Genomic DNA, 72,089 nt, shown 5'->3' with positions numbered 1-72,089 from the left:
TCAGTGTTTTCTTTTTTTAACTAGGTACTTATATCCAGTGAAGTAGAAATAACTATTTGTATTATGAACATGAAATTTCAGATATTACTAACAATCCAGCTGTGAAATTAAGCAAATTTATAATTTTGTGCATTGCTTCTGAAAGATTGTGACAAAATTTGAATTACTTTTGTATTTTGTTAAAAATTGTAATTTTAAATAATTCTTCAAAATATTTGGTGAAACTGCTTATAATTCTAATTTTTATCTGACTATTCTTGACAAAGAAACAAAACTAATTCTACTGAAATCTTCACATTTGTAGTTTATTTTATACCTTTGTTTTTTCTTTAATGTGTATGGCTATGTGATTATGCCATCAGCTTAAATATGTTCTCCCAATATGACCTCTAGTGAATACAGATGGTATCTCACTCTTAACAATCAGCTGTTCTTGAGTCTTTTATGAAGATACCTTTATGTCTGATCAAATGTTTGAGCATTTCCTTACTTTTAAATACAGTTGGTCAGCCTTTAAGCATCAATTCCAAAAAGGATTTTTCTTTTTGTTGTTCAAAATGTGTGATCCACTGAAACTAATGATGTATGAATTTTAATCAAGTGGCAACGTGGAGGGTTTATGAAGTCAAGGGAAAGAAGCAAAGTCAGGCAAAATCAAGGAAAACCTAACTTTTAAAGGCATGGGCAGCAGGTTTGTCTTTAGATTGCAGCATGAGTTTCTGCAAGTGCTTCTGGGGCTATATCTATGTAAGCTGGTAAAGCAGAACAGTAGGAGTGAATCTGAAGAGCAAAACTATTGCAGGCATGACATCTAACCTATGAATATATGAGAGGTTGTACTTTGCACCAGCTCTAGTCTTGTCCCATGGATCTATTAGCAGTTAGGGCTTGTCAGGAGGGCCCCAGACATATATTTTCTGGTGTCATCAGAAAGGGGACCAGTTTGTGCAGTGCAAGACCAAGTCCAGTGCAAAATGAAGCATGGCAGAAGATGAAGAAGTTTGCTTCAAAAGAGTCACCACAGTCTGAAATAAGAATGCACCCTAATACAGATAAGGATAGACTCTGCATTTCATATCTTGACATGAAGCCCAGGAACGTGGTAAGCTCTGTGGTAGTGGTTCTCACCATATGGTCTTACTGCAGTGGAAGAACTTGCAGAGGAGTTTTATTGCCTGGAAATAAAGAATTTAGCCCCTGATTTCTCATCCCATTTCTCAGTATCCTGGCCCACGTCAAAAGTGCATACAGAAGAATTCTATATGCTTTTCAATTTTTGTCTTCAGAAACATAACAACAAAAATCCACTCAGGAACAAATGCATGTATCATCTCCTACCCATGACCACTCTGTCCCTCTACTCCTTATTTCATGGCTTCCTATCCTTTCACTGTCTGTCTTTGCTTCCTCAATACCTACCTACTCTTCATCTGACCACTTACTCTATTGTTTGTCCACTTCTCCTTAGTCGTCTACTACTTCTCTCAAATGAATTCCTCTTGAGAATTTTACTGCTGCTTTTCCTGTAGTCCTATTCCTTATTACAGCTTTCTAAAATATCACATAATGTTCTCACTTAGTTACGTTTGCATTTTACTAGACAGAAGATAAATTTAACTGATGGCAGTTAGCAGAAACAGGTTCTTTTGCTTTTAAAGATGGAAGGTGTATTGAGCGTTTTCTAAATCCCCTGGAACTTCTGAAATAATTACTAGTTATTTGGTAAAGCCCTCAACTAAAAGACTGTTTCAGTCAAAGCAGTGACAAAAACACATGCTTTGAATTCTTGAGCACATGCATTTTCTGGCCTGCTGGCTTGTACTTCCTGAAGTTTTCACCATAGCTAAGGTGCTTACAGAAGTTATTTTTAGCTGACTTAAAAAAACACCTTCTGATACATTTAATTTTACATCGTTTGCATTGTGGGAACTTCTAATACATATCCCATTCCTATAAATTAGTGACTGCTGGAGTTTGGATTAATGAACTCTCATTAGTTATTTCCTTTGCATTTTGTTTCCTGTATAACTTTGGAGATGATTGCTAAAATAAATTACTTGTACAGGCAGTGGCTTGAAGTGCTTTTCTGTTTCTTTCCTGCTGTGGTGACAAGTGCCTCATTCAATTGTTTCAAAATGAATGCCTTAACTGGCTTTTCTCCTTTTTGAGTGTCCTCAGATATAAACTTCACTGAAGCTAAAACTTTGATTTATAGTATCATTGCTGTTCATTAGGATTTACTGCAGGAACATTTTTTTTCTGAACAAGTTGTTTCCCAATAAGTAATTTCTTTAGGTACATGGTCCTAGAACAAACTACAAATGCAAATTCTAACAACCTTATTGAATTAAATGTGCCAGGTCTACAATATGGCATCAAAAATCTTTTTATCACTTATTTTTGGGATAAAATGTGGACTAGTCTGTGTTACGAGGAGCACTATCTCCTGTGTAATAAGAAGAATGCCTTTACTCTCTCAAATCCAGGGCTGTATTGGAGGAGAATTATTGTCATTCTATTTTAACAAAATCCTGCCATTTCAGACTGTATCACAGATCACAAGCAACAATAAAGCAGAACAAAGAAGCTCATAATGAGATTTTTTTCCTCTCTGGACTCATCATGTTTACGCAACATGTTGCCAAATGCAAAACATTTCATTTTGAAGTATGTATATTTTAAATATTTATGGATAGTGAATAATTCCTTTTAGTAAGAAATAAAAATGTCTGCTGATTCTTTAGCATGCCACAGTTATAAAACCACTATTCAAATTCATTAGGTATTCCAGCTGTTAAATGAAAATCTCTACAATGGCTTTTTACTACTTATCAAAAAGTTTCTAAGGTAAATGATCAATTCTGACAGGCTTGAGATTTAAGTGGTGACAGATGAAAAATCTGAAAGTAAATTTCTGTTTCTGTGACCATGAGTCCTACCACTGGAGAACATGAACTTGCTGGTCAGTGTTTTCTAAATGAATGCAGCCATGAGAATGCTTAAGTAGTTAAGTTGCCTTTGATAAAGTGATAATACATCGTTCTTTTCATGTAGTTTTCAGATTTCCCTTTGCTGTTTTAATACAACAGATGCATATTGTGACAAGAATTTGCTTCTTTTTCTCACTTATCATTTAATCTTTTATTTTAGCTTACGTTGAAGTCATGATTTGGGTGACTTTCTGATACGAAAAGGAATTCAATGGGAAGAGATTTTGATATTGTTGTGGAATAATTAAGAAAAAGCTGGGTAAGGATGAATAAGGCTACAACAGATTTTCATTTTTTGAAACGAAGTTTTGCCTAACTTCTGATGTTCTGTGTATGAGTAGTTAGATGTGATGACAGTAACAATATAATGATAAGCAGCAATGTAGTAACACAAAAAAGACCAGTGATGTTTTTACATTTGTTTTAATTTCTCCAGGATAACGCTAAGATCTCCCTTCACTTATATGCCTTTCATTTTGTTTTGGGTTGTTTTTGTTTTGTTGTTGTTGTTATTGGTGGTTTTGTTGTTGTTTATATTGGTTAGACTGGGTTTGCCAATCTTAGATTTGGTTAAATATTGCTATATTCACTTACAAATAATTTTACTATTCCATCGTATTTTTTTTTGGAGCCCATTTCTGCATTCTGATCCATCTGAGCTGTTCTGTGAGGGACTCCACTGGTTTTATGTAGGTGTAGGGGGCTAACCAACAGACTAGGCTACAATACCAGTCTCCTTTTAATTTGTGTTTAAAATTGTATTTCAGATGTTTGTCTGCTATGTCAGGAAAAAAAAAAAAAAGGTAGATAATAGTTTTACAGAAAACAGGAAGATGCAGGGATTTTGTGACCAAGAAAAGCTCCCTAGTGACACATTGCATTGGTAAAATTATTCTTCTATAACTTTTGCTCTTTTCATCACGGTTATTTAATATATTTTCTTAATACCATGATAAAACATCAACCCATTAAGATTTCAAATGCAAACATCCAATAATTAGCTCTAGTATCAATGGAAAGTAAAAGTTACAGGCAGCATAAATTACTTTAAGCTCAACTGGCCTACTTTTTAAAGCTTGCAACATTATTAAAGTTTCTCATTACAAGTGAAATTATTTTAATGTGGCATATTGAATTATAATTAATATAATTAGAAATAATAAAATATTATTCAAAGACTGTTTATTCAATAGAGCTTGTTCCCATAGAAACAAGGAGCAAAAGATGCAATTTATTCAGTTTTATGGCAAATAAATATTCTTCTTCTGTGCATATTTAATGCTCCCACATCCATGTTTCACAAGAATATAACAAAAACCAATAGCAAACTGAATATAGGATATTTCCTTTACTGCCTTTACTGTTTACATGGAGTGTTAGTTGCATTCATTCTAAAAACCAAAACAAAACAAAACAAACCCAGAGTAAATCTGTTTGTGCACCAAGAAGAGCCGCAGATGTTTTCCTGGTATTGACCTTCAGCAATAATGATTTTTAAGCATTGAAGAAGTGCATATGGGGATTTTGTGTGAAGGCCAAGAAAAAAGAAAGCAAAAAACAACAAAACAAAACAGGCAAGAAATACGAGCCTAAAGAGCTGCATCGAGACTGCCAGCAGTCAGCACAGCTTTCATCTTATGCAAGTACTGTAGGCTTGTGTTTGCAAAACCTCATGATTTATTTAGAATTTTAATTAAAGAAAAGAAGTTATTGGAACAGCATCCTAGCAGTACCTAGCATCTGCCGACCGTGGCTAATGATTTTTACAATCTCGTCTGCAAACACTCCATTAAAGAAGCTAACCATGACGTGTGACACAACTGAAGCAAATGAGTGAAGGAAAACAAACCTTGCCTGCAGCTATCACTAATATGAGAGACTGAATAAGGGTAAAAAAAAAAAAAAAAGAGACACTACATGCAAAGTGTTGTAGCTTCAGCCTCAATCTCAAGTCCTCAGGAAGAAGGATCGTTACATACTCAAGAGCATGTGAAACATTTTGGCCTCTAGATGCTCTCTTGACAGCTTTTTCAGAATTCGCATTTTTTCTGTTTTCCAAAGAAAAAAAGACACTTTAAAGTTCAAAAGCATAAGGCCTTCAATTTTTTCTGTATTCATGTTAGTCATTTGGTCTCTGTATTTGTAGCTCTTTAATGCTTTGCCTTTGGTTGGGATTTCATTGTGCAAGGTACAGCTTTAAGTATAGCAGCTACTAGGTACAGAGGCAGATTATGGTCAGAAATGGTTATCGATGGGGACTACAAATGGACAAAGAGGCTTTAACTTCCCTGCTCAATGGCTGCAGCTTTTCTTCTGTGCTTAAGTACTCTATCCTTATCTTCTTGGTTTCAAATAAGTTAAATATTGCAGCAAACTGGATGCAATCAAGACTCTCTTCAAAGTACCCCTTTTGGGATTTAGCCTAACAACCAGAAAATTCTAGCCTTTTCCTTGGGGGAAAAAAGGAAAAGAGAAATAACTGCTACAGTGCTGGTTAAACTATTTCAGATTTGTTGTGCTCCTCTTACATGGTTATTGGAGATGGGAAAGAACTATTCAGTGCTGCAGCCCTTGCCCTGGCCGTGCAGGATACTTTATTGCATTGTAACACAACAGTACCACCACCATACTTATATAGTGCATTTATCTCTGGATATCTGCTAGAGAAGTCCTGAAACTTAGGTCTGATTCTTCTCCAACCTAATCTGTGCGTAAGGACAAGCACCATATGTGAATGTACAGGCACACCAAAATGACGGTAGTGTCTGCAACAACAGCTGAGGTCCTTCTGATAGTGACAGTCAAACACGTGGAAAACCAACAGAAAACCCCCAAAGGTCAGCTATTGTGTACGTCAGAGTTTAAGAAAGCTTGAAAAATTTGATTAGAATAATAGAGCGCTTCTCTGGACATGGAACATTGTAATGGACAGGTTCTTCCAATAGCTGAATCAATGTAAAGTTTGACACATATTTTGTGCAGTGTATCACAGGTTAAAAAATATCCCCCTGCTGCTATGTCAAGTCATTCTATTGCTTGGTGTATTTAATGAATGTAATAAACTTGTGGGTTATAAGAGACTGCGTAAAGAGTACTGATACAAATAAAAGAAACATGCCGAGTTTTCCATCCCCTGTTCCTTTCCAGCAGTGGGAAAGTTTCTGATCACTGAAAATGACTCTACAGAAAAAAAACTTGCTTTCTTTTGGAAAACGAACAGTCTCCTTAGGGAACTGGGGCTCTTTTCCTGGCAGATTTGTTTTTTATTCCAATCCCAAGAACAGTGTAACAATGTTTTTTTTATTGTTCTGGAAGAAAATATACCTGTATAATAAGTGTTCTTGCAGTTAATATAATCCCTTCACACCAGGCATCTTTGTTACTTAGCATGCACTGGGTTTCACTCTATTGTCTGGCTGGCAGGCTTCAGCTGCTTTTTGTAATACTGCAAGCACATATCAGTCCTTTTACAGCTGAAGTGAAAATCCTTAAGCTTTCTTTTCACTGCCAACCTTTCTCTATGCACTAAACTTCACCTAAATACTATAATTAAGCGTATTTTTTCATGTTCCACATCTTCTCAGTATGTTACCTTTAAATCACATGGGTATCATGGAATTGATTTGCTGAGAACTAGTGGGATTTCAGAAATGTCCTCCAAGGAGATGCTTCATAAAATGTTGCATACAGAAGCATTCAGAAAATTCAGCTGAACTTGTAAAAGATCTTAAAAGACTTGAAATATTCTGTATTGATTTACAGGAAAGCCACTGGACTTACGTGGCTTCATGCAACCCTACTGACAACTTTCAGGCAGACAATGGAAAAAGTAATTTGGACTCAGCTCAGAAAAAGCTATACCTGCTCTTATTGCCCATCTTGCAATTTGTTAATGCTTCAGTTGGGAAGCTGACCTCAAACATGTTCAGACTAAGTAGTTTTATGAGGCACTGAAGTGGAAGAAGCAGTCAGAGGTTCAAATGCATCTGTAGGCTCAAGCCAAAAATCTCAGATTTATGTGTTTTAAATTAGTCATTTTACTCCATAATTAGAAGCTGAAGATATTTGGTCTGAGTTTTAAGTATCTGCAATTAACACAAAATTGAATGGGGATTTCAGATACCCCTAGTTATCCCCAGCTATAGTTGCAGCAGTTCTGAAGAGAGCAACTGTCAAAAAATGTATTTCAATATTTACCTTTAGACAGACATATGTAATTTTTGTGGTTCATTGGTTTATTTTTTCTCTGTATGAACCATATCTCTATCAGAAGATCTGTTATATTCAAATCCTGCTTTCTTACCTGGCTGGATTCTGCACAGCCTGATCACGCTCATCTCAAGTGTTTTGGGTGGCAAGAGCTATTCATGTCAGCCTTGTGAAAACAGTGCAGACACAGAAAACATGCCTGATTCTTTTCTATTTGTTGCGTTACCTTTGTTTGATTTGTTTTCCAGGCATGGATTGATGGGCTAGAAACAATTCATTTTTCATATTCTTAGATAAATTGGAGGAGGCAAAGAATCTGTATTGCAAGAACATATTTGAAATTGAACTATTTTGAGACGATAGAAATCTGCTTTTACAGCAATTTTTCAAAATATTGCATCACTTTTTAGACTTAAAAGTACCATTGCTTTATTGGCTGTAATTAGATAGATAGATGCCTGATCTCATATTTATGGATTTCAGAATTTATATAGTTCAAGCTATACATTTCAAGTCCATGCCAGATTCTTTCATGTCTGCTGTTTTATAAGGGAAGATATAATCTATTGTCCTTGAAAAAATGAGTTCACTGCCAGAGTAGTTCACGAACTGTGTTCCTAAAGAGGTGTCTCTTGCTGTACTGTGAAGGACTAGTAGACTTTATAGTCAGGCCCTTGTCAACTCTTGATGAGTTATCTTAGATGATTATAGAATATGCTAAATGGTTCCCTAATGTTAATTTTATATATACAATTTTAATAATTGCTAGCCAGATGATACACAATTGCAAACTAGAAAGGAGGATGGTTCTAGGAACTATGAATTAAAGGTAGGCTAAAATCAAGAAGTCTATGGTAAAGATAATCACAGAGATTTTTGTGGAATTTTACTTTGATTTTTTAGAAAATGAAAACTAAAACATTGAAAAACAAGCCTGGATTTGGTCTTTTTTTGGGTGGATAGTCCCTTGCCTTTATCCAGAGATTGGAATGAACCAAATGCCCTGGTCTTTCCCCTGGCATGTGGTGAGACCGTTGAGTTTTTGCAGAACAGTAGGGTAAATTCAATAGGTCCAATTTTACTGTGGGCTTATGGGACCAGTCCTGGCAATGCTGTGTGTATGTTAGCACACAACATAATTCCAGGAAAATGAATACACTGCAGAGCCCTATCAGTAGTTTTGGCCCAAGTAACTTTTCTTTTGCCCTGTCTCCTTTTTGAAAATCAAATCTATATCCTGTCAACATTCTGTTATTCACTGGTGAATTATTTGGTTTATGGATTAAATGTACTCAGTGTCCTAGAAAGTAGGACCTTTTATTAGATGTAGTGCAGTGCTGTTATCTCTCCCCCTACCATATGACTTGATGTGGTTGGGTGGAAGATGAATTCTTTATTTCAAGTCTAAATACAGGACAGTATGTTTACCAAATGCACTGATGGTTTAAGTTTACATTTTTATCTGATTTAAGGCTCTCCATACATGCCCTCTGTTCCCTTGCTTTTTTGCCTGATATAAAGCACACCTAAAGAATCCATTTGGCTTTTCGATCAGGGAGGAGTATATGGCACCTAAAAGTTTTTGCATTTCTCTTGGCAGCTTTCATTGTTTGACAGATACAGGAGCAGTGAGCAGCACCAAAGATATCTTCAAGACATTATGAAGCCGTGCTGTGATGGGTTTCTACTCAACTTTTAAAATTTCTTCTGCTGATATGAATATCACAGGTGAATGTGATGTTTGAACTTGGTGAGAGAGAAGCATTATTGGCATTGAGGCTGCTTGCAATGTTTTGTTTACAAAGAACTTGTGGATCACCTTCTTTGTCTTCTCTTTTGCTCTGCTGGCATATATTTCAGGGGGGCAGAATTGCCCTGTAGAAGTTTGATTGGCAATTAACAGCCATTATTGTTACTTAGAACCATCCTGCTATCTCTGTGTCTAAAGTGGTAGGATGTTTTAAACCTTATAAAGCACAACATGTGAAATTATTAGACTAGTAAGAAAGAATGTCTTGAACTTACTGGCTTTGTATTTTTACTGACTTTTTACTGTTTAACCTTCTGGAAGTGTGTAGTAGAGGCTTGAATTGTCTCTTTGACAAGAGACACTGAACAGATTACATAAAATGAGCTAGTCAAGGTTTAATATTTACAGTTAATCTTGTGGTGAACAAACTATGCGTTACAGCTACCTATGCTATTGCTAATTGATGTATTAGGTTTTATTCTTTTAAGAGGGATAATAGTATCTACACAAAGTGGCACTATGTCCCAGATACTTCAGATAGGTTTATGTCAACCCTGGAGCAAAGCTAAACTGGGAGTTTTATAGCTAGGTGTTTTCTTTCTATTGTTTCCTATATTCATTGGAGATCACACATTTGGCAACCTTAAGCAGTGTAGAACTACTTTGGGGTTGCTCTTACATTTATTTCATAGTATACAAACATACGTGATAAATTATCCTCGGTTTTCCAAGACTTGTGTGTGGCTATGACCCAATGTTACCCAATGATATCAAACACTATAATGCACAACAGTTACGTATCTGTAATCTGAGGGAATGTTTCTGCATTTTAGAAGCTGAAAGACTTTTTTTTTCCAGATTTCTCCTCTTGAAGTTTTCTCCTTCTATTTGCTATTGTCTTTGGAAGTGCGTCTACTGTAAGAAACTTCCAATTGAATCCATATTTTCCACAACATTTTCTTAAAAATTTCAAGTGCTAGGATACAAAATATTTGTTTGTAACCCAGCATGTTGCAGCTTGTACTCTGTTTCTGCCATGACCATGTTCTACATGTAGACACATTCAAAAATCTCTCTTTCTCCTTCTCTCTTTTAAAAATAGTCAGCTATTCTTTGTTTATATAGATGACTTTGGTTTAGGGCCTATTATATTAAACACTGTTTTCTTTTGTGCAAATCTTACTGCAAATTATTGTTGATGGAGGTATTCAAGCTACAGAACCTCAGAGGAAGAAAAGAGAGCAAAATGCTGGGAAGACATCTTCCATTAGTAGTCACCTCCTGCTTTGTCCAGTATTTTGAACTTTAGGCCACACTTCAAAGCTTTTATCTTTTTGGAAAGATGTACAAAGCATTGTAACTGATTCAGAATGGAGTTGGGCATTTCTAGATTTTGGCTGGTGGCTGGGTTTGCATCATCTTATACTGGTGCAAGAGAACCTCTAAAATATTCTCCTCTGGTGCCTAGGACATTCAGTTTCTGTAGCAAGTTTGGCAACAGGATGGCTTGATTCCACTGTTGATAGTTAGTGAGTGGGAACTTGCAAAGGGTTAGGAATTAAGATACATTGATCAGTGACGTAGTGGTAAATAAAAACATGGGCAAGCTAACATTTCTGGTATCCCAGGCTTGGCAGCAGTATGAAGAAATCTTTATCACTATGCGTTCCTTGCAGCCCCCCGATTGACTGCACTGCTGGTGTTGACTCCCTGTTACTTCCCTGATCCCTTTTCAACCTGCACTTTTCTGCAAATGGGAACATGGGACAAGTGTCCAGGGACTAAGGAGGTACAAGAAGGAAATAAAAATCTATAGAAGAGTATTGGAATGTTATTTTCTTTGTCTTTTTCTTTTTTTTTTTGTTTTCTTTTTTATTTTCCCCCTGAGTCATGTACTAAAATTTCCAGAAGACAGAAAAAGGGGACAGATCCTAAATCCCAGTATGTCTTGTGTGCTGGAAGAGGGCAAGGTTATAACCCATTAGACATGGGTAGGTGCAGAGGCTGTGCTCAGATGAATAGAGACATATGTAGGAGCTCAAACCGTATATCTTCTCCTTCTGTCATGTTGATGTGTGCCAATGTGCAGGGCACATTTTCTCCAATTTCCATCTAATAATTTTGGTAATGTACGTGTTAAATAATCTCTGTAAATGCCTGAAAATACAGCTTAATGAATACCCACTCTTATGCTTGAACATAAATGATTACAAAGATTCCATATTACTACAGACAATTAACTTATACTTATTTAAGATTTACTTTTTCATGGCCAGCAGGGATACATCCCTCCTGGGTTGTGACCAGATGTTTAAACATGAAGACTGTAATTTCAGCTTTTATAGCAAGTATATGCCTCAGTGGTAATGGATTCGACTCTTTCCAGCAAGCATCTCAAATCCTGCAATTTGGTGGTCAGCTTAAGGAAAAAGAAATGTTCTGCAAATGAGTAAAAACCGGTCTGCATCTCATATCAGTGGATCCTCTGGAGCCAGCTGCATAACTAATGGAATCAGCTGCTGGGCTTTCACCCGTGGGGAGCACATTCTCTCTTAATAAAATAACTGCAATCCCACAGTCTGACGTAGCTTGGGAAGAAGTGAATTTTGGACTCACTGAAGCACAAGCCTTTCAAGCAGCATGTTTGGTTAGGAGTGAATGAGTCCAGCGTTAGAGCTGGTAATGGAGAGGCAAGATGCCTAGAATCTATTTGCAGCTCTGTCATTGATTCCCAGCAGGAGCACAGATGCATTCAAGTGCTTGAAACTCATTCTTCTTTTTTCAGTATCCATCTCCAGCAAGCTCTGTTTAATAAACATTCATTTCTGCAATGCCCCTGCCCCTAGTTTTATGTGCTTGTGAATCTAAGGCACTTAACGATACAGTTCCCAGGGCTGCCTCTTCTTTCCCTGCCAAAACTTAATACCACTTAACAAACAACATATGATCTCAAATACTTACAACAAAGCTGTTATCCAGATATAGCAATTTTTTTTTTTTTAAATCCATGCAGGATTCTACATCATTGCTTGGGCTTTTTCAAACATTAGTCTTACAATTTCTTCAGTGAGTGGGTATGAGTGAGATCATACTTGTGCCACAGCTTTTAAGCCTCAAATATTATGTCAAGATGACAGGTTTCACATCTTTTCATGGGAAAGGAAGGTCATGCATACCTGGAATTTCAGAATCACTGTCAGCTCTGCCTAGAAAGGTAGGGCCTTGAAGATAGGAATCTCAAGTCCTATCCTACTCTATCTAAAATACATGCCTCAGCAAGCGACCACTCACTCTTCAAAGGTGATTTTCCGTCTCATTTCTTCACCCAGGATTTCATTCTGTTAGTTTTCACCAAAATTCCTATTTTGACTTATAACTATGCTTTTTGGGGTGAAAATAAAATCTTGCAGTTCACCTTTAGTAATTTCCTAAGGTTTGGATAGTATAATTAATACTTGCCAAAGCAAAGATGTGTCTTCAGTTGAAGTGGTAAATTCAGTACCATTTGTGCCTCCCTTCTGGAAGCAAAGATCTGGGTTTTTTTTGAAGCATGTCTGTTTGGGGAGCAACCTGATGAGACAACCTCTGCAATATGGTCACTGCAGCTGACAAGCACTGGGCTGCTCTGCACACCTGTATTGCGACATATTGAAGACAATTAAAAAAAATTACTCTTCCCAGTCCTGTCTCTTCATTTTCTGGGCAAGATGTAATATATAGCAAAGAACATACATTCCCAAATATTTATAGCTATAAGCTGGCAGAGTCTAAAACTATTGTTTTTAAATAGCTATTTCAGCCTCTTCATATTGATGCAAATCTCCAGTCTCTCTGAATGTGTCTAATATTGGGGCACATTATTCTAGTTCTTAGCTATTTACATGATAAATCACATTTTATTGAATTCATGTTTCATCACGGTCATCCTGTAATTTAAAAGAACAGCTGACAAAAATGCTTGAAAGGCTGAGGATGAAGCATTTATGCTTCCTGCAAGAAGGAAAGAAACAGAAGTGATTTGGGGAGTCAGCAATTCTAGGAAAGCCATTTGGTTCCTGGCAGCACAAGGCCTGTGTTATCACTGTGCTCTGCTTGGACCAGGTTACCTCACTGAACACATACTGAGCTCTGGCAGCCCAGCCTCCCATGCTGCAGACATAAGCATGCAAATGTCATTTTTTTAATGATAGCAGTACTCCATTTTCCTGTAACCCTCTAAAGGACATTTTTCCATGTGTCCAAGCAGCAAGCAGGATTTTCACAATTTCCTAACCCAATGGTATACCTGGAAACATGACTTCTTAGCCAACTTGCAATGATTCTTCCCACCTCCCATCCGAAGCTCTCCTCCAGCAGTCCTAGTTCATGCCTGGGAATGGATAGGTTTGTTGAGCTGTGCTTTTGTGCTTGCTTTTGTTCTGAGGGGAGGATCCTGAGTGGTGGTAATGGGGGGGGGTGGTGTTTTTGCTCAGATTTAAGCTGGCTCTGAAGTTTGCTCTGCTATCCTGTCAGGACAGTGCATTAATGTCTGCCAAACTCTTCTCAGGTTTTATTCAGGGCTAAGAAGGGCTGATGGTGTTTCCTGCAGCTCTGGCTTCTTAAAAATAAAAGAGGCAAAAGATTGTATACCCAGGCATCCCACCAAATCCCCATACTTAGTTATCTGGGGAAACCTTGACACTGTAAGCAGTCAGGGTTGATGGGGTTTTGTCTTTGCTGGGGACAGGCTGCTGGTATTGCATTCGCTTGCGGAGCGAGCACAGGGGATACCCATGACATCTTGCAAGAGCTGACACCAGGTGAGTCCAGCCTTGCAGTCTGCTGATGGGGCAAACGTGTGGGCACAGGCTCAGGTGAGGCCAGTGATTGCATTCTGGAACATGTGGTAAGTGTGGGAGGCTCCTTGGTACCACTCAGGTATCTTGGCCAGTGGGGAGCTGCTGCAGTTGTGTGTACAGGAGGTGAGCAAGCCTGCGGTGAGCCTCCCAGGAGACTGCTCTTTTTGCACTATGTGGCCCTGGGATGAGTGGTGCAAAATGTTGTGATATCAGTAGCAAGTCTTGTGCTTTTTCTGTCTCCCTTTTGAAGCAAATCAATCTCAGATTAACTGCTAGAAAAGAAATAGCTATGTTAGAAATAAAAGGCAAGGTAGCTAGATAAATCATATTATATCCTTTAAGGGGTAATATCTTATGTTTATAGTACTTTTTCATAAAAGCAGAAAGCTCTTATAAGAGAACAAAAATGGGAAGATACTTCAAAAGCCTGAAGTAACCTCAGGTAAAATGAATGTTAGAAACAGCAAGTCATTCAGGTCCAAGCACAGCAGGGTGTGTTATCTGCGGTACACACAGCAAGCTAAGCTTCTCAGAGTCACAAGCAAAACTAAATCTGCCACATCCTGATCCACATTTAGTTAGCTAGCTGCAGATGGTCAAGCTTGCTCCTCCTGTAAGAGCAGGGACAGTTGTTATTTGGATGGGACTCCTTTCCTTTGACCTCTGGAGCAGCTTCTCTGCTGCACAGCCCCTGCAGTGGTGCAGTCCCATCTGCCAGCCCCGGCAGGAAATGGCCATGGCTTCTATCTGCAAGAATCCTTCTCCTGCCCTGGGCTTTTGACTGCCAGAGGCAGCAGGATACTCTGTTGTGACCCTGTCTTTATCTATGAAGATGGTGGGAAGGCCATTACTAGGGTTCAGATAGTTAAAATACCTTGAAGAGCTGGTGATTGGGTGCCCAGTCCTGTTCTGAAGTGTTTCTGATGGAGCAGGTCAAAGACTGAGTATTGCGTACATGTTGATCCATTGATCTACATGGCGTGTGATTTTAAGAGGAAGCATTCTCCCCTTCCCCGTCTCCCAAATCTTCTTCCTCTCTCCCCAAGGAAAACAAAGATGTCTAAAGACCAAGCAGGCTCCAAAGATTCCCTCAGCAGCTGCCAGAAGAAAGTTTAATTTAAAGAAACATAAGCCAAATGAGACCTGGGAAAATTCAGAGTGGGATAACAAAGCAAATCCAACCACAGATGAGGTCATGCTCCCCTCCGCTTTTTATCTTGCTGGCTGAGGCAATGCACTTCAGGTTGGCTTTCATCTTCTTGGGATGGCGGTTACTTCCTTATGGACAGCCAGGGACTTGGGCTATGAAAGAAAAGTTAGCAGCTTTGTGCTCAGTGTGTGGAAATGTCTACTTCTGACCTAGAATTTATCAAAGAAGCAAAGCAATAGTGGCAGTGAAAGAGCTATTGGAGTTGCTCTGCTCAGTAACGAGGAAGATGCTCTCTGCAGTGATGCTGGCTGTAATTGCTAAGGCCAATTAAAGTAGCTGAGAGGGGAAAAGCCAGTTGATGTCACTTTTTCCCCTCCTCTATAGCATTAACTATTCTACAGGTCACAAATATAACTGTTTACTAGAGACATTCCTAGGCATGCACACACATAATCACTCAAGACAACATGTAAAACAAGGGACCTGCTTTCTCAAAATATTTTCTGTATTTAGCATCTTTTCTCACAGAGAATAAGCCCTGCTCTTCACAACACCTTACTGACCTTGGATATACTTAATCAAACAGTAGTAAATTAACTCTGCTAGTTTTAGTTTACTTTTTATTTTTTCTTTTTCCTCTCGGGCGACTAGTAACTAGAATATAAAAGCATTAGATACATCTGAAAGCAATTTTGAAGCTGTTATACTCATTTCAGCTGGGGACTGTTATTTGACTTGTGACTTAACTCTTGGAATAGTTTTGAGTATGTGACTACTTCTATTTTAAAGAACTACAGATATAAGAGACAAATGCTTTTTATGGGGCTGTGGCATATTCTACGAGGGACGGATACTTTCTGCTGAGCCAAAAGCAATTGAATGTGGTGGATTCAGCTTGGGGAAAAGAAATATTTTCTTTATGTGCCATAGAATTAAGAAGCTACTGAAACTGAAAATGAAATCAGTCTCTTTGGTGCATAACGAAGATTGTGAGTCTTAGCAGTAAGTGCTATCCCATTTGAAAATATATTCATTTAGGATTTACTTTTTTTTGTTTAACCTACAGGATGTTTGGAAAAGACTTCTCTGTGGCAGACTGTCCTGTATACCTACTTAAAATAGAAGCATCTCAAATCTCTTTTGGAAGTTTCTGACCATTAGGATGTTGAAATAGATGTACTCAAGTCACATCCAGTCTTGCTTTTACTCCTTTGGTAGAAAAATAGGTAATAGGAACTGACTTAATGAGCTTACCCAAATGAAGGAGCCTCGCTGAAAGAGAGAGGGGAAAAAAAGCTGTGGTGAGGAGAAATAAGCAGGCCAAATCTGAAGAAGCCCATCACAAAAGCTAAAGCTGAGGCATCCAGACAGAGCAGATGCTAATACAGAAGGTATCTGCATGCTAGGACTGGTCTCAGTTGCATGTAGAGATGATGCAGATGCTAAGCACGTGTCTGGAAACCTTTAAATATGCGTTTTTTCAGATCCTGAACTGAGGTCTGTGATCAGCCCATGATGACAATAGAACCAAACCAAAATCCAGCTGTAAACCTTAAATGTAAAGAAAATTCATCTTTGCATTTAAGCATGGTGGGTTGGTGCCATTACGAATTTATACATGGTCAGCTGCTTATTGACACCATGAAAATCATTTAACCACTGACAGAGCTGGGGCTTGCTCAAAGATAAGAGTTCTCCTGTACAAAGAAGAATACCTATGATTGCTGAGCTACTTTTGAAATTATAAATTAGTTTTAACTGGCATGCAAAAGCCTCAGCTGCCTAGTAAAATTAAATAGCTGTGAGCTTATGTAGTAGTTTCTTTTCATGAAATCATTGGCGATTAAACATGACATGTTTTGATCACCTTATGCTAGCTCTGATGTATGTAATTTGGTTATCCCTTATTGCTAAAGGCAATATTACAAACACCATTTATATTTGTAATGAACGTCCAGCCCTTTTTTACAGGCAATCTACATTTTGTCTCAGTGACCATTTGTACCAATAGACTGGATAGATACATGTGACTTTTAAAGAAATACTTTCGTTACATGGTTCTAAATTTCCTTCAGTGTAGCTGCAGGCTTTTCTTTGATATTTTAAAACACAGGAGGAGTAATCAGTTTCCCCATGATTTTCCTGAAGATGTTTCTATTGGTCTCCTACATGATTTTGAATATCCTAATAAACTTTCTGTGTATCACTAGGTATCCCCTGAGACGATTTTTTTTTTTTTAATCTGGAAAATATGGCAATAAATTCAGTGACATTTGGAAACCATTTTCTTCTCATGTCTGTTTCGATTTCCAATTGGGATAAAAGCATACTTTGCTCTTTATAAGAGAGCAAAATGTAGTGTCATTAAGATGCTTTATTTGGAGTATCTTTCATTCCCTTTAATCCACTGAAATGTCTCATTGCTTGTTTAAACACTTAGGAGTGATGGCTTCATTGAACTATCCCATTCATCAACAGCTCAATTCATGCTTACCACTGCCTGGCATTGAGAACCTGTTGCTGAAATCTGTCAGACAAAAAGAAATTCTTCTTGCCTCAGTGACAGAGGGTTCTCCTGAACAAGATCTTTCTGCCTATGACATACTGTCTTTTTGTTTTTGTCACAGACTTCGGTAGTCACAGTGCCATCAATACAGTGTTGTTCCACCAGGCTGGGCCAGCAGGTGAGAACACAGATTTGTGCCACTGTTTTGCAAGGCTGGGTCAGCAGCTAGAAGCCCAGCCCAGATGCCATACTGTTACATCATTAGGGTACTGTATCATGATGGCTAGCTCAGGTCCCATGCCATGCTAATGCAGTTATGACATTCTCTGAGCTGAGCTGGTTTGTCTCTGGCTCCCAAGCTGCATAGCCTGCCCTGTTCATCTGGGTGCAGCAGAACATGAACATATCTCTAGCCTCTTCCTCCATACCCCAGACTGCTGAGGAAATGAACTCTGGGCAAAGTTTTTTGCCTGTCTACCTTTTTTGTGTCCCATTTATTAACCTTTAAATCCTTTTGACTATTTTCCAATACATAAGGCACAAAAAGAATGTTCTCAAAGACATTAAGATTCTTGGCATTTTCTGGAGGAAAAAACAAATTCATTGCTGCCACTGAAGAAGTATCAGCGAAAGCTTTAATATTAATGGACGTCCTAAAACTTGCAGAGATGGAGAGGAAAATAATTAAGCTTTTGTTTGAGCTCACTTTGTATCAGGAAGGACTGTTTTGTTCTACAAATATTCCTTAAAGCAAGGAATCCTTTACCTTCTCAAGAATCCCTTTAGGATTTTGACTTTTTAGTGAGAAAATTACAAAGTACCTTTTCCTCTCTTATGACAAAACATTGCAGGGCAGTACTATGCTAAAGTAGAGCTGTCAGCTCCTTACTCTTGTAATGCATTCATCTAGTTCAGCGTAGCTTACTGCAGCCAGATTTTGTTGGAAAATGGATTAACATTATGCAGTATTGTATACTGAAGCCATCAGATCCATGCAAATTCAGTAATCATATTATGTGAAGCATCCTGTTTGCCTCTGTAGCCAGAGGAAATAAATGTATAAATTAAACCTTTATCCACAGCCAAACATTGCTTTTAAATGATGCTGAGCAGCGTGAAACCTACCAACCACCCTAAATAACAAACCATGAAACAAATGAAGGTTTGCTAGAACCCTCTTAGATAAGTTCTAGTGTATTTGTCCTGTTATGCTTCTATATTTCCTTAGTGCTTACTTATTTTTCCTTTCTCCCTACTATTTTAAGATTCTGCCCTGATAAAATAGTTGCTTCCAGCCACCCAGAATAAGAACAAACCAATTGTCTTTATAAGTGGTTTTTTTTTTTCTGGAACCACTTGCATATGTTCTAAGTTTTCTTACTTTCCCACTGAGAGAAGATTGAAATATATCTCAATATTGGACTTGACTGTAGTAGATCAGGTTAGCTAAAATTCCCACCCCGATGGTGACTTCTTCAGCTCTGTTTGTGATGCAATGGCTGAAAAGTTGGTGTGAAGCAGTTAAACTTGTCTATCAAACAGAAAGCTTGAAACCTGCTCTGCAAAAGATTTTTGAAGATAGGATACTCCAAAAGTTAATATCCTCATGTTTAGTCCTAACAATGCCAGTGGTGGGGTTGAAAGGATAGTGTCTTTACAGCTAAAACATCACTGCCTTAGCTTCATTGACAGTGTGGAGCCGGAGGCTGGATGAGCTGAAATAGATTGCTTAGCTCCAGAAGTTTTAAGCCTCTTTCTGAACTGGGTGCTCCAGTGAAACAAGTAGGAAGTACACTTCACAGAGTCTGGTGGATCTCTGGCACTCTTCTGTTCAGGTGTGGCCACAATCAAAGGGTTTTTTTTTTCCATCTAGAAAAGAAGAGACTTGTCAAGCAATATTTTAAGTCACTACAGGATTCCTACCTCCAAATATTTGATATATGTGGGAGTTAATTCTGTTCAATTTCATTTTGATAAAATAATATATTTTGAATTAATTACACATTTATTTGAGACTAACAATATAGGTCACCTTTTTAATCATGAGTTTTCTTCCAGTGTGTGAAAGTTAAAAGGTGCAAGAATTACAGTCAGCTAGTAATGCACCAGAAAGCTGCTTAACTTCATGTGCGCTTTTTAATAGGACTGATTATCCACTAAACCTCATAAGGAAAGAAAGGGTTTTCCATTTCGGTGAGATATATAGACGAACATGAAATAGTTGATAAAAGGTCTTTTGTTTATGTATTTTAAGTTCCCTCAAACCTGTCCTACTTGTTTTGTTGCAATGCACCAGATCTAAACTTCAGGTTCTTCATGCCCAGACCATTCCCTCACATATCTGCTTTACTGAAAGGGAAATGTAGCTTAATATTAATTATTAGTACATTATGTACAAACAGAAGAACTGTAAAGTTCTAGTTTGTATACATCTGGGGTACTGTACCTGATATAGTACTGACACTAGAAAGGACATAGGAGAAACAACATAAAGTCAAAAAAAGAGAAAGAGATAAGCAGGTAAGACAGGGAAAGACTGAAGAGATGAAATTTATTTATTCTTTAAGAGAGACATCTCAAGGGATGCAAGAATGGTAATGTACCTTCAAAGTAGCACTCCTAAATGAAGTCACTATCTACAATTCATTGAACATAAACCAGTGGAATTAAGGAAGATGTTTCAAAGTAGACAATGAATAAAATCCTACCACTGCATAGATTCCTAAAAGAATTAGTGGAAATCAGAGTTATCCAGAATTAGTGAAATGCTGTGGGAAAGATTAATTCAAGTAATTGATATTTAAATGTTATTTATTTACAACCCAAGAAAAGCCCAGACTTCACTAGAACAATTATTTTATATTAAATACTAATTGATTACTAACACTTGGCAATTGAAAACTAATTACCATGGTGTTGGTATGTAGTCTTTTATTTCCCAGTCTTGGCAGATGGATTTTTAATAATTTGTTACTAATATAGATAAGTGTCTTATTGAATAAAAATGAAATTGATATTTGAGGACTATCACTTGATCATTCGCTTTCATTATTTCTAGTAGGGTTCTTTCAGACCCCTGCCTGTTTTTTTCCCCACTTCTTCCCAGCTTTATGCCTGAGGATAGTAATAACGATGAAATAGAAAGTCCTAAGAATCATTTCATTACTTGACAGGTAGTAAAACCTTTTCTCCTTCTTAAACTGAAAAGAATGTGCCTGTGATTAGATAACAAATTCAATAAAACAAAGCATACTGATTGCCAAAGGGAGGATTTTTCTTCTTTTTTTTTTTTCTTTTTTTTTCAAACTAATGGTGCTAAGCACCATAGGAGGCTGTTCAAAATAAAGCTACTTCTTCAGAAAGCTGTCATCTGCAAGAGTGATCCAGATGTCAGGGATAGCATAGTTATGGAAAAAATTAGGATTTTATTATCTCAGATAATGCCTGCAGAGCAATTCTGGTGGGATGTAACTGTTCTAGATGTTACTGTAGGTCAGGTATTTCTCACAATACATGGATATTTGATCAGCTTTGCTGTTATACAGCATTTTGCATCTGAAGATCTCAAAGCACTGTATCACTGGCAAAAAATTTAAACTAAACAGCTGATTTGTGAATGCCATCTGATGCAAAAAATAGATAGCAAATGGCTGTCATGCATTCTGAAATTTATCTTTCAAAACTAATTTATACTTGTTTGCAGTAGAGTTTTTAAATTCTGCATCAAAGTAAAATTTTGAAAAAATTAACAAGCATTAAAACATGGTGTTCAAAAATTTGAACAGTTTTCCCATAAGGTAGAAATTATTAATCTAATATCTGTATGTTGTTATATTAATGTTAATATTACAGAATTTATAACGTTCCCACCTTATCTAAACAAAACACGTCAGTGTTATCTACATTATTGAAACAAGCAAGCAGAAATTATTTGTTTTGACACTTCTCCCCCAAAATATAATCAAATTTGACATATTCTTGTGAAATTTTTTCATTCCCAAGTAACTGCAGGTTTTCTGACAGGACACTGTCTATCCCACTTAGTATTTACCCAGCTCAGAAGTGCTTTCTATTTTAATTGAGGCACAGTGGACACACTTTCTAGATCACCCAGGAGCTGATGACTTGTCTTGCACTAAACACTAGAGCCCCTGGCTTTGCTAGACTTGTTCTTATTGTGAGAGAGGGACTATAGGTATGTTCATCTCTGGTAGCTGCGTTAGCCCAGCACACACTGAGAATACAAGAAGTGCCTCAGTATTCAGCATTGTTCAAAAGGTGAAGATATGCCTTTTAAAAACTGGGACTAGGTTTGAGGTGTCATAAACTTACTTCCAATTTCTGTTTAGGTAATGGCTTGGCATCTAGAAATTTGGAAAACAGCATGGTATTTCATTACAGATTATCCTGTTCAAACATTTTTGTTTGGAATGTGAAGAAATTTGTTTCCCGATGCTTTTGCTCTTTTAGGAAATATTTCTTCTTTCATTGTTATTTTTTTTCTCGTTAGGGAAAAGGAAACTAACCCATGACAACACAGGGTCTGGTGTATCTCCCCTCCTTATGAATAAAACAACAAGCCTAGTTAAATGATTTTTACATGCACTTAAGGGCTTTCTGTGGAGATTCCAATTCTCAAATGTAACACATCCCAGTGTGAGAATCCAAAGATCAGTCCTGCTTTAAAGATCTACTAGCCAGTGGTTTTGTTGCAGTTAGGGTTGATGCTGGTATTGATTTAAAATAGTTGCTGAAATAATGGCTTTTCAGTCATCTGTATTCAACCAGCTTGATATGCCCATCCAGTTCTCAGTATAAACACTAAAAAATCACAGTAAAATAATTCTCACAGTGCATTGTCACAATCTCATCATCTTGTGGGTGTTATGTGGTGATTCTCAAGTTCTCATGATCATGAGGAAGCTCTTTATTTTTGTAGGCTGAAGTACTTACTTGGTACAACAGGGAAACAAGGTTTCACAAACCTATTAGAAATTGGTCAAGGAACAGCATGAGCATGGTCATGTACTCATTCACACAACAACCAGAAACTGGTAAACACTATTCTAATATGGCATTAAAGGAATGAGAAAGAAATATGACTCGATGTATTAGGGAGGGCAGGTTTGCTGAATACTTTGCCAGCACCTTGCCATATAACAGTTCAGTGAAGAAGATGTCCCCATTCTCTTTTCAACCTTAGAACTGCCCATGTGCACATAATTGCTTTGTGTCAACCTTAATGAAAGGAAATCACATTTAAGCTTTACATTCAGGCAATAAATCAGTCAGAATCCAAGAAGTTTCAGGTTGCCTGAGTACCAAGGAAATGTAAGTGACGGAGAAGGTATTTTTTCAGTCACTAATAAAATTAGTCTTTCTACCTTGTCATAAACTGAGGAACCTCAAACTTAAACCCTACCTCTGAATAAAGCTATGCTTATCCAATTGAGGATCTGAAAAAAATATTATTTATCTCGTTTCTAACCCTGAATAACTCTGTTGAAAATGTGAAATAAAAACTGTTTGATGAGAGTGAAAATTAGTTTATGAAAATGTGCAAAGCATATTTGAATAATTTGAATTGACTGAATAAACAAATCAAATTCTATTGTATAAAATGTCCAAAAAACCTATAATCCATAGTTGATATTTTACACGCAGAAGTCTAATCTAACTGAGCATGTTATTCACCGCAGTGCATATGTTCAATCATAAAGGTAAAAAGGGATCGTTGTCTCCAGATAGTTTGATTATAAGTACAGAACGGGATAAATAGCTTTCATTCATGCTAGACAGAACAGTTGGAAAAAACGTCAAAACCTGATCTGCATGTGACAGAAAATTTAAGAAAATCCCACATATGGTGTTGTAGTGGCTAGATGTACTTAAACTGTAACTTTGTGATCTCCTGAAGTGGGTATAAATTGATGCTGCTTTTGAAAGCGATGACCTACTCCTATTTCCCATTCCCATCGTATTGCTCTGTCCTTGTGCTTCTCTACAAGCATTAGTGGCAACCTGCTTGGGCAACTGAGTCAGGTTAAAAGAAACATAGAAGAAGGAAAATTAGTTTTCAGCTGACTTGGGCCCATACTTCTGTTCACCATATGTTTTAAAAAGGATTGGTTTCTGTGTAAGTGAGATGATTGGAAAGGAGGAATAAATTTTATAAATATGAAGAAAAATAAATTGTATTTTTCCTTTTTTTCCTCATTGTCATCATAAAATTGTGTTCCTAAGTTCATTACAGCTACTCTGTTCATACAGGCAGACCGGGAGAGTTAGCTACTTATCTTTGGATTAGGTGTTGACAGACATTGCAGTCCAGATTACAGGTGTTGGCTGCCTTCTTTACAGTTCTCAGTGATCCTTCTGGGGGATGTACAAATGTCTGACAGGCTTATCTTCAGAAAAACATTTCTGAACCCCATGGTGTCAAAGAACACCCTGCTCCAGAGCTGTTGGGTTTGCCCCACTTGCAACTTCCTCTGCAAAGTCCAGCTCACCTTTCAGAGAACAGGTCAGGAGTGTGATAGCAAATATTTCCTAAGGAAGGAAAGGGCATTGTTTAACCTCCTGTGTTAGTCCTCACAGAAACCTTTTTTTATTTTTAGTTAAAAAAAAAAAAAAAGCATTAATGATCTTTCCCGTCTGGGAAGGGTTTTGTACTGATGTAAAAATGGTGGAGTGTAACAGGTCCTCTGTCAAGCTCCCAGTCACCACTAACACTGCTAGGGTTTAAAGGGACACAGACATTTCTTAGGAAAAAACTCATAATCTGTTAAATTTGTGGGGCATAAGTAAGCATGATACCTGGCTACTACCTAGAAATTACCTTGTCACCTCAGTTTCTCTGGGGAATTTTGACACTAAGCAAAAGGATAAAAATTGCAAAATACACCCATCAACCTCAGAGCAATTTTTTTTACTGACACTTTATTTTTTGTATTTTTAGTCTTTGCAGTGACAGGGTTATTCTTTCCACCTGACATTTCCTTCAGCAGCTATAGCAGCTACACAGGTCATCTTCTCATGGATTGGTCAGCAGTGACAAGCAGTGTGTGTCTGCTGAAAGTTTGTCTGCTGGTTGTCCTGATAAAGTGTCATGAGTATGCTTACCTGTTCCCTGGAGATGTTCTACTGCAGTGCAAAACTCAGTTTTATTACTTGTGTTGTCCAGTATATGACCACAGCAATGAAATATTTTCTCCCTTAAAATAAAAGCTTTAGATTATACCAGCTGTTGGTTACTAAAGGTGGAGCCTCTTGTTCTTATGCATCTTTCCAGTGTTCTCTCAGCCCACCAATATTTAAGTTTTGTCTTTTTAGAGTGATATGACTGTATGCTACTCATAAAGAAAGTTTAATTACCACTTTGTGCTTCACTACTCTTGTAGGTACCCGTGATTAAGAATGCCAGCAATCTTGCATTTTTAATCCATGATAGCTGCACAGGCTAAAACTCTGAGATACTTCAGGGACTCAGAATTTAAATAATCTTTTATTAGTTTTAGTGTGGCTATTATAATTATAGTTATGGCTTTGATCAACATTTGCCTTTGTCAAAAAGTTCCGTTTTCCTGGTAGGGTGATTTTGAAGCATGCTCTTGGGGACAGTGTATGGAGACAAATGAATGAACCTATGAGAGAAGGCTTTTATTTCATTCATGTCTTTACTTGTGTTTCACTTATCCCTAAGTTACTGAAGCATCTCTATTATTAAGGCTTTTTTTTTTTTAAAGGTGGAGAAAAAAGGCCTATGACCTTGAATAGTCCAAGTGCTGTCACAAATATGAAAAAGTGGTTGCCGTTTCTTTGCTATGCTCTGTTGAACCAGTACAAACAATCTTAGATGCTTTTTTTCACAGAGAAACCTCCCTGTGTGCTTTCCCATGCAAATGGAAGACAGAAACACATTGCAAAGTTTCAGCCACTTTGTAAAAATGGCTAGTTCTGTATCACTGTTATAAGGCAATGTGAAAGGAAAGTCAGGCTGTGGAGTGTATCAGAGCAACAACTTTGAGCATTAGGTGTGATTGCTAAAACCAGTTCTCTGCTTTTGGAAGGAGATGGTTTAAATACTGTCCTTCAACTTCAGCAAACAAGGGTCTTAGTATGCATCCTCAACTGCTTTTAACCAAATCCTTACCTTCACTTCAGAGACGCAGGCATAGTCTTATGAAGGTGACATGGAAGGAAGAAGACAGGCCAGCAAAATTTCCCGAGCAAGTTAGTCAGTTATTACCTGTTGAGGTACCTTTATGAAGATTGCCAGAACTCTCTGTATGGCACATAATTTAGGTTGTAGATGAGCTCTTTTCTCCATGGATATTCTTATTCAGGTGTTCCGAGGTGAAAGATTTTTTTCTTTCACTTACTGACATTATCATTAGTCTGAAACTGAGAGGCTTTAATTCATATGGAGGTTTCAATTTCAATTATTTTGTTAAAAAGGTTAGTAACAAGGGATTTTTGATATTCAGAAAGCAAAACCCAGAGGAACTAAAAGTTAGATGGTGAATAAAAAGGAGAAGGTGATAAACTTTTAATAAAAATAGCATATGAATTTTGATGATTACTCTACAGGCAAATAAATGCTTCTTATGTATTGATTTGTTCAGTGTGTTTTGACTCGGTGGAGAGAGGAAATGTTACGATATTTACCTAGGTCTTGAGTAAAAAGAGACTCAGAGATCAATACTGAAGTGCTCTAAAATGTAAAAAAAGAAAAACAAAGCCATACGGAGAAAGACCTGGAGGTACTGGTGGGTGAAAAAGATGGACATGAGCTGGCAATGTGTACCTGCAGACCAGAAGGCCAACCATATCCTGGGCTATATAAAAGAAGCATGGCCAACAGGTCGAGGGAGGTGATTCTGCCCCTCTACTCCGCTCTGGTGAGACCCTACCTGGACCTGGAGTGCTGTGTCCAGCCCTCAGTACAGGAAAGACGTGGACACGTTGGAGTACATGCAGAGGAAGGTCACAAAAATGATCAGAGGGCTGGAACACGTCTCCTATGAAGCAAGGCTGAGAGAGTTGGGATTGTTCAGCCTGGAGACAAGAAAGCTCCAGCGAGGCCTTATTAAAATAATTAAAGGGGGCTTATAAGAAACATAGAGATAAATGTTTTAGTAGGGCCCATAGAACAATAGAACAAGGGGTAATATTTTTAAATTAAAAGAAGGTAGATTCATGCTAGATAGAAGGAAGACATTTTTAACAATGAGGGTCGTGAAACATCAGAACAGGTTACCCCGAGAAGTTATGGATGCCCAGTCCCTGGAAACATTCAAGGTGAGGTTGGATGGGGCTTTGAGCAACGTGATCTAGTTGAAGATGTCCCTGCTGACTGCAGGGGGATTGGACTAGATGACCTTTAAAGGTCCCTTCCAATGCAAACCATTTGATAATTCTATGATTCTATTAAAATCCACTAAATATGCCTCCCGCTGTTTTGGATTAATTGGTGCTTATGCTCTATGGCTTGTGAAAACTTCTCTTTATCCTCCAGTCTGTTACATACATGTAACATATTTTTACCATGGATTTCCAGAGGGCAGACTTTGGCCTGTTCAGGCCACCGGGTGGGGGAGTCCCCTGGGAGGAAGTCCTGAAGGGCAATGGGGTCCAGGAATGCTGGGCACTCTTCAAGAAGGAAGCCTTGAAGCCGCAGAAGCAGGCTGTCCCCAAGTGCCACAAGACAAACCAGTGGGGAAGACAACCAGCCTGGCTGAACAGGGAGCTTTCACTGGCACTCAGGAGAAAAAGGAGAATTTACCACTTTGGGAAGAAGGGGGAGGCAACTCAAGAAGAGTGCAGGGACCTTGTTAAATCATGCAGAGAGAAAATTAGAATGTCAAAAGCCCAGCTAGAACTCAACCTGGCCACTGCTGTAAGGGATAATAAAAAAATGTTTTTACAAGTACATTAACAACAAAAAGAGAGCCAAGGAAAATCTCCATCCTCTGTTGGATGCAGAGGGGGTGGAACATTGCCACCAAGGATGAGGAAAAGGCTGAGGTACTAAATACCTTCTTTGCCTCAGTCTTTAACAGTCAGAACAGTTATGCCCAGGGTATTCAGCCTCCTGAGCTGGAAGGCAGGGACGGATCACAGAATAAACCCCCTAAATTGAGGAGGAAGCAGTTTATCACCTGCTGAGCTACCTGGACACTCACAAGTCTATGGGGCCGGATGGGATCCTCCCAAGAGTACTGGCAGAGCTGGCAGTGGAGCTTGCCAGGCCACTCTCCATCATTTTTCAGCAGTCCTGGTTAACAGGGGAGGTCCCAGATGACTGGAGGCTTGCCAATGTGGTGCCCATCTCCAAGAAGGGCCAGAAGGAGGAACCGGAGAACTACTGGCCAGTCAGCCTGATGTCGATACTAGGGAAGACTGTGGAGCAATACATCTTGAGCTTGCTCTACCAGGCAAGTGCAGGACAACTGGGGGATCAGGCCCAGCCAGCATGGCTTCTTGGAAGGCAGGTCCTGCCTGAACCAACCTGATCTCCTTCTATGACCAGGTGACCCACCTAGTGGATGAGGGAACGGCTGTGGATATTTTGTGCCTGGACTTTAGTAAAGCCTTTGACACTGTCTCCCTCAGCATCCTCCTAGAGAAGCTGTTGGATCATGGCTTGGACGGTTGTACTCTTCACTGGATAAAAAACTGGTTGGATGGCTGAGCCCAGAGAGTTGTGGTGAACGGAGCTAAATCCAGCTGGCAGGCGGTTACGAGCAGGGTTCCCCAGGGCTCAGTGTTAGGGCCAGTCTTGATATTATTATCTTTATCAATGATGTGGATGAGGGGATCGAGTGCACCCTCAGTAAGTTTGCAGACGACACCAAGTTGGGCAGGGGTTTCAATCTGCTTGAGGGAAGAGTGGCTGGAGAGCAGCCTAGCAGAAAACTGAAGGATGCTTGTTGACTGCTGACTGAACATGAGCCAGCAGTGTGCCCAGGAGGCCAAGAAGACCAACAGCATCCTGGTTAGTATCAGAAATAGTGTGTCCAGCAGGAGTAAGGGAATGATTGTCCCCCTGTACTCAGCACTGGTGAGGCCGCACCTTGAATGCTGTGTTCAGTTTTGGGCCCCTCACTACAAGAAAGACATTGAGTTGCTGGAGTGTGTCCAGAGAAGGGCAACAAAGCTGGTGAAGGGTCTGGAGAACAAGGTCTATGAAGAGCAGCTGAGGGAACTGGTGTTGTTTAGTCTGGAGAAGAGGAGGCTGAGGGGAGACCTTATCGCTCTCTACAACTACCTGAAAGGCTGTTGTAGTGAGGTGAGTGTTGGTCTCTTCTCCCAAGTAGGACAAGAGGAAATGGTCTCACATTGTGTCAGGGGAGGTTTTTATTGGATATTAGAAAAATTTCTTTACTGAAGAGTGATCAGGCATTTGAACAGGCTGCTCAGATAGGTGGTGGGTTCACCATCCCTGGAGGTGTCTAAAAACCTGTAGATGCAGCACTTTGGGACGTGGTTTAGGAGACATGGTAGTGTTGGGTTGACAGTTGGACTTGATGATCCTAGAGGTGTTTTCCAACCTTTATAATTCTATGATTCTATGATACTATGTTATTTATCTAGTTGTGAATGTCACAGTTAGTTTTATGAATTGTTGGAACAGCTCTGCAACATCCTACTGTTTTACAGGGACAAAGGAAGGCATGGGAGGAACTAGTGGCATTGCTAATATCACTGTCCTGTCAGCAGGGCTTGGTGTTCCTTGAGGGCCCTTGTTGCTTCTTATTACCCTGTGTTTTCATAATAATCAGCTTTTGCTTTGCTAACACTTTCCTGGCTGTCATCTAGCACAAACAGAGAATTTTTTGCCCCAGAGAAACAGAATTGTACATATATTTTCCCTGCAGCAGAAGGGACAGCTTATGCTTGTGAGCATCAAATAAATGGAGCTCTTTTTTTCACATCAGAGCCAAGGTTAAGTATTTATGTGGTAGGTGCTAGTTAGGCCACATTCACCACTCTGCTACAGATAATTGTGTGCAATAAAGAGCTGGTCCCGACATCTGTTTTTGTGGAGAGATAGAAGCACATTGCTTCTTTTATGTGGTTGTTACAATTCACAGATGCTTGCTGGTGGCTAGTGCTAAAAAGACAGTGACTCTATATAACAGGATTGCACTGAATATTGAAAAATATTCACACTGAAATTCTCTCTGTTTGGAAAGTTCAGTCCTGCAACAGATGTAAAAAGCCCCAGCCTGCACAGTCTCACTGCTCAGCCTTCTGTCCTCAGTGGATGCAAAGTCTATGCCCAAGCCAAAGCATGTAGGAGTATTGTCAATCTGCCTTCTATTACACCCTGCTAAACGCGGAGCAAGTTTAGTAGTGCAGTATACAGAAACACAGAATTAAAATCAACAGGGGTATATCTGTTCCACAGAAGAGTATGGAGAGACCATTGAAAATCCTGAGGCAACAGTATAACCAAATTAAAACATATGCAACCATCTCTCAGCTTCTTCATCCTCTGAAGTTTAAGAATTCCATCCATGTATTGATATGCAAAATTAAGAGTAAGTGATAGAAATCAGCCCTCCAATCATAATGGAATATTTCATCATGAATAAAGAGGACCCTCACAATCAATCTCGCATTGTATTCAGGGAGCTTTACGAGAAGCACAGTTAGTAAAAGAATAATCCTTCAGAAATATGAGGAATCCCAGGTACTCTCTTGATGGATAAGGAGTAGTCATTTGTGGCTCATTTTTATATGCTGTTTTTATTACAACAGCAACGTTAAGACCTACAGAACATTGCAAAATTTACAAAGATAAGATTTGCCTAAGATTTGTTCCTGAAATTGTAGTTGCATAATTCAGATGTTGGTATATTTGGGTTTTATTACAAGATTTTTATTACAAGATGAACCTGAAATGAGAATCTCAGGTGTATCATAAAATGAAATATTTTTAGTCTGCAACTCTTTTAAGTAATTTGTAATACTGGGGTTTGCTTTCACTTGGTTGAACTTAGACTCCAAAATTTGGCTCTTAATACTCATCTTGCCTGTTAAATTCTACTTACAATCATTGAATGATAGAAAAAATTAGAAAATAATCAAAATAATAGAAAAATAGCTTGTAAGGAATGTTTGGGTGCCACCTAGTCCAATCTCCTGCTCAGAACAAGGCTAATTTCAAAGTTTAGATAAGGTTGTTCAGGGCTTTGTTCATCTGAATTTTTAAAATCCCCAGGGATGGAAACCTATTCCAGGGTTTAATCATGCTCCTTGAGGAGAAAGTTTTCCTCACAGCAAGACTGAGTTTACCTTGCTGTAACTTGTATCTTTTTCCTGTGCACCCCTGAGATGAGCCTGACTTCACCCTCTCTCTAGTTTCCCTCTGCACTCTAGAAAATAGCAATTAGACTTTTCTCTAGTTTTCTCTTCTCTGTCATCCTCCCCTCATACATTGTGGTCTCTGTCCCTTAAGCCTTTTAGTGTGCTCATCTTGATTTTCTCCTATTCATGAGTCACAGGTCTTGGCAGTGCATAAAAATGCTGGTATTGAAGATAGACTATTTGTAAAAACCATCTCTTTTGATGGTAGTCAGCTTCCTTTAAGTGACTTCTTTTGCTGCTTTTGTCCTCTGGTGACATCTATTCTCTTCACTTGATGCTATGTATGAAACCACTTCCTTGTCTGCTCTATTATTGCATGAGGAGCTGAACACAGGAAAACTAAAAGCTGTAATGTATAGCACACTGGAGAGAAACAGAGGAAATGACATTTTTGCACTGACAGAAACTGGGTTTTTTTGATTTCTTGAAATACTTGGGAACAACTTTGTTCTTTCTTTAAAGTGCCTAAAGACTGTGCCATTGCTATGTAAATCTTGGACTAGTTCTCATATTCTTTACTAAATTGAATAATCCCATCTCAGCTGCATGCCTTTGCTGCTTATGTTGTTTGTTTGGGCAGACTTACAGTGCTCAAAGGATGTTTGGGTACTCCTAAGTATATGTAGCAGATACTTTTACTTTTTTTCTGTAAAGAGAACCTCATATGGCATTTTCATTACATGATTTACATTTAACTTATTTTTATCCAGAAAGTCTTTCTAGAACTATTCATATCTTTTCTTCTGTGCCTTTTTTTCTCCCCAGATGTTTTTCTCCTGTTTCTACTGTGTTGTTTCCCCACAAAAAGCTATGTCTTACCTTTAATTGGCATTCTGGCTGGGCAGATCGAGTACTTTATTCCAGTAGCAAGCAAAGGCCAGTGCCAGTGCCAATATACTGTAGTGTACAACTGTCACATTACTGAACCTAATATGCAAGCAATATTATTTGCCAGGATGGGATGCTGACATCTTTCCTCTTGGGCACCTGTTAACCCTCTGCAGTTCCGAGACTGGAGGTGTGTCCTTCCTGTGGCACAAGACTTTCCTACCCTCTAAAAGGTGGCTACCAAGACTGAATTCCTGCTGGGTCCTGTAAAAATAATCCATCTAAGAGTTAAATTCCTCAGGAAAAGAGGGCCACTGTGAACAGGTTGTCAGTTTGTTAGTTGTCCTTTTGAGTGTCGAAGAAATTGGCATTGCAGGCTGAGAGCTACAGTCCCATGGCATCATAAATGTGTCCTATCCTTCAGTGACACATGTGAAATACAGCCCAAAAAGCAGAAGTGAAAACAGCTTAAACTGTTTCCTGGTTTTGAGATCACTTGTGCGGATCTGGCTGAGACATCTTTACTTGAGAAATCTGATTGATTTCTCATGTAGTGAAGACTGGAAAATAAATTAATAAATTTTCCAGGATGATGCAAAAGGAAAGACCTTTGCCTCCTGTTGCAAGTAACAGTGAAGACGACTGTTTTATCAGCTTTTCTGCTTAACCAATGATTTCCCAAGCAATGAACTCTTCCTTTAACCTTTGTTTTAGGGAACAGGAAATTATTTGAATGTAAGTTATGGTGATGATCTTTCAGCTCTCTTTTTTGGTCTTCTGATAATTCCTTCACCATTAGGAAGAAGATGGCCTCAGATTCTTCCTTATGGATTTTAAGCCTCAGCCTTCCAGTGACTGCTTTTTCTTGAGGGACAGCAGTGGCTTGATGAGCTTTCATCCCTATAATAGATAAATTTCTCACTGGTGCTGTTATATATTTTTTCATTTCCCATTTATTATTTTGCTTTCACATGTTCAATTCACACACTCCCCTACAGGGATAAGGTTACAGTCGTAAATCTTCAGGTCTATCAATTAAATATCTATTTTCTGATTTTTTTTCTCTTTGTGATAATGCCTGTAAAACTGTGAACACATGGCTCTGTGCATTCCATGTTGTGAGCTGAGTAATGTTGAACAATGCAAGACCTATCCATCTGTGGAGGGGTTACTCTTCTCAGTTGCAACACTAGCCACGGAGCCTTTAAAGAAATCTGTTTGGCGAAACATGCTGTTGTCACCTTACCTATGTTGTGCACAGTCTGCAGATCTTTGCATGGTGTGTAAAGTAACACTGTTCTTTTTTCTGTTTCTAAATGCCAATCAGGTCTCTCACCTCCCAGAATTTTGGTTTCTCTAAGACGTGCATATAGTTTGTCCGTAGCCCACACTCTGTATGCTCTAGTCTGTCTCATGTCATGGGTGGTGCACTCTTTTAACTCTGTCCTGGGTTAACCCTGGCTTGGATTTTGGACCCACTTATAATTTAGCTCTTGTTATGGACTTATTTGCCACAAACAAAAACACAATTTGCTGTTCAATTATTTATGGGATTAATTTTTTTCTTCTTAAAAGACCAAGAATTTTCATTTTTCTGCGGAACCCTGGGATCAACAAATGGCTGTATTTTACTGATGTAGATTAGTAAAAGTTCAAATCACCCTAGAGTGAGATAACGATGTTGAAAAAAAAAATTAAATAGTCATTCACATAAAGTAAATAAAACAGACCTCAGTGCCACCCTCCTACCACTCCGTGAAATGCTGAGCAGCATCACTTTTCTTACAGATGTTCTCTGGTATTTCAGCTGGATGTTTTGACAAGATCTAGACAAATGCCATTTGTCTATGGATTGCCAAACACTCAGTTGTCCATCTGTTATCAGTGCTGGCTGGAGCAGGTCAAGCAGACCAGGACACTGGGAGCCCTGACTTTCCAGGGAGTTTCTGTTGAATAGTTGACACAACAAAGAAAAATTATCTGGTGAAATCTACCTATTCTGACTGTGATTTCAATACACCAACCCAGCTCTGATAGAGTTCTTAGAAATCTTGTTTGGTTTTAGAGGGTAAGAACAGGATCCAGGAGAGCATAAGATGTCCAAATTACAAAACTCTCGGAGATTTCAAGGTATGTGTTCTGAGGAAGGGAGAGTTTCCAGTCCATTCATTGATGTCACTGATAATGGTAGTAAAACTTTTTCCACTTGTACAAAGCTGTCATTACACAAATCTGACAGTATAAAGCATGCAGCATGCCCTCTCCACCTGTTAAGTTGTTTCACCACTTTACCTGAACGGTGTAAAGTAGTCTTAGTGTGAAAGAGTCTGACCCATGGATAGCAGCATGCATGAAAGAGTGAAATATTGGCAATCACAGCTGGCATGCAGATCTGGAAAGATAATTCTGTCCTGCAAGATGTACAGTACACACCAGGCAAAAGTTCAATAAGCACTACTTACCTACAGCACACAATTTCTTAGCAAAAAAATGCTATTCAAACCCCTCTGTGAATTTGATAAATGTTTTATTTGCATGGCAATGTGTGAGAGAGCCAGAAGCTGACACATCAACATGTAAATAAAACATCTGTCAGGCATCTCCAGAGATTCTGGATAGTACTGTTCAGTGGAGGAGCAGTCTGGGAGCAGGTAAGCCAAGTTATCAACATTATTAGCACCATAATCCAAACTGGACTGGTGACACTGCTATTTATATAATTCCAAATGATTTTGTATTTGTGTATGAAAGCCTTAATTTTGTTTAATGAGCTGTCATGTGTTTGAAACTCGAATTTGTTTTTCTACCTGACACTCCACTATGCTATTACAAATTAGATTAGCAGTACAGGGCAATAGCTTATAGTATTGGGTTTGCATGGTAAGATATTGGTAGCAAGGGGGACTACAGGGGTGGCTTCTGTAAGAAGCTGCTAGAAGCTTCCCCCATGTCCAACAGATCCAATGCCAGCTGGCTCCAAGACGGACGTGCCACTGGCCAAGGATGAGCCCATCAGCCATGGTGGTAGCACTTCTGGGATAATGTATTTAAGAACGGGAGAAAAAAACACCTGCACAACCACAGCTGGAGAGAGGAGTGAGAATATGTGAGAGGAACTACCCTGCGGACTCCAAGGTCAGTGAAGGAGGGGGAGGAGGTGCTCCATGTGCCGGATCAGAGATTCCCCTGCAGCCTGTGGTGAAGCCCATGGTGAGACAGGCTGTCCCCCTGCAGCCCATGGAGATTAACAGTGGAGCAGATATCCACCTGCAGCCCGTGGAGGACCCAGCGCCGGAGCAGGTAGATGCCTGAAGGAGGCTGTCACCCTGTGAGAAGTCTGCCCTGGAGCAGGCTTCTTGTGGAAGGACTTGTAGACCAGTGGACAGAGGAGCCCAGGCTGGAGCAGGTTTGCTGGCAGGCCCTGTGACCCTGTGGGTGACCCACGCTGGAGAAGTTTGTTCCTGAAGGGCTGCACCCTGTGGAAGGGACCCATGCTGAAGCAGTTTGTGGAGGACTGTAGCCTGTGAGAAGGACTTGCATTGGAAAAGTTAATGGAAGACTTTCTCTCATGGGAGGGACCCCACGCTGCAGCAGGGGAAGAGTGTGAGGAGTCCTCTTCACCCTGAGGAGGAAGGAGTGGCAGAGACAACATGTGATGAACTGACCGCAACCCCCATTCCCCATCCCCCTGTGCTGCTGGGGGGAGAAGGTAGAGAAAATAGGGAGTGAAGTTAAGTCTGGGAAGAAGGGAGGGGTGGAGCGAATGTGTTTTAAGATTTGGGTTTATTTCTTATAATCCTACTCTGATTTGATTGGTAATAAATTAAGCTAATCTCCCCAAGTCAATCTGTTTTGTCCATGACGGTAACTGCTGAGTGATCTCTCCCTGTCCTTATATTGGTCCATGAGCCTTTTGTTAAATTTCTTTCCCCCTGGCCAGCTGAGGAGGGGAGTGATAAAGCAGTTTTGGTGGGCACCTGGCATCCAGAGGGGGTCAACCCGCCACACTTATTCTTTTTCCCACATACGTTTTGTCCTTGCAAGATATTTCTAGAAATAAAAAATTTTGAAGGGGTTTAGGAAGTGCATGACAGAGCAGCTTTCACTGGAACAGAATGTCTACAAGTTGCAGTCACAGTCTAGTAATCTTTCAAACATGCAGGATATAACAGAAAATAGAAAATACACAAATACAATTACTGCTATGTTTAATTTTCCTTCTTAACCTTTTTAGTACAGGGTTATAAACAGTAGTTGCATTTTGCAAAGTTACCCAGTCTTATTTCAAATAACACTTCTTAAAATCTATGATATATTTCTGTCTACACACGTGCGTAAACACACAGTCTAAGTCCTTTCTCACTCTCCACTTTAGTAAGTAGATGAACGTGTCAAGCTAAAAAAGATGTATGTAGTGTTAACCTTAGACATTTGGAATACATTGCACTTCTTAAGTGGAGTGCAAAGCTCAAAGTACTTGTATTTTACATAACATGACATAAGCTTTTGTGAACAGATCCATCTGGGATAGAATAGGACCAAATGAATTTCCTGTAAACTCTGAATTTGCTTCCCTACCAGGGCATCCAAGAAGGCTTAAACTTATACCCTTACTATGCCTGTTAAATTAAAGATCTGTTGTGAGTGCTATTCCTCTTTCTCTGAGCAAGAAATGTAAAATGAAGTGAGTTGTTGCTATAGGCATTGCAATGTGGGCAGAGGCACAAAAGTCTCTGGCTAATTTCTGTGGGGAAGTGTATTTTGGGCAATCTCCATTTTGGGCTGTTTACATTAAACTGTTGCATATGCTAAAGGTTTATCTTGTGTTAGTCTGATCAATCAGATGCAGGTACTGAGGAAACAGACACTGGACCTATATCAATTTCCATACAGCAGAGATAAGTAGAGGGTCTTTCCCAAGGTATGGGAAGGTTGCTTCAGCCAAGCAGGACAACGGGGCATTAGTGAGGGCTGTGAAGCCACTTTTGGCCTGTCTTCCCACACTTGTAGGGGAGGGGTAGGGTGGGTGAGTGGGCAGTGCTGTCCTGCCACCCTTTGCGCCCAGCCTGCAAGAGAAAGCACCTGCCATCTGAAGGGATGTGGCTCTGCCCATACTGCTGGGTGCTGTGACAGTCAGGAAATGAGATATTGCCCTTCTGAAAGTCAGTGCAGATGGCAGTGGCTGAATATGCACTTTACAGCAGCAGGGAAAGCAGAAGGGAGGGCATTAGGAATGGTAACTATTACACAAGTGGTAATTTGATTAATTGACTCTTGGGTTACTTCTAGATTTCCTTACTGTGATTTGCTTAATTTTAGTTGAAGATATCTATGTATGGGGTTAGATTTAGGCAATAAAGGTTCCCATCAGGTTTCGGTATTCCTGTTTCTTGGGTAGAGGGTGTAACTAAAATAAAACCCTATTTATATGTCATTTACATAAAATCCTAAAAGGTCTCTCAGGCCAGTTCCTGTTCTAAAAAAGGTATTCTTTCTATGATGCATTTTATCTGCAGGTGTAAACTGATGACAGCTTTTATGTCTTTGGCATAACATCATAACACTATGCATCCTTCAGATGACATGCCATTTCAGAGGTAGCTCCAGAGACATATATTGCACCAAAAGTTTACCTGACTTCAGTCTGCTTGAGATATTTTTGGTAGAAAGACCAGAAAAATATGGTTACTACTGTTGTGAAAAAACATCTTTTGGGCAAGCTGCATAGCCATGAATTCAGCCAGTTTATTACGTATTCTTGTCCCTATACAAAGGTCAAAATACTGACAAAATGAATGTGATCTAGTTTGTTCTAAGGCATGTCTTTGCAAGGATGCTTTTTAAAAAAACTAATGCCAAATATTCATAAATGCATACTACTTTGTCATACCGTCTCCGTCTTTGAAATGGCCATGGTGCTATAAAACTGCAGTCTGAGAAGGTATGTTTCTCATTCTTGGCTGTGCTAACAATCAAGATCTTAGCACCAGTCTGAGATTCTGTGATTTTGATTAACCACCCCCCATTTGTGTTGTTCTGTGATTTGCATTACAATACTGTCTGTGATTATTTAATCATATGCTATATTATCTACATAAATCCTTGTGTCATGGGAGTGTAGTACAGATCTTTCTTTAAGATGAATCAAAGGTTTATGGTTAAAAAGCTTGATGTCTCTAGCTCCTACCTAATTCGTTGCAGACACTAAAAAGGAGATAATGAGTAAAGCAGTGAATATAGCTTTGGCCTGTTCTGAAGCCTATTGTTTCAGAAGGTAAACAGAAAAGTTTTGGAAAAGTCTATTATTATTATTTCAGTCTGGCAAAAAGCAAAACAAACCAAAAAAGGTATTTCACATCAGCATACCAAATATATTTAATTTTTTTTCTCCACATAGGAGAATTTCAAAAGCAGACAGTTATTTTAAATGAAGGGTCAAAGTGCTTATATTTGAAAGCCTCTTTTCTTTCATCTGATTCTGTATGCACTATTGTTCTGTGAAGGTGTGTTCTGTTTAATCTCCTCTTATGCTCCTCTTTTTTAATGTCTTCTTACTGTCTCCACTCTAAAACTGCATTTCTTGCCAAATTTTCTATTCACTGAAGAATGAGCCTGGACCTCAGGAGGGGCGAGTGTAAAGAGAAAGGATATTTTTTATGGACAAAACAGTAGACTGGCAAGGATTCTGTTCCTATTGATTCCACACTATTGCTATGTAATGATAGGTCTGTTACCCAAAGTTTTCACAGAAGAGCTAATACTATGCTCTTCATTTTTTGATTACCCAGCTCTCCTCTCCTGCTATCTGACTTTCAGAAGTGCTGACCAGCTGCCTCTGTCGTCAGTGGGAACTCCCCCTTATATGTACCAAGTCGTCTAAAATTCTAATTACTTCATTAAGACAGTCTCAAGTCTTCACAAACTGAGCATCCTGAGTTAATGACATTTTGAGACATTCAGTGTTAAACTCTGAATCTCAGTCTCGTCTACAAAACAAAATGAACATATGTATCCCATTCTATGGGAAAAGAAGTATATATTCTACAGGAATAGGTGTCCCTTCCAAACCAAACCATTCTATGATTATATGAATACAGTAGAAATGAATGTTGACAGAGAATGGAAATCCAGATTCTCAAAAATCTGCATCTAAAACATGGGACATTACAATGTTTCCCTGCTTCAGGTCTGGCTCAAAGTCTACACCAACTCCACTGCTTCTGTGAACTTTCAGTAGGAAGATAAAGCCAGCACCTGACCTCGAAGAAAATATCTTGTGCCCTGGCCAGTTGCCCAGTTTGGTTAGTTGGAAGGCCAGTACAATGAGTCAAAGGACACCGACTAGGCTTAGCCAGAAGGAAATAAGCATTTGACTCCCATGATGGGCTTTGCAACCTTGTACTGGACTCCCAGAAGCAGGTATGAGTGCAAGCATTACTTTCCTGAGAGTCTGTGTGTTGGAAAGGTTTACCTTTTTGCAAAAGAGTGAGAACTCCTCCAAACATGCATGGGAGGACTTCTGAGGACTTAAATCAGCATAGGGGTCTCCAAAATTGGGGACCCAAAGGGACAGATGTGTGAGGTGTGTCCCTCCTCCTTCTCCCCGAGGATGGAAGAGCTTCTGTTGCTGAACATCCAGGGATTATAGAGCTGGCATCAAGACTGCTATAAAACCTTACTATTTGCTGACCACTTGTGTGACTTGAGTGCCTACATACCACATTAGTGGGGGCATTTATTTCAACAGTTATAGATGAAAAAGTGCTGAAATCAATATTGGACATAGCAGTGTACCCTTGCTTTTTATTGTGTGTGGCCCTTCTAGTGTGAGGTCAGCTGGCCCCTTTTTGACACTTATGTATAGTATGTTGACCCAAAGAAGGGCAAATACATAATACTATCTGACCTTGTTTTAAGATTCAGGTATAAGATTACTTGCTGAGACCATCAGAAAAAAGCCCAGAAAGAAAACACTACTTTTCTGTATTTGCATGACGAACAGTAAGTAGTGAATGGAGTTATAAGATAATAACTAAGGAGAAAGAGAGAAACTAGACTGGTATTTGTTTAATGAGAGCCCTCTTTCTCTTCTCTTTCCTTTCTTTATGTAGTTAATCCTAGTTATAGCAAGATAAAGTGGGTTGGATGCCTGTAATTACTAATATCTGTATTTTTCTCTTTGAAATGTTCAGCTGTGTCATTTGCTCTTTGTTATCTCTTGTCAAGGACAATATTGATTTCAATAAGTGTGTAGAGATATAATTTCTGACATTTTATGGACGTCAAGTCAAAATATAAAGTATTGCCACAGGGACTTATTGTTAAATTCAACACATATAGAAATTTCAGATTTTGATCAATAAAGACAACAGGGAATTGGAACACAAAGTTTTCATTTAAGACTATACATTATGATAGCTTCCTTCCAAAACTAGCACAGACAAACAAAATTGACTGTATTACTTGAAAAATAAATTACTTTGATCTCTCCTTTCATTGCTAAATCTGTGTTAGTGAATTGACTGTATAAACATCACAAATGTGCTGCTGGTTCTGTGATTCAGCGTTTCTGTCATATGTTGATATACGGACATGTTTATGTATATGAAACTGAAAAGTAATGCCACTGCATCACTTGCAGCTAACTGTCACAGTGCCTTATAGGTAGAATTTCGAATCTCAGATATAAATAGTGGTTGTCTTTAGAGGCCCTGTTGCAGGTAAGACAGAACAATCAAAAGGGCAGAGGGGAAAGCAAGAGTAAAGATTAGATGTAGGGGGTTTCCTTTTTACAATGTAAAGTCTTGGGGTTTTGTGTGTTCTCCCCTTTCCTCAGACTTCTTTAACCATTAGCTACAAGCTACAGCTGATACATAACATGGCTGTAGACAGTGCTGGGGATCACACGCCGTGCTGGAGACCACGGCGCTTGGATGCTCTGAAGGTGCATTTTTCATTTCTGCGTTCTGAGCACAGTGACAGATGCCAGCTGTCTAATCAGTCAATGCTCGTATCTCTTGCACCTTCCTCCTCTCCCAGTGTCAGCCACTCTTGCTTATCGTTGCTTTGACGTGAGAACTCTTTGAGCCCAGTGTGATGAAGTCAGGGAGTAGGAAAAGTTGGAAAAGAAGCATTCTAATTCATTCTGATTGAAATATCTTTTTGTTCTACTGTTTTAATTTCTTGGTTTTGTCACTCTTGGTTTTGTCCTGCAAAATCCTCAGAGAGGAGCATAACTAAGAGCTATTAGAAGCTCTTTGTTGTAAAGTTCACGTGCACAAATTTTACAACCTCTTGAATAGCTTAGTGGGTAAAACCCAGTACTCCCACTTGCTGGGTAGGGAAATTAATCATGAGGGTATTACATAAAAGGACATTACCACCGTTCTGCTGCCTTTTTCTTAATGTAAGTAACAACAACTGCTATATGTTGTGTTGTACTCAATAGTACCATGGCATGTTAATCTTGCATTGAGCCTACCCTACTGAATCAGCATCGGGGGCAGAGGTACCTACATGTATGCTCAGTGATAGTATAGGTGCCTGTGGTATGTGTAACAGCAAGTTATCTTGAGAAAACTTAAGCATTTATGGCCTCTTGATCACCTAAGCAGGTTTTTTGGATTGTTGTTACATACTCAGGTCCTTAAATTCCTTCTGATTTATACTGCTGATGCCAAAATATTATTTTGGATCTCGCTGCATTACCAGAGAAGATTGCCAAGAACAAATTAAGTTAGAGTTGTGTGTGAAGGCTAGAAAAGTCTTACCATGGTCTTGCATGTATTTTCCATGAAACTGGCATATGGTACTTTCTGTAGTGTATAACTTTTGATTGAGCAAAATATTTAGTTTTTAGTGAAGATATTAGATGACATCAAGTCTGCAATATTAGTGAATTGTTCTAAAGGGCAATATACTTGTTGCCAATGATTATTTATTTTTAGTCTCCATTTTTCTTGATTTCACTTCTTTCATTAGATATTTCATCTTTTTTTCTGATTTTAAGCATTTTTATTTGCAAACAATATATGCTAGTACATGTAAGCTGTCACCAGGTTGAACATTAACCTCATAAATAAACAAAAGAGGTTTCATTTAGATTCTCATGGTACAAACTCAAATGGTTCACCTTGTTCTTTGTTAAATTATCCCAGTGTTTTTAACATTCTGAGGACTGGACAGAGCACTAATACTATACTGGAAAAGAATGAATTAATGTTTACAATCTGTATCAAGTTACACGCATTTTCTGGTGTGTGCTACCATCTTACAAACCATTCTCTGGTAGCTCTTAGAGGTGAAAAAAAGAAATCTGAAGAGACAAAATGTGAACTTCTCGCAGGTGGTAGTTTACAAACTGAGCCCCAGCTTTAGAGGCTCTGTTATCAGTCTTGCTATCCTGACTTAATATTTAGAAAAGAAAATAAAGAGTTGTTGAAATGAAGTTTGCTACTCTTTGTGTCATAGAGATGAAAGTCACAAAACAATTTTCTGTAATGGAAGTGCCAGTGCTACCAGAATTTGAATGTTTTATCCAACGCTGGAATGGTTCACAGTCTACTGCAGTTGTAACCTAGAGGAATGAATCATTTTCCTCAGAGAGTTATTGATTTATACTGATATACTCAGTGCTAATGGTCTGAGGTTTACTTTGTTGATAATCCAGGATAGGCATCATGCAAAAGTGTACTGTTGACTCAAAACTTGCTGTATTGCTGTTACTAGTGGTAGAGATACTGGGGCTAAACACTTAAAATATGCCTGCTTGCATATAGTCCTCTCCATGGGAAGAAAACCCTTAAACTTCTGGTTGAGGGAATGAGTCCTCCCTTAGGGGGGGGGGGAAATAAATTACCAAATGCTGTGGCAAATACTATGAGAAGTTCAGAAACGTCAGCTGTCTGGAAGCAAGGGAGGTGGCCTGCAGTTAGAAGTCTCACTCTTAGGACCATATGATAAATTAAATTTAGGTGTGTTCATGCCCAAGTGATACTGCTGACCCTAATTGTATCCCAAACCTTTATCCACTTATATCAGCATAACCTTGATCAAGATGAGTTTAATGTAGATTTTTGAGGAGTGGGAGAGGGGCAGGTGACAGAAAAAAACGTTTTACAGGATAATTCAATGGGTAAAGAATCAAAACACAGTACTTGTCAGTGCTGCATTCTTTAATATGCTCACACTTTCCTGGACTTTGAATATTTTGCTGCATAAAAAATATGAAACACAGTAAAAGTCTGCATTTAGCCATCTCATTTTCATGCAGTGCAAGTTTGAAGCAAGTAAAACAAATGGATCTTAGCAGTCACAGCCTTTGATGGTAGTTTCCATGCTGAAAACTGCCCTTGCTTTAGAGCAGAAAACTGTCTTGGAAAAAAGACAACTTTTTCCTTTAGGGGAGAGACTGCCTTAACTGAACAGTAGATATAAGAATAGTCAGCCACAAAAGCTGAATATTGTGAAGTTGATGTTCTGCTTCCTGTAAATTCAGGCATCTGTCATTCATTTTCTACCAAGGTTAATTCATACACAGACTTTCTGAGAAATAATTATCTTTCCATTTACTCAGACAGGTCAGCTCCATGGCTCTTAACTCACAGCTATCATTTGCAATCTGATGTGTGTTTTTTCCACTATTTCAGACCATTTTTGTGTTGACCTTTAAGGCAACAAAATAATTAAGCACACCAGTGTTGTTCTGTGACTTTGAATTCACTACATTAACAAGCTCATGGTATTAAAAGGCCACTAACCCATCTATTAGGTCTGACCATGCCCTTTTGGAATCAATAGAAAAATCACAGTAATCTCAATTGGTTGTGCTCAGACACTGGAAATTACTTTTATTTGCAGAATCATAGAATAACAGAGGTTGAAAGGGATCTCTGGAGATCATCTAGCCCACTGTCCCTGCTCAGGCCACAGGATGCCAAGGACCATGTTCAACTGGGTTTTGAATATCTCCAGGGGTGGAGACTCCACTGCATCCCTGTGTAACCCATTCTAGTGTTCAGCTGCCCTCACAATAAAAAAGATTTTTCGTGTTCAGATGGAATTGTCTGTGTTTTGACTTGTGCTTATGGCCACTAGTGGATGAAAAACTGGACATAAGCCAGCAATGACCACTCATGGCCCAGAAATCCAGCCATACCCTAGGCAGCATCAAAACAAGTGTGGCCAGCAGGTCGAGGGAGGTGATTCTGCCCCTCTACTCCGCTCTGGTGAGACACCAACTGGAGTGCTGTGTCCAGCTCTGGAGCTCTCAGTACAGGAAAGACGTGGACACGTTGGAGTACGTGCAGAGGAAGGTCACAAAAATGATCAGAGGGCTGGAACACATCTCCTATGAAGCAAGGCTGAGAGAGTTGGGATTGTTCAGCCTGGAGACAAGAAAGCTCCAGCGAGGCCTTATTAAAATAATTAAAGGGGGCTTATAAGAAACATAGAGATAAATGTTTTAGTAGGGCCCATAGAACAATAGAACAAGGGGTAATATTTTTAAATTAAAAGAAGGTAGATTCATACTAGATAGAAGGAAGGCATTTTTAACAATGAGGGTCGTGAAACATCAGAACAGGTTACCCCGAGAAGTTATGGATGCCCAGTCCCTGGAAACATTCAAGGTGAGGTTGGATGGGGCTTTGAGCAACCTGATCTAGTTGAAGATGTCCCTGTTCACTGCAGGGGGGTTGGACTAGATGACCTTTAAAGGTCCCTTCCAACCCGAACTATGCTATGATTCTGTGATTCTCTGATTCTCTTGTCTTTCACTGGCCACCACTGAGGAAAGTCCAGTTCCATCTTCTTTATACACCATCATCTTGCATTTGTGCATGCGCATAAGATTGTCCTAAACTTTCTCTTCTCCAAGCTAAACAGTCCCAGCTCTCCTAGCCTCTGCTTATATGAGAAATGCTCCAGTCTCTTAATCATCCTTCTGGACCTTTGCTGGACCCACTCCATTATGTCTATGTTTCTTGCACTGGTGAGCCCAGAAACAGACCCAGCATCTAGACATGGCCTCACCAGTGTCGAATGCAGAAGGACAGTCTTTACCAGGAGAGTACACTGCTGGCTCATGGTCTACTTGTTAATCACCAGGACCCCAGGGTCTTTTCTGCCATAATCAATGATTGATTTTGGCATAAATTTTTAAAAAATCATTTGGAAGTAGGAAAATGAAAGATGTTACAAGTGTACTAGTTACCAATACATTTTTCTCCAGCTCAAAATATAGAAAAAATGCTGGAACTAAGAAATTAATAAAATATTTAAGGTTAATGTTCAGCTTAGACTGTTATTTCGATGTGAATAGAAATTGCCTGGTATTTGTTTTAGAACTTATGCCTGCCTATTCTGTTTCATTCATCTATTTCCATCCTGTAATTTAGTTTAATAGAATTTTGGGGGGAGAAATTATACAACTAAAAGTGTGCTTTTATAATGTAAAAGACAAGATAAGTAATTGGTTTAAAATTATGTAGATATAAACCATTGCCTGTCAAACTAAGACAATATAGATTGCTGCTTGTCAAGAGAGGGAGGGGAATGCCTTTGTGGCTCCTCTACCTGATTAAGTCTCATAACATAATCAGGAAAGCTTTTCTACTGGAAATAAAAGTTACTTTTTGAACTGAATTACATATCAATACTAAATGGCATCAATTAATTGCTAACAACCTGTAATGCACTTTTAACAGAAATCCTAAAACCCTGTAATTTGCTGAAAAGGTAATTTGGTTCCTTAATTGAATCTTAATTGTTTTACACACACCTCTTTGATATACAGCTAATACTTGCATTGCATATGGCTTGATGTTTTTTTCCTAGAATTAATGTATTTTTAATTTCTCCAAATATGTTTAATTTTTTTCTGGAAATATTTAAAAGGTTTCTTTCATGTCCTTGATAGACATCTATGGCTACTGACACTGGCTTTTGTCCTAGTAGCACATCCAAAACAGAAAATGATGGGTTCAGTTCAGTTAGCGTTCAAAATCCATCACTTATGACATTGCACTGGGGACTGTTTTGACAAGATTGGTATAGTGTGATACCAGAAAACCCTGAAGCAGATATAAGACCCTTGTTGGCAAGGGGTATGTGGGGGTGTGTGTGGTTGATTGATTCTTTGGCAAAGCTTTATATCACTGATATATTTTCTACTGGCTCTACTACAGCAGAGCCCTGTGTGTTGTGGAGGCATAATAAGCTACTGAAGAAAAGTAAGAATAGTGAAAAGGAGAAAGGTCAGCTATGAAAAGTATCAGTCTAATATACTCGAGACCTATCTACCATAACTTTGAATGTTGGCTTTGATATCATCATAACTAAGGCCTTAGCAAGCAAGCAAAGACCAAGATGTCAAAGCTTGCTTAGGATGTCGGCTGAGAACTTTCTATATAGCTAAAAGTGAAGATCCTCACAAGCCTCCCTCCGTTAACATCAGTCTAGTTAGGACTCTGAATAAGAGGAGGAAGAATCATTTCAATGGAGCTGGTGCAAAAATGTTTTGATTTCAGGATGCAAGGCCCTTTTTCTTTCAGATATTCTGAAAATGATGAATGCTTTTACTTAAAAATGAAAGAAACTTGGATTTTCTCAATTATTTATTTATTATATATTATATTTATTTATTATATCAGTCTTTACACACTTCTTTCTCCCCTTCAGGTTCTGGCTCTGGCTGAATTCTCAAATATAGTGAGACCAAACTTCTGGTTGTATTGCAGTGGATTCCTTATTTCCTTTATTTGGTACAGTCAATAAAACCTTTCTAATATTTCAAACCACTCAGAATTCCCATGGACATATCTAAGCAGGGAGAGTGTTTGGAGGGTATGGATTTGATCAAATCCAATAATTTCCTGGAAGGTAATACTTTCCTTCAAGGTACTGTTGATGAGTAAATTAATGAGATGCTTCTAAAACCTTTACACGTTTTTCCCTTTGGAATTACTTGCATTAGTATATTATTTATAAGAGGCAAAACTCTTTTTTGGCAAGATGCCCTACTGGTATCTCAGTTGTATTCAGTTTTCACATCCAGATTCAGGAAGTCCAAGAAATTGCAAAGTACATGTTTCATTTATTTATCCATATTAGACAACTTCCAAGGATTCCATCTGAGACTACTACTGACCAAAGGCATATGTCCTACAATAGAGTTAGTTGTCTTCCTAGTAGCTGGCACAGTGCTGTGTTTTGCCTTTAGTATGAGAATAATGTTGGTAACACACTGGTGTTTCAGTTGTTGCTAAGTAGTGTTTACCTTAAGTCAAGGACTTTTCAGCTCCCCATGCTCTGCCAGGTGCACAAGAAGCTGGGAAGGGGCACAGCTGGGACAGCTGACCCAAACTGGCCAAAGGCATATTCCATACCATAAGGCGTCACGCTTAATATATAAACTGGGGTCAGTTGGCTGGGGGACAGCGATTGCTGCTCAGGGACTGGTTGGATGTTGGTCGGCGGGAGATAATTGCATCATGCATCACTTGCTTTGTATATACTTCTACTACTACTACTACTACTTCTTTTTCTTCTTCTTCTTCTTATTATTATTATTCAGTTATTAAACTGTTCTTATCTCAACCCACAATTTTTCTCACTTTTACTCTTCCAATTCTCTCCACTGTAGTACTGGGGAGGGGAGAGTGAGCCAGCAGCTGTGTGGTGCTTAGTTGCTGGCTAGGGTTAAACCGCAACAAGAGATTTTTTTATGGTGTATTTAATCCTAAACCAACAGTTTCAAGCTGCTCAAGATCTAAGCAGAGAAGAATGTCTTGGAATATCGGTTTCTTATCCCCTACAGCAGCTAAATTTTAAAAACCACTCCAAGCTTTGCAACTTTCTATAATTTTTTTATGATGTACTTTCTCTTGTAAAATTCCAGCCACAGTGTACCTTTATCATATAGCCTTTGAATTCTCCATTTTAGTAGCTGCTGTTTTGTTTTACAGAATTACTGCTGCATAGGTTATTGTACAACCTCTTTTCATTAGTAATCCATCAAGATTTTCCTACCACAAAAGCAGGCTCTGCATAAACCCTTGACACAATGCACAGCTTGCATTTTATCATACATGTGAACAAGAACCTGTGAAGCCTGAAAGGCTTTAGATGTAAAAGTGAAACCATACCTTCTGTCTGTGGAATCAGTGCTTCCAAATGATTTGGGAGCAGAACTCTGTCTTTGAAGGCATAGAATATATCTGGGCTGGAACATCACTCTGGGGAGGGAGAGAAGAAAAATGGTTGGCATGAGTACTTTTTCCTGTTTGATAGGACCCATCATGAAGTTTAGTGGGTTGGGTAGCAAAGTTATGTCTAGTCTCTGTATTCAACTCAGGGAGGGATAATGTCTGTAGAGCCTCCTCATTACAAAGTGAAATGTGAGAAAATTATGATTAAATATAAAGAGTGTTTTGTTATTTATTTATTTTCTGAGGTCTAATTCATAAAAGAATATTTTTAATTGCATGGTGAAACAATAAAAATATATACAAGGACTTTATGGGAGAACAAAGGCAATTGTTAAATGGCTGCAAGAGGGCTCATTTTTTCATTGGACTGCTGAATAAAGACTATCTCCAAAAATAGTTATAGTTGTTTTTAAAGTATGCAGACACCTGTAACGAATGTACATAGTTATTAACTTTTACATTTCAAAGTATTTTTAAAGTAGCTATCAGAACTAAAAAAGGTAATGTGAGTGCTTCAGTTCTTCAGAGGACAAAATCTTTGGAGAGCACTTAAACACTTAAAACACAAAGGCCACCTCTTAGATTCAACATGTCAGGGAAATGACTGCTTGAAAAACTTATGCTGGAAGAGAAGGAAGAAAAAATTTTTGCTGTTGTGTTTTATATAATGAAAGTGAGAGAAGTTAGAACACAAGGAATTGTGTGTTCATTTGTTTCTTGAATCATTTCCTAGACATATGTTTTCAGGAGATCATTGAAGGTAAGTCTCTAAATCAGTGACACTGAAGCCAACTTGAAAATTAATATAGGAATTAATGATAAATGTAATCTTCTAATTGGGTCTGAAAAACAGTGGTCAGTTAATGTACACTGTCTTTTGGAGACAGTCTAGGGGGAAACTTAACTTTGCAGAAGTTTTCTAGAAAATTATTAAGCTAAAGGATACAAATTCCAAGCAAACTGACCACAGATTAGCATCCTGTTTTGGACGACAGAGCAGTATTTTTTGGAGTGACATAAAAGAAAAAGTAGCTCTCCAGTTTTAAAGAAAAGTAATTAATACTCATGTTATTTTGCTTTACAATTCACTCCCTTAAATATCGTTATGGCAATGGATTAAATTTTCAGCATTTTTGAAACCAAAAAGCAGTGTGTGAGATTACTAAAAATATTAGAGCTAGGTCTAGGCAAAAAATTCATCATGTAAAAACAAAGTTTTGGATGAGATTTTAATGAAAAATATATTTTTTCAACTTTATTGTCTTTACCAAGGCAAAAATATTTTTTTGTGTCAAGCAAAACAGTCCGGTGACACCAAAACATAGTTTCATTTTCATGGACAAATAAGAAAAGGTAGGGAAACAAGGGCTAAATACAAATGCAAAACTTTCACAGAGGGAAGAGGTAGTCCTGCCATTCCTTTCTGTGACTGGCAGCAGGATTACTGAATGAGACTGGGACAGGCACTGCAGTTCCTTCCTTTACCTGAGGTCTGGCCCTAATCGCTCTGTTCCCAGGACAGTGCATTAATAACCAAACTACAAAATATCTGTGTTTGGAGGTAAGGGAGTCTCGGTCCCTTCTGTAGAATCTTTTCTACTTCATTTGAGCAAATGACTTTGGCAGGAAGGCTGGAAGCAGGCTGAGCAGTTCCCGAGTCTCCCAAACACCAAGAGTGTGATACAACACTATATGCCTGTGGGTAGAGGTGTCTGACATGCATAGCATATCGGAGCAGTGGCACTTTGATCCACAAGGATCTTGACAAACTTGAGGACTGGGCCAACAGAAACCTCTTGAAGTTATGCAAGGAGAACTGCAAAGTCCCACACCGGGGAGGAATAACCCCCATGTTTCAGTACTGGCTGGAGACTGGCTGGATGAGGAGAAGCATTGCTGGGAAGACAGGGCTATGGTCTGGTGCATGCCAGGCTAAATACAAGCCAACACTGTCATTGCAAATATGTCAAACTGCATACCAGGCCATATTATGACTAGCTTTGCTTGGCACTAGTGAGGCTGACCTGGAACACTGTCTAATTTTGGATCACGCAGTTCAAGAAAGAGATTGAAAAACTGAAGTGCAATGAGGGCTGCTCAGGTCACCAAGGGTCTAGAGCACACAGGTGGCGGGAGACACCTGTCATTGTGGAGGAGAGTTTGGTTCTGTAATCTTTGTAACTCACCACATTTGGTCAGTTCTAGCCTGAACTTTACCAAACTAAACAGCCAGAGTTCAGAAGTTCAGTTTCAGATACTCACTCTGGCAAACATACACCCAAATACCTTCTGCCTGTTAGCATTCAAAATTCAAGTTGTTTTTCCACCTACAAGTGAATATTTGGAAAGTCCACCTCCTAGTCCTGCCTTAAAACACCTTGAACATGTCTATTCCCTATCCCTGTTGGGAGCTCGAATTTCTGAGCTCTATCTGGATGATGGGAAAGCTGAAAACATTGTTGAGCATCTCAGGCTTGTTAGATACAAAATAAGAACAAATGCACAAAACCTTGAATCCTACTGCAAAATAGATTTTTAAAATTTTTTTATTATTATTATTCTATGCAGAGATCTCTGAAAGATGACCTGCTTTTCTGGAATAAATCCTGAAAAATGAAAGCATTTGATATTGCAGCAAAATATAGAAGGTAAGCATCCATCAGTTTGGATGACCTGTAAAGCATGCCAGTGTTTCCTTCTGTACTGCCAGTAGGTATACTTGGAGGGAAGGGCAGAGAGCATTAAGTGTGGGCTGATGGTCAGCCAAAGCAAGCCGCATAAATTTAGAGGACACTGAAGGGATACTGCTACTTGCTATGATCTGATTGAGATGGGCTGCCTGGATAAGTTATGGGCACAAGAAGAAATTGCAAAATAGTCCCATGGATTAGGTTGCTGTCAGCTTTTGACTGACAACAAGCTACTCACATGACTGAAAAATAGCAAGACTAGATTCCAATGAGAAGTCAGATTATTATTATGCAATTTGTAGGCAATGCACAACCATGGAAGGGCCTTGGCTTGGTAATTGCTTCTACCTTGTCTAGACACTTTCTGAATATTATTATTATTTCAGATTAGCTTTATAGATATGTCCAGAAACCATGACTGTAAAGTCATAAATAGGTAGTCTCTGTCTCAGAGAGCTTGCAATACGTAAGGAAACAGAGGCAACTGTTGAGTGCGATGAGAGAGCAAAGGAGAAATGTGGGAGATAATGAAGATGAGCTCATGCAGTGATATTAGAAGGCTGTGGCTCTCTATTTGTTTCAGCTGCACATATGTATTTCTGAACTAACTCTTCTGGAGTCTTTGCAACAACAGTAAAGTGAAATAGATGTGAGGTCAAAACCAGAATACTGTTTTTTCAGGCGTGACGCATAGATCAGCGAGCTAGTCCTCTTAACCATGCAGAGGGCATGCATTTGTAATGTGACAGAGGATTTTGCAAATTCTGAGAGACATTTCTAAATTTCAGTGATGTACTGCTTAGCCTCCTGGGTCACTGACAGTTTAAGACTTCCTGGGCACTCACTGTTGACATGCCAGAATGAATTTTATTTTTTTTATGTGTTTAAAGATTTTATATTAATGGGAAAAAAAGATAATTTTTGCACAGTTTTTTTTATTCATCTGGTAGGAAAAACAGATAAATGTAGCCTTTCTACAGTGTTAGCTAGACTAAGTCTGAAAGTACGTTCCTCAACTAATGTGATCACACACAGTACGGAACTGTTTTCACATCTCATTTCCTTAGCAGATGAGACGGAAAATTAATTTAGAAATAAAATGAAATAAAAATATGGAATTATTTTTTATGTATTAAAAGAAAGTAAAAAAAAAGTAATGACATTGACAGTAAAATAAAGGTTTCACAGCCTAGGCCATAACCTCAATCAACCTTCCTGCCCCAGGTAGCATAGGACAAGGCAAAGGTAATTTAATATTAATCTTAGGCTATATTACTAAATCCTTTTAAGACTATAATTAGAATATGGATAGTAACAGGTCTGTTTCTTATCTGTCATGAATAAAAAGTCTATAATATAATTGCTCTAAGTGACTTACTTATAATTTGATTTCTTTTGTACTAGGAAATATGACACGAAGTCATGCATCTAGATGAGCAGGGACACCATGTTTGGAAAATAATTTAAAAACTGTTACGAACAAAACTTGGTTTTAATACAAGTTAAAGGATCACTATGCACAGTGTAAGATTCTGCTGAGGCACATTTTTTTGTCTTTTTGTCTTTAAGAACATATTTTGCCTGGATCATAGATTTCCAAACAGTAGCATATGTGTCACAGGTGGCTTTGTAAGCCCCCTCCAAATCATCAGACACACAGATGGGAGCTGCCTCCACCAGCAGTGCTACCTGCTGCTGCCACTGCTTATGTTCAAGGGCCTGTAGGGCTTTATCTCTGCTAGATCCTTTTTGGTCATGGATTTCTGTGTCAGATGATAAGAGTCAAATCTTGGTTTTAAAGGGTATTAGAAACTGCCTTAATAAAAAGTGTAGTTGAACTATAGTCAAATGTATTTTTTTTATCAGGCTTATCTTCTCCAAGGAGTAGTTGATGAAAGAGAGGGTGACCTTATTTCTCCTCTCAGACCATCAGCCTCTGCTTTTCTCCTAAACTCCTTTCTCCCCTTGGAAATTCAAAACGTCTTCTGTGTGCTTTCCACTTCTAACCCCTGTGCATTTGAAAAGGTCCCTGCCCTCTCTCTGTGCAATAGCACCAGCTCCTGAACCTGGGAAAAAAACATTTCTTGTGCAGGCAGACGTCACACTTTCAACTCCATACCAAGTTGTTAATTAAACTGGAGAACAAGTAACTTCAAAATAAATTATTTGTACGAAAGCTTTTAATTATTCGTACAAGTTGATCAGCAGACGAAGCACTCATGAAAAATCCACAAAGACCAGAAAACATATGAAATAACAGTGCTGATTAAGTTTTGAAATAAAATATCACATTTTGAAATAAAATCAAACATTGCTCACCTGAACCTCAAGTACCCAAAATACCCCATTATGTGATGGAACTTCTGTCACCCTGTGACAGAGAGAACATTTCTCTTCAGCATGGGAGCCTGGAGCAGGCCACGGGCTTTCTAAAAGCAAAGTTTAACAAATCAGGCATGTACTTGGATCCTTCCAGAACTGAATTCCTAATTTTCTGGATCCAGCTCATTGCAGTTCCTGGAGCTGGTGTGACCCAATGCAGCCTGTCCATGGCTGGTCTCAGAAAGTGGAAAACAGGCAATTTGTGCTTCCCTCTTGGCCCAAGAGCTCACTCTAAAAATAAGCCTAAAGAAAATGGAAAACGCAAAGCTGAAAACAGCTGGAAGTAAGAAGACGAAGCTATTAAAATCAATGCATCTGGATGCAGTCTGTGACTCATGAAATCCCTAGGTTGTTGATTATTGGAAGCCAGCAGGATACACCAAGGGAAATGTCACTCTGTGACTTTCCCGCTTTTTAAATGCTTTCCTTAAACATTTTCTATTTGTCATTGCCACAGACAAGCTATTGGGCTGGCTGAATCCAATGGCTACATTTATCACGGTTAAAAACAACAACAAAAAATCAGGCCAGGATGGTTCTTTGCAGCCAGCTGGCATGATTTGACCTCTGTCCATACCATTAACTCTCTTACCCACCAAAAGAAGATAGCCTTATTCAGACTGCCTGTTGGAAATAATTCCTGGCCCATACAAAACCCTAACGCATGCCCAAGCTTGCTTTGAGGGGTTTCTAGTTGAAGCAGGGACCTTGCTAACAGTTTGTTAGCATGACAATCCTCAGGCAGGATCCCACATGCTGTTTATTTTGCTGCTATAGAGGTAGCCAATGCGCCACTATAAATTAAAAAATAAATAAATAAAGCTCCTCTCCTTCTCTTTTGGCTTTTACATGTACAGTTCTGTTTGTGTGGTCTAAGCAATTCAGCAACATGGAAGAGGCAGCGAGAGAGAATTTCTCATGGTTCTTGAAGAAAAAAGCCTTGCACCACACCTCAGAGAGAGGTGGTCTTCAGAGTATCTGTGATTATCAATTCTCCAGTTGTCAATATTTTTTTGGTCTTAGGCAACCCTTGGAAATAACCCAGAAGTATTCTTACCAGAGCATTAGAGGGGAGATAGCCCAAGAGCCTTCAGGCTTTGCAGCTCCATCTGGGACACTTACTGCAGGAGTGGACTGTCTCTATCTGAGAACAATTCTGCTCTGAGCAGTCAGATTAGACAAAAACATGGCACAGAGCAAAGTGGGATAGTAAACCTCTCCACGTTGTATCAATACATTTCAGTACCCTCTTGCACAGCAGTTTATATGCTGGCATGTGCAGGGCAGTTGGCCTGATCTCACTGACATTTTTCAGCTTCCAATACCGTGTTTTCCTTCTGTTCCTTTTCTGCTAGATGTATGGCCCTTTTCCTTTCCGTTTCCTTGCAGTACTTTTGGATAAAATACTTTATCCAGTTTGGATAAAATACTTTATTACATCCAGTTTTGCAATCGAAGTTAGTTAAATCCCCCAAAGACAGAGTGCCAGCAATCTCTGGTCACTCAAAGTTAGTAGGAGAATATTGCCTGGTTTTGCTCTGAATTTAAAAAAAGAAGTTATTGTACAGAAGGATTAACGTGATCAGGTGTCTTGTAACTTTTCCAAGAGAGATGGAAATCTCCATGCATTAGATGGGACTTTCTAAGAAATGCAATTTCTTTTTCTAACTGATCTTTCAGTAAAGATCAAGGAATGATTCAAAAGTCATTCACACCAGGTGCAGCCTTAAAAATAATTCAGATTGATGTATAAAAACATCAGTATACTCAATCCTGTTGACCTTTAAAATGGCTATAGACATTCATTTTGAGTACTTGTAAAGGTGAATTCTAAATAAACGCACAAATTGATGCCACACATGTATTCCGCCATACAGGAGTTGTGATTCTTACATGAAACCTGACTTATTAGTTTTTCATGTTTTCAGCTCATTGACTGATTAATTTTTTAGTCTTCAGCTTTTGCAAATGCTTGATTATCTAGTGAAAAATAAAGTAGGGAATCTGGACTGAATAATTCTTTAGAGGAGGAAAGGTGTTAATTTAATATTCCATTGCATGATCATACAATTAAATGAGGCAAAGGTGAACCATAACTAAACTGTCAATCAGAAGAAATCTCTGAAGTTATTTTACTGTCTAGTGAAACTCTGAGAACGGATAGTTCTCAAAATTGAAATCTGTTGATTGAAACTACAGAATAGCAAATGAGAGGTTTTTCAGTTTAGGCTGATAATCTATTTTTCTTTTTCCTTTAATATACAGAAGCCTGAAAAGGAGCTGTTTCTTGGTATTTTGGTTCCTGTTGGTTGAATTTTGCACACTAAAATAAAAATTACTATTAATTACAACTTTCATTTATGTAAGTTCAATAATGAATATATAAAAGCTCCTTGAGTTTATCCTATGTTTCAATATGACATAATCTCTTGTCATATAAAATTGCATTCGTCACATGTGTCATTTATTATTGGGCTAATCTTAAGCTGTATAATAGGTTTGAAAGTTATTTTTTAAACCTTAATGTTAGAGTTTTCCACTTTTCCTGATTGCTAGGTAAGTTTTCACTTCTTATATTTCACGTAACTTTCATTAATGCAACTCAGAAAAGTTTTTCTCCAAGAAGAATAAAAAACACCTTTACATGCTACGTAGATACACACTCTGTTAGACATTAGGTTGTCTGGCAACAAAAGGGAAATATTTAGGCAAAGAGGTATCAAGTTCTAAAAGTGAAAAGACTAGCACAGCAGTGTGCAAGAAACACCATGACTCACAGCGTTTTGGGTCGCAGATCTGTGATTTTCCATCTTTTGGATGCCATTAATTTGGCACTCCTTTGGACTTGTATAGTACAACATTCCCTGTGCAAAACAGTATCAAAGGGAAATTCTGTCAAAGCTTGTATGTTTATCACGTGCCTGTTGTGAGGTGAGAGTATGCGGGCTTTGGGTACACAAATTCAAATTTTGGATAATCTTCACAGGGTATTTAAAGCAGGGATAGACTGTCTTCGGTAAATACATAGTTCATGTCACCATATAATAATTTAAAATACTGATCTATTGTATTTTTGTCTGGTGTGAATAAAACATTTTTCTATAGCTTTTTGTTTCTATAGCTTTTGAGTGCTGTGTCTATTTATTCACATTTCTCTGTCCCCATAAATTAGATTTTCAATTTTCTGTTGTTTTTCTTTTCCTCACAGCTAGGTTAATTTTAGTTTAGTTTTTCCTCACAGCTAATTTTACTGTTGTGATATTTCATATAACTGTTAATTTTAGGAATGCTGATCTTGGTAGTCACTGAAGAGTGTTATCTCACCTTTTTGACTATACTGTGTAATTCATAGTAATGTGTTCTTCGGGAATTTAGAGAATCTTTGAGGCCTTCATCAGCATCTCAAGCTTCTTTCTCCTGAGTTATGTATAAATGTAAGTATCCATGCCTGGGATACATGCAAGAGAGGTTTATGGGATTTTTAAAATAAGGTATACTGCTCTAAAGGTAGGTAACTGGACTTTGGGACTTAGAAATTCTAGGTGACAGTCATCACACCTACCACAGCTATCTGGAATTTAGGTATCCAAACTAATAATCTTGGTTCTTTCCATAGTGAATAAAAAGTAACAGAATTATTTGAAAAACAATTCAACCCAACTATTTCAGATACATTTTAGGGTGGAATAAATTGCCCTCTGGAAGTGCAATATGTTCCACGTAAATGTGGAGTTTATTTGCCATCTTTTTGACTAACCATTCTTATCTTTGTTTGGTAAGTGTCACAGCCTGCATATTACCATTGCTTTTCTCCACTGCTCTGTTTTGTATCACATATTGTTCTCCAGTGTATCATGCATTTCTTACAACTTCTAATTTGATAGAAAACTTAGAAAAGAAATAGGGTCTGAAAGATTTCATTTTGACAATAATTACACTGTTCAATCAAGCAAGTTTTTTAGTATCTGATTTATTAATGGAGATGTTAAATTCCAGTCATTTTTTCCAAATTATTTAAACTGATCACCCTGAAAGACTTTAATGAATGCAGAGTAAATATCTAATAGTTGTACACATTTATTCTAGATAAGTTTTTTTATAGCATTGTTTGTTCAATAGAATTTCCTGAACATTTAATCTTCCATACAGTGTTGAATTTCTTTTAAAATTTCAAGAAAGGTTCAGGAAAATTAAAAGTATATAAAAATATGGTACCTACATATGTGTGCCTCCTCCCTTCCTTCCACCATAATGATAGCACCACTTTTTATGTGTGCAATTATCAAATAATTATGATACTATACAAAATAATGCTAGCGTTAAAAGGACAGCCCTAAGGATTTCTAGAAGCAAAAATTATTATCTCCAGGTTGTAAGTGAACTGCTGAAACTGTATGCAAGTGATGCAAATGGACTTGAAAAGCCATCTCAGTCTCCCTGTGTCTCAGAAAGAAGGATTGTTTCAGGGCACTGTGCTCAGTGGTATATTGAACGAGACATTGGCAGCAAGGAAAAGCCTTGTGGGATTGTGCAGTAAAAATGTAGGTGGGTGGCTCTTGCCTTGGTGATAAAGAGGTCCATTCCTACCAGAACTTAACAGCTTTTAGTAAGCCTTTTCCCGCCTATGTTACATACATGGAGACAGAGCACATGCTGGCAGCAAGCTCAGCACAGCAGGCTACATTGCCCCTGGGTAACAACCCTCCGTGGGGATTTACTTGGTTACCTCCAAACTGCAGAGAGGGGCATGCAGCAGCATGGCCGGGCATGAAAAGTGTCCCATAAGGCAGAATTAGAGGGTCCCAACACCCTCAGTGTCACTCAATTTCATTCACAAGGTGAATAATAAGAATTAACTGAATACTTTGATGGCTTTTACCTGGGATGAAGCAGAACGAAGCATTGTGAAGATTCTCAAGAGCTGAAAAGCATCAGAGCTGCCACACATGTGTGCGCCTCAGCGATGGCACTGTAAGAGCAAGACTAGAATTTTGACATTTTTCAAGGCTTGACTTTTAAATACATTTTTTAATACCTTTTGGTGACTGTGGATGCTTCCTATACATCCTTAGACCAAGTAACTAAAGCTTGTATATTCCCAACAGAATAAAAAGTTGAATGTGTGTAGTAAGTTCTGCTCGTTTGTTCTCTCTTGTTGTGATCTTGTAGAGTAACTAGAGAGGCTTCTATTTTCTTCTCTGCAAGCTGATGAAATCATGTGGTATTTTAGTCTAACTTTTTAACTGGCAATACTTTACACTTACTGAATTTCCAAATGTAATCTTTCTTGTATTTTGTCTTTTTTTTCTGGTGCTTCTGGAAGTCTTAACTGATATATCCAGGAGAGGTTACTTAAGCATTATTTTGTGTTCAGATACAGCATGTTTGCCAAAAATAATTCAGCATTACCTGGATCATGTAGCAGGAGTGTATTCATCCTTGACATTTTCTATGGCTGGATAGATATTTTTTGATTCAAGTTAACATCTAAATTTCACACCTTTTGGAAAGAGAAAATCAGAGAGATTGCTATCTGATAGAAATTTGACATAGTCTTGGAGAATGACGTTCAGCAAACTAGGTATCAGACAAACCAAACAAAAGAAAGCTGACTGAGGAGTAGAGGGTGCTAAGAATCATGATGTTTTCTAGCTGAAGAAGGAAATAGAATATCAGTAAGGGGGATATATATTTAGTTTAGGGGAGGAAGAAGAGAAGGAATTAAACCTCAAAACATGTTCAAGGGGAACTGAGAAGAGGAAAAGGTATCCTAATTATTTAAATATTACTGGAAAGCAGAAGAGTTGTATTTTGAATCTGGTTTATGAGAGGACAGTCACCTGACTGAATTGCTAATTTAGGATTAGGGAGAGCTGCAGTCATTGCCTTGCTCTGTTTTTTACTGTGTGTGATGCTGGACTTGTGCCTATTTCTCTGTGCCTATTCTAAACAGAATAATAGCACTTGTTAAACTTTTCAGAGAAAACCTTGTAGGCTGTTATCTTCCAGGATAATTATTAGGATTAGCTGCATGTTGGAGATAATGGGGCTTCCAATATTTTAACTATTTTCTGTGTGGAAATGTCCCAAGCAAGGGAGGATATTTCACCAGCCTGGCTTGCTCTGAAAGGCAATGTCTGTATTCTCCTGAACTATATTTGGACTTGTGTGTCATAATAAAAAATACAATTACATTCACTCTAACATAACAATGATATAGATGTTCCCGAGATATGTGTGTGTGTGTCCAATGGTGTAAAAATGTTGGATAGATTTCTGATGGATGACTAAAGAAATTAGATTTTGGAACTGTATTTAAAACTGGGTTAGTAAATCCTAGTAAAGACCATGTAATGATTCTGAAGAAATGATTAAACATGTAAAATGGACTAGTAATAATGGTGCTAATTTCCAATGGCCAGAAACAGTACACAAGACAAATGCTTCTGTAATGTAAGTAATGGAGTGCTATATGTTGTTTACTGCAGGAAGTTATTTAAGGATATTGTCTTAGACAACAACCCTTAATTTCTGATCTTTAATTTCTTGGAATAAATTCAGATTTAAAGACTCAATCACACTCCAGTTGAAGTCAAAGTTGAAAGAACAACACAGCTGGAAATAAACCACTCTCTTAATAGCTCTTAGTAGAACACCCAAATGTGCTTCAAAGATACTTAAAAGGTCAACCAGAAAACATGACAGTGGTGTTCTGAAGCACTGTAGTGTAAATTCCATGTTGTGCTAAAAGCTCCAGTAGCCTGATTTCTAAAATGTCTGTTACAATCTAGATTTGATTTGCTAGATCGAGTTACTAGATTCGGAAAAAGCATTGGATAGAGAAAAATGAGGAGAAAAGAGTAACCGCAATAATAATAAAGCCTCCCAGGGCTTTATGTTTTGATCAGAAGGTTTTGATATAAAATTACAAATGAAGCAATATTTGAAGGAAAAAGGTATTAAGAGTACACCGGGAGGAAGTGTTAAGTGAATTAATGAAAAGACCTTTTGACTGATTAACTGTTACTTAGTTAGAAGAAACAACTTTCAAATGCCAAGTGAAGGTAATGAGATTAATAAAAAAAGAAAATGATCACACTTCTTATCAGCCTAAAGGCAATGTAACTGTGCACTTGGTGCGGCGATGATGTTGTAAACTGTTTATCTTGGCTTTCAGTGAGATGCCAGGCACAGAGGGATTTTATACAAAACCTCTGCAGTCAAATGGAAAAAGGACAATAGTAGCTTTGGGGTTAATACAATGTTCCTCTTACTAATCAAACTTCTTGTTCAATGTTTGAAAAACACAAATATTTTAGTGACTCTCTCCCAATGCCATGTGGTAGAAGGTAAATCTAGAGGTGTAAATGAGGAAGAGCACTTGCCAATCACCTCTTCTGATACACACAACTGGCCACAACACAGTAGTATAAACTCTCCCAAAGTCTAAAATAATGAATTAGTAAATAAATAAAGATAAATTAGGCAAGGGAAAAGGAATAAAAATGCCTGACTGAGAATGGCACTTAGTTGTGTGTGTGTGCAGTTCTTTCATTGATAAGGTGGTGTTTTCCTCCCTGCTTCAGGGAAGGCAGTGTGGAGACTGCCATTTTGAGATTCAGAGACGAAGTCCAACAGACTGAGTGAAATCTGTCTCAGCAGTTTTGTTCTGAACATGTCAATAAAATTTTATCTTATTTCAGAAGGGATTTAATTTCAGCAAAGACTGAATTTCTCAGTAAAGATCTGGAATAGGCAAAAGAGCTGGTACCAAATTCTCTGTTATGACAAAAAATTAACAGAGAGCTTGAGTTCTTGCTGTAATATATTTTGAATGCGTGGGCTGGTGAGTGGGCAGGTGGATGAAATTTAGCTTTCTTATTCTTAATTAAATTATTGCATATTTTAAGGGTGAGGAAAATGTCATTATTATGTTTTGAGCTATTTCCTCTCTGCTGTCTTGAAGGTCTTGAAACTTACCTAAAATTGTCATAGAGTTAAGGATCTCTGCTTTGTTCTAAACCCACAGACACCAATCAGTATAGCTTAAAGAAAAACTTCAACAATAGCTTATTTCTTTACTAACATAGGGGTTTTATTACTGTAATTTCCGGATCACTATATCAAGTCTTGCCAGGCTGTCAGATTTTTTTTTTAAACAAAGCTGTAGCAAGCTCTCACTGTACTGTGTACTTTAAATGTACAAAATGAAATGGCCTTTGCTCTCTCATTCTCTGTTGGACCTATGTTTTATCCATATTTTTGAAATGTACACAGGTTGGTAATTAGGACCGCTACTATTTTGGTGCATTCATGAGATATGAGGACAAATAAAAACAGGTCCAGTTTCCTTATTAACAGTACGTGCTCCTCTAACTTCTTGTGAGCCACAGTGGAAACTAACGTCTGGAACAGGTCCCTATCACTCATCATATCCACACCACTTCTGCATTCAGATGCCAGCCATGGAATTAGCCTTGTGCAGTCTCCTGAGGTCATAGTTTCCTATTCCTTTGTGTCTTTGCAGCACGTCAAAAGACTTTTGAGAGTGATTTGGCTTTGGCAATGCCAATTTTAGAATGACAACACCATTAAGATTTTTCAAATGACTTTCAGATCATGTTGTATACCACCCTAACAGAGGTAATTACCGTTCCAAGCCTGTGTGTACATAGTCTCCAGGTGACTCAAAAAGCACATGAGTTTGCAGCTCTTGCATAGATCAGATTTACTGTGAATGTACAGGCCATTGGTGCAGCACCTGTTTGGGATGTCCAACACATCCAGGAAACAGCAAACCTGTTTTGCCCTCTTTACATCTGCCCTAAGTCTGCTGCATCCAGACCACTAGCATGATCATGAGACAATATGTCATGCATATAGCATACTGGGTGATAGCATTCATGATTATGCTTGGGCCCCATTAATTATAGTCCAGAGTTTTAAGATTCCAGCTGGAAAAGATTTTGCAGCAGGGAAAAAAGACAAGTCCAGAAAAACCAACATGTCCAGCAGCCTCAGCTATATCAGGAATCACCATTTTCTGTGTTGAAAATTGGGATGACATGCGCTGTGCAGTTTCCAGTGTGGGTCAGTGCTTAATGGGCATGAATAAACCTTACTGATGTCTGTGTGTGAGTCCAAGGAAGCTTGAATTATTTAGCATGTGCCAGTGTAATTAGTGTCATAAACATGAGTTAAACAGTAGCACACTGTGAGGGACAATCCCCAGCCACCAGCTGATGTCATTGTGAATTAGTAATATTGACTCACAAGCTCAATAATGGGCATGTGGTTGGCTAGTTAGAGAAGATTCATTAATTACCCATATATGGATCCTGTAGAACTGAGTACAACTCTCTGGGATGTAATATTGTGCAGTGGCACCTTGCTGGGGAATATTTTCCATATCTCTGCTTTGTGATAAGAATTAGTTGACCCAATTTAGAAGTTCTGTCCTGTGGTTTTTTTTGTATTCCTTGTACTTGACATTATAAACAATACAAACACTGCAAAACTAGAACTTCTGTGGTTGTTAATTCCTTGACATTATGATGTCTACACCACAACAACACTTTTCACATCTAAACCCAATGACCCATATTCATAATATTACATTAAGGTATGTCCCAAGCCCAAAACACTCAACTGTGCCAGAAGAAGTGATCATTATTTTACAATCGGTTACTGCAGCCCTAACAATAGAGTAGGCTGCCTGGCCCTAACCCATTGCTCTTGTTTGAATGTCTGCATTCTCATGCTCTGTTACAGCAAGCTGGAATCGAGCCAGGTGGGTTTTAGTAAGCTTGTCCTGAAACATCCCTAGGAAGCTGGGACAGTCATGGAGGCTTGACTCATAAACAGTGTTCCTGAGGAGCAAGATGGAGTCGAATAACCAGGGTCAAATAGCCTAAAGTTTCTTTGAAAGGGAAGAGGGAGCTCTGCAGAATGTATTGGTGAGAACAGTTTGTGACTGATATTTGAATTCTCAGGCTTTCCTGGCTTCTGCTTTCTAGTGGATTTGTGGTTGCTTGTGAATATTTTACATATTTTAATTCTAGCACATTTGGATCTTAACAAGACATATCATAGAGAGCAGCCTCAGCACCCTCTGAGGTATCCCATTCATTCCTGTAAATTTGTGTATGTCCAGTTTACTTAAGCAGTCCCTCACCTTGTCTTCACCTACCATGCACTTCTCTCACTCCCAAGATCTGCAACTAAGCACAAAGACATAGGAGGCCTGAGAGCAGCCATTGCCAGTAAAGGCCAAGGCAAGGAATGTCTTAAGACTTTGCTATGTCCTTTGTCACTGGATTGCCCTCCCCAGTTAGCAGTGGGCCAACATTTTCCCTGATCTTTTTGCTGCCCATGCAGCTGTTGAAGCCCTTGCTGCCCCAGGCATCCCACACCACACTTACCTTTCACCCAATATTTGTCCTTGCTCATTCCATCCCCATGTGCTTGGGCAGCACTTCTGCACCACTGCAGGGCAGCCCCTGCCTGCTCCTCCTAAGTGTATCTCCCTTGGTAGGGTGAGCTCAGCCAGGTGTCCCCATTCAGCCACGTTGATCTTCTGCCAGCCAGCTCCTTGTTTTCCCACACCCAGGGATGGACTGTTCTCGTGCCTGAAGACTGTATGAGTCTCCTGGGCACCTTTGTTCATTGGGACCATTTCCCATGGGATCCTGCTGATCAGGTCCCTGAACAAACTGATTTTTTTCCCCTGAAGTTGAGGGCTATTATTCTCTTACTTGCCTTCCTCATTTCCTTCAGGATCTTAACTGACAGATTGGATCTGCCAATGTCATAGACACTCTGGGCAATACTGCTGTCTAATGTCACATCCCCAGCCAGTTCTTCCTTATCTGTGAACAGAAGATCTGGATAAGCATCTCCCTCATCCTGTCCAGTCCAGCATCTCTGTCAAAAAACTGTCCCCAACATACTCCAGAAACTGGATTACTTGTACCCTGACATGTTGCCCTTCTACATGGTTAAAGTTTCCTATGAGTCAGGGCCTGAGATTGTATGGTTTTTCCGATTGGTTTAAGAGGGCTTTGTCTAACTCCTCTTCCTGATGGGGCAGTCTGTAAAGATATCTACTGGTATGTCCCCCTGCAGCACAGCCGCCAGAGCATTGCTCCCCCCTGCTACTGGGCAGTTCCTGGCACTCACTGCAGCCAGCAGCCTGGGCAGCTGTGCCCTTTCTCAGGAGCTCTATCTGGGCCAAAGTCTCTGAGGGGGCAGAGGCAGCTGTTCCCACTGGTGCCACATCCGGAGACACAAGTCTGTGGCAATGAGGATGGTACAAGGTCCATACAGGAAGCCAAAATCATCAATGCAAGGTCAGGAGCAGGAGGAAGCAGGGCCAGACACCAGCATAGCTACAACGCAGCTGCAGCAAAGGCCTTAGGCAGCTCCTGAGACGAGGTGCCAACACTCCAGACAAGGCTTCTCACACCTTTTTCTAACAGCTTAGATGTTTTCACAGAAGTCTGATATGAAGTAACATAGCTATGCTACATCAGAGCTGCCCTTGGAAGCAGTCAACCAAAGCCCTGGTGGAGGCAGTGAGGAAGAGACTGTAGATCCTGTTCGTGCATGCCAGTCTCGGGCAGAGACAGGGAATATCTATGAGGTTATCTGCTCAGCAAGCAACTTCTTCCAGTGTCTGAAGGTGTCTTGTCATGGTTCACTGACCTTGGGAACATCAGGCCTGCAGCACACTCCTTACCCTTGCTCTGTGCTCCAAGCAGCATGCAGTTTTAAACCTTGAATAGCTAAATGTCTAATGCTATGGGGTTTAACCCAAGGACTGTAAGGAACACTTTGTCCACGAGATCCTCCAACATTGTTTATAGACACAGGAAATCGATGCTGCCGTGGTCAAGGTGGTCGAGGTTAACAGGAGAAAAACTTCTTGTTGCCTGTGGGCCAATGCTTTAATGATATTTAACATCTATAAAAATCAGCTTGTTTTCATAAAATCAGTATATGGTATCTGTGGAGCTATAATTAAAAAAAAAAATCTATTGTAACTCCAGATTTTTGCCATACAGATTTTAAGTGGTTTGCTACTTTGTATATAGGAAGAAGGTTTTAATAAGACAAAATAAATCAATAGGAAAGCACTCAGCTAAGTGTCTTTTTCAAGCTTTCACTTTATTGTTGATGGTGAAAAAACAAATTGGAGAAAGCATCTTTACATTAAATCAGTGTGATAAATTGCCAGAAAAGGAATACACTGGCCAGGGTTCTGTAATTTACTGTGCAAGAAAATATATATAATCCTTTTTCATGAAAATGTGTGAATTATGTAAAGTTATGTTTTCGTTTGCAGATTCAGACTCAGGAAGAAAATGTGGCTGACAGTGAGGCTTTATTTCAGTCAGTTTTGTTCTTTAGCCCTTTGCTGATGGCAAGATGACTTCTCAAGCATGACATGTGATTCCCAGTGCTCTGATTATGGGAGGAAAAGATGACCATCTAGCCCCTGTAAAGATAAGTCAGCACATTAGGTTGGATGAGGATGAGTATTCTCTCTATTTAAAACAAAAAATTTCATATATCTGATGTCAGGGGAAGTATAAACCCTCCCATCAGTAAGTACTTCCATTATTATAGCACACAAAAGGGGATTTTTTTTTTTGTTTTGTTGTGGTGGGTTTTGTTTGTTTTGTTCCATTTTTGCCCACCCTCAACTGCTGAGTTTCTCTGTTGTTTGACTTTCACATAGGCTGAGTTTTGCTGATGTCAGGGACCACATAACCATCAAGCAGCAGACTGGCATGAAATTTAAATAGAAAACATTCAGTGTCAAGATCTTGATGTTGACTCAGAGGAAAGTGGTCATTAGGACTCTAAAGAGGAAGGAGTGATAGGGCCTGATGACAACTTTCTACTGTGGGTGTAAACCAGACACATGGTGGCTTTTAATGGAAATCTAATTATGTTAACCTAAAAGGGAGGTGAGAAGAGTGCTTAATTCTTAATGCAATTGAGTCTTGGGAGCGAAGATGTTGAGATTTAAGAAAAAACTCTGGCTTAGAATAGATGAGAACAAATTGTGGTCACTGCACCAGCCCACAGCCTATTTTTACAATTATCAATACCATAATAATACAATAGTCCTCTAACTTTGTTAGTGTAGGGCAGGTATAGTGCAGTTCCTTTCCCAAGAAGAACCCGCTCTCTATAAAAGAAAGGAAACTAAATGGCAGAGATGGGTGACAATGTAAGCAGGCATTAGTGTCAGCAGTGATATCTCACTGATACACCACAGATCTAATTCAAACATGCACAGAGAAACCCCACAGAAGGAGCCTGTAGGGTTGTCCAGTTCTTGGCAGGTCCTGTCACTGGTCACTGTCTCCTCCTGGTCCCCTGACTTGGACAGCCCCCTTGCAGCACCCAACACAGTTGTACCTGCAAGGAGAATCTCACAACCTTCTTCCCCTCAAGTTATTTGCAGTGCTAAATGTTAGAACATTGTTTAAGCATAACTCTGCCAAAACTGCTTTGGAGTTAATACACAAAATGGCAAAACCAGAACAAATCCTTTCAAAGAATGCCCCAATTATACTAAAAAAACATTGACGCTTTTATTTCCTCTTGCCTCCTGCAAAGAATGTTCTTATTTGAATAAATCCTGAAATCTTCTCACTACACATGCCACTTCATGTACTTAGCCAAGAGCAGTAAAATATTATAACTCATTCATCACCTGTTACACAGTGAATTGCTTGTTACAGCAAACCATTATAGACTCCACAACATATGTTCAGGAGCATGGTACACAGGGCAGAGCAGGGACCTGAATCCCATTTATCTTGAGGTCTTTCTAGACTGCACTGCCGATGAAAAAAAAATCTTACAGCAGGTGCCAATGAAAGGTGCAAGGCCTTTGTAATGGTCAAGTTGTATAAAAATCTGTGTAAATATGATCTCTGGCTGAGATCATCATCAGTGAGACTTAAAAGACCAAGTGCAGACAATGCCAGACGGCAGAGATGCTATGAGCACTGAGTACATGGCTTCAGTGAGGTGGCGTCATCTTTAGACTACGAGCATAACTCACAATGGACAATTTTATGCCTTTTTCCACAACTCCCACCTCTCTGTGTGGAACTTTCTGCCGCCTGCCACTGAGTCTGATGCTGTGGTTTAGAAATCCTGGGTCTGAATCGCCAACAAGTCAGCCAAAATATAGCCACCTCACCAGCCTCACAGAGACTAAGTAGCACCCACAGTCTAAGTAATGCTCTTGACTTACTCCTTTCACTGCAGGCATGGTCTAGTAAGACGCCTCAGTGAACCTACAACCCCACAACAAGCTGCTATCCATGTAAATTGTTTATAGCAATAAACAGAATTCAGTGGAGGAATCCACATCTATTTTGAAGGCTGGCTGCGCTTTTGGGAATTGGCCTGGTGAGGTTGACTGCTGTTGTATCCCTCAGTGACTTCAGATAAGTCATACAGCTCCATCTGTGTCTCAGTGAAATAGCACTGCAGAAAGCTTACATTTCTTGTATGAGCCTGAATACCTGCAATCATCTGGGCCACAAGTAATGATGTCTAAGTCCCCTGAAGCAATAACTGAATGTTGCAGGAACAAACTGCTCTCAGCAGAATAACACTCAGCATGTCTATACCACCAGTTAAGTACATGTTCTCAAGACAGATTTCCTCTCAACCACACATTACAAATCCTCCAACTTCCACTTATTGCTCATCCGATCCCCAGCGTGGACTTCGCTGCACACCAGGAAGCCAGGCAAGATGGGACTCTAATTATAGGTGTAAGCTTCCACTGAAGTGTCCTGGATAGATCGAGGTGGAGTGGGACAGCCTGTTAGAGCTCAGCTTTTCCAAGTCAAGCATGGATGCTTTGGTTCGAGGCTCCAGCCGGCAGAGTAGACTGAATGTACTTGTGCGCTTCTCTGTTAAGTGGAGACAGAGCCCAGAGTGTCCAGCAGCCTGAGCCTAGCTGCTGTAAACTTGGTGCTATAGAGAGGAAAATGGAAGATGAAAGACATAAGTGGGGGAAAAAATAGAAATCACAACATTATCAAAATTGTATAACGTTCAGTCTTGGGAGGAGGTGCAGTTGTGCACAGCTTTGAGGCTGCACTCTGCATCTCTCTCCAGGATTTAGAGATTCTTGGACATGTTTTAAATGTCCAGTACCTATGTCTGTTTTTGCATGTTTTTAAACTGCAACAGTTTAAAAGGAACAAGCCTTAAAAAAGAAGTTCCTAGGCTGTGACCTAGCATATTTGAAGTACCAGCAGCAAGACTGGTTAGGGACAACTCTCATGTCCTTGTGCATTCCCACTCCTGCTGTGAGCTAGACAGGGAAAGTGATCTGGCTTGAAGAGGAGGGTAAAAAAATTAAAATAAGGGAAAAAAATCTATGGGATCATGGGTTTACCTCCAGCTGGATCAGTTCCTTGGTCTGGTTCACAGCAAAGCCTCTCAGACAGCTGTGCCAGTACAACTGAGGAGGTAATGTGCTGTGACAGGAGTCACTGGTGCTGAAGGCTTTATTTTATAAAATCGGTCTCACGTCTGTATACAATTTGAGCAAGGCTGGACTCTAAAATCAGCTGGTCTGTTAAATGGCCGGTGAATGGGTTCACACTTCATAGCTAGCAGGGTCTCAAAAGGAGGGACTGGGAGGGAAGGATTTTTTTGTTTAACTTGTAACACTTCCTTGATTAGCTGTTATTGGGTGGATTATCTGTGAAGTTTTGGCCAAAAAGTGATCAATTTTATATTTGTAACCGATTCCTGTCAACACTCTAACCTGTTTCCAGCTCCTCTTAGCAGTAGTAAAGTGTAATTTTACCAGTTATTTAGTATGTTCAGTTGCAGTTGCATAAGGTGTTCTCACCATTTAACTCCATAATGATATTAAAGGTTCGTTATTGCATCCCATTCTGATTTATGGTGTAACTTTTGAGTTAGAATGGTAATTTGATTGTTTCTAAATTGAATGATGACACTCAGGTTTAAAAGTGAAGAAAAAATAAAATAAAACAAACACATAAACAAAAGAAAACAAAGGACGTATCTTTATGGTAAGCACTTACCTGCAGGCCTCATTAATGCTGAACCGAAGCCTTTGTGCTTTTTTTCTAGCAGCTATCTTGGAATGATACCTGAAAATAGCGCAATTTAGCTAAGAATAAACAGACTAGAGCACTCATTCTCCACCCTGCAGAGCTGTAGCACAAGGAGCCCTGCTGATGAGTGATAGAGCATTTTTTGAACAAGTGATGGATGCTGGTTTTTGCTCTCAGCCATTGGCTGGTAAAACAGCAGCAAGTCGTTGTGCTTGCAGAAGCAGCTGCCAAAAATCAGCCAGCAGACACCACCACTCTAATGCGTGATGAACCTGGTCTGTCTATCACTTGTGCTTTGTGTCTGAACTGTCTCATCTGGTGCTTTAATCCCACCTTGCTCTTCTTTTTCAAAGACAGTGGAAGTGAGCTGTCTTTCTCTTTCTCCTTCCTTCTTTCCTCCTTTCTTTCTCTTTTGCCCCTTCCCTAAATCACAGAGTTACAGCAGAGGTTTTTCAGGTACTTCACCGTGTGAAACTTTAACAGTGGTTGGTAGTAGAGACTTTTAAAGAAAAAAAGCAAAGCTAAAAGCTTTTCTTTTCATTCTGGGCTCCAAGGAGAGTGAGCAAAGGATTTAAAAGGGCCTCAGAATAGATGGATTTCTAGGTCAGACTCTCAGGTAACCTTGTACTATCTGTGTGCATGTACAGCAGTGCAAAGGCCTTCATAAGCACTTGGACTGTATTTTGCTTACGTTGCAGGGCAACAGTTGGTCATTTGTTAAATCATAGAGCTGAGGCTTCAGACACAAATTTAGGGACTGGGGAGTACCCTTACCTTTCTGCACCGGGCAGCCCCCATGTTCCTAAATTTGGAAACCATTCAGGAACAGAGAAGGTCAATATTTGATCTGCTTAAGAAAGTGTTTTTTTCACCTTGTACATCCTCATTTTACACTTTAGAAATAAATTTTACTGTGGACTGCTTGGAGAACAAGAACTGTCATGTAGGTATTACCTCCTGTCTTCTGATTCAGACCTCTGCTACAAGTAGATGCAATGAGGTATGCATAATACAGCAGTATGACATGATGAGATGCAGTTTATTATGTTGCTAGTGTCTCCTTTGGGCATACCATATGGTGAAGCTGCCCTACAGCTTCCTAATTGATCTCTCTCCTTTTTATATAACTTCCCCCTGAAAATGCCTACCTGAACAAGAAACTTTTACTAAACAGAAGCCCAGAAGGGCAATAAGAGAAAATCAGGGGGCACTTTTACATCAAGTGACATTCTTGTAGAAGTGTGTGTAGTTTTGTTTTTTTAATTTGTAAAATTCCCGAATTTAGTTTTTCAAATTAAAAAAGCTGCTGAGGATACATAGTGGGAGGCAGAAGCGAAGGCAAAGTAAAAAGAACACTGTGGAGATATAATAAGAACTTGGCTGTACATTTTGAGCCCAAGTCCTGAATTGTTTACTTTAGTGCAATTTCTGGAATTCTACTTAATTAAGTTTGCATAGGTAGTAAACAATTGTATAGATCTTTTTTACTTCTGCAGTGTTTTGTTGTACATCTCAAAGTACTTACTGATGGTTTGGTTATTCGGCTTCATAATATTCCTGCAACAATTATCTGGTCATATATAAAATTCTCTTTCAGTTATTGAGTTAGAAAACTCCACAATTAAGCTTCTGTAAATTACTAAAACAGGTAAAGTGTATACCTTGGAGTCTTCCCTTTATCTCTTCCTTCCAACGGTTTCCTAATTTACTTTAATTATTCTCTGGTATGTAACTTTTAGACTGTGTCTTAGTTTTTACTCTAGCAGGCTTCCTGCCTTATTTCTTAAGATCAAATAGATCCTGATCCAATAACATGAATGCAGTCCAAGCATTTTTGTTACAAAGTTTTGAATTCTCACAGTTTACACCTAATGCTGGTTTCTGACTTTCTAGTTCATGTTGCCAGTACTCTTGGTAACAATTCAGGTAGGATTAGTATTCCCACCCAAGTCCATCTGTGGCCTCTGTTGTTTTCAGCCTCACTGTACACCTGGCTCTGAACAAAGCTTTTGGTGGCTAACCAGAATGTGTGAGGTGGATTTGGGGATGAGCCGTATAGACATGGCTCAAAGTCCTGAAGTCATTTTAGAGTATTGGTCTTAATGAGGAAAGGTCTCATTGGCTCTTTCTGGCTGAAACTTCTTTCTTCAGCACAATGAGCTACCTACTGCATAAAAGTTTTGTTTTTTTTTTAATTATGTGTGGGCTTCTTAACTCTCACGTCATCCTACATTATTTGCACATGACAGGCCTGATTCTTCATTCTTCTGTAACTTCTGCCATCAGCAAATCTCCTCAGTTGGAAGTACTCATGTCATGAGGCTCTGATTTATGTCTAGGTCAGAGAGACTCTGGAAGTCTAAGAATTTGGCCTGGCAGAGAGGAGATATAGACCCACCTTCATTTTATCTTCCTGTGGTGAACGTTATTCTGTTTAGACAGGGAATCAGTGCTATTCATTGCTACAGATGTTATTCAAAGGAGGAAGAGGCCCTAGGTAATGTATTTTTACAGTGTTTATGTGTCTTTGTCTACTTGATTTAGGCCTCAGATTTACTGTTACAGCACCAACTCAGCTTTTCTTTGTATATCTTGGTTCAGGCTTCCCTTTCTGCACACAACATAATTAGGTCTTAAAATTTCTGATGTGTTTGTTTTCATAGTAGGATAACTTATACTGACGTGTTATTCTGATATTGACTTGTATCAACAATGCCATATATATTGTTATCCTCCTGACATTGCAATATCATCTTTTAAGTTTTCCAGATCTTTTTGAAGACACATTTTCCCTTCAAAGAAAATGAATCTCTTAGGAAAGTTTCTGACCACGGTTCCCTTCCCTACATGTTCTATATTTATTTGGAGCATGAAGATCTGATAAGAATACATACTACCCAGGAACCCACATAAAAATATTCTGGAAAGGTCCTGTCTGATGGGGCTTTCCATTGCTTCTTCTTCAATTTTATCATAAGCCTTCTTGATTCATCTATATGTTAGCCAGAGTGTTCCCAATTAAATGTTTCAGGTT

Source organism: Phalacrocorax carbo, chromosome 3 (genome assembly GCF_963921805.1).
Source record: "Phalacrocorax carbo chromosome 3, bPhaCar2.1, whole genome shotgun sequence".
Taxonomy (NCBI): domain Eukaryota; kingdom Metazoa; phylum Chordata; class Aves; order Suliformes; family Phalacrocoracidae; genus Phalacrocorax; species Phalacrocorax carbo.
Note: the sequence above shows the minus strand (reverse complement) of the source record.